Source organism: Engraulis encrasicolus, chromosome 1 (assembly GCF_034702125.1).
Source record: "Engraulis encrasicolus isolate BLACKSEA-1 chromosome 1, IST_EnEncr_1.0, whole genome shotgun sequence".
Taxonomy (NCBI): domain Eukaryota; kingdom Metazoa; phylum Chordata; class Actinopteri; order Clupeiformes; family Engraulidae; genus Engraulis; species Engraulis encrasicolus.
Window position 1 is genome coordinate 21166238 of NC_085857.1, and position 59007 is coordinate 21225244.

Sequence of the window (59007 nt, forward strand, 5' to 3'; positions counted from 1 at the left end):
TAAGTTTTAGACTTTTTTGTAAGCATATTGAATGAAGATTACGCATAAAAATGCGCTAAAGTATAAAAATAAATTCAGATTGTTTATAATGCTATATAAGTAGATAATAAATAGATCCATAGATTTGACTGATTGATTGATTGAATGGATGTGCTCTCTCATCCCTCGCCAGGCGGTGGTGATCAGCCTTCCCAGGCCAGTGAGAGCCCTGTGCTGGTCCCCAACGCTGGAGACCGAGTGCTGGTGCAGTGGCATCTGACCATGCATGAGGAGGATGAGAAGGAGAAGGAGAAGGAGGGCATTCTCTTGGAGGAGGAGAGGAGGCAGCTGCTGCCCTGGGTCCAACAAGGAGGACTGGCCATTATCAATACAGCAGCAGCCCAGATGAAATATATTTGGGCACTATTGTTCAGTAATATTTTCGTGCAAATGATGCAGAAACTACATTCATTCATCAATATTTAATAACATTATTGATTTAGTATACTAGTCAAATATTATATTTTTATATTTAAAAATAGCAACACATAGCATTGATAGTAAGTATTTTAATTATAATACATTTTATTCAGAATCTACCATTTTGTTGCTTGCTCTTTTTCATGTATTATGGACTGGACTGTAAATGGACTGCATTTATAAAGCGCTTTTCCACTCCTTCGAGCACTCAAAGCGCTTTACAATGTATGCATCACATTCACCCATTCACACCCACATTCACACACCGGTGGCCGTGACTGCCACGCAGGGTACCACCCTGCCACCAGGAGCAACTTGGTATGGAAACTGTTAACCCAATACAACTTCAGTGAGGAGTATTCACATTTAACAATTTACAAATCCTAAACTAACAGCAATTTAGTGTATGACCCCTTTAATCCACACTTCATGAGTTCATGAGACTGAACAAAAGAACTGACATGTTAGCTTCCTCCTGAGCTCCATCATACTTATGACGCTGTCCTGGAAGGTCACATATTGCTTTGCACTCATGAATCACAAGTTAAGCTATTGTACTTCCAGCACCTAACATAGTCTTCTTATTTACTGTGCCATACATCTGACCTATTGAGAAGTTACCAATCCTATTGAGAATAAGCTGAAAATTCGCAAGAGCTGCAAAATGAATGTCCATGTTCAATATACCAGGGATTCTTAAGATTTAGCCTGGGGCCCCTCAAATATTAACCATACAAATATGTACACCATTTGCCCACTAGTGCGAAACTGAAAAGTTTCTGCAGTGCCTGAGGTTGTGAACGTGGCCTATACACTATGGAACATTGCTTTCAAAAACGAGGCATAAACAACTGTAAATGCACGTCCATGAAATGACTTACTGTCACAGTTATCATCCGGTGCCACTGGCAGGGGTGCCGACAGACATTTTGGGCCCCATAAAATATTTGAATGTTGGGCCCCCTTGAGGGCCCCTGTCAGTGCTTGGGCCCTTAGAATATGTAACACCTCCCACCCCTAGCGGCACCCATGGCCACTGGCATTATTCACTGCATGTTGTACTTTTTGTGTGCATGTGCCAATTTAACAATTTACAAATCCTAAACTAACAGCAATTTAGTGTATGACCCCTTTAATCCACACTTCATGAGTTCATGAGACTGAACAAAAGAACTGACATGTTAGCTTCCTCCTGAGCTCCATCATACTTATGACGCTGTCCTGGAAGGTCACATATTGCTTTGCACTCATGAATCACAAGTTAAGCTATTGTACTTCCAACTTCTAAGATGGTCTTCTTATTTACTGTGCCATACATCTGACCTATTGAGAAGTTACCAATCCTATTGAGAATAAGCTGAAAATTCGCAAGAGCTGCAAAATGAATGTCCATGTTCAATATACCAGGGATTCTTAACATTTTTGACGCAGATTTTTAATGCAGAGTGGCCTGGGGCCCCTCAAATATTAACCCTACAAATATATACACCATTTGCCCACTAGTGCGAAACTGAAAAGTTTCTGCAGTGCCCGAGGTTGTGAACGTGGCCTATACACTATGGAACATTGCTTTCAAAAACGAGGCATAAACAACTGTAAATGCACGTCCATGAAATGACTTACTGTCACAGTTATCATCCGGTGCCACTGGCAGGGGTGCCGACAGCAATTTTGGGCCCCATAAATTATTTGAATTTTGGGCCCCCTTGAGGGCCCCTGTCAGTGCTTGGGCCCTTAGAATATGTAACACCTCCCACCCCTAGCGGCACCCATGGCCACAAGCATTTTTCACTGCATGTTGTACTTTTTGTGTGCATGTGTCAATGAAAAATCTTAGTGATCCTTGTAATGATAGTATGAAAACCGTTATAAAAAAAAAAATAGGCCTACATGGTGTAGAATGTAAATGAAACCGATTTGATTCAAATGTACATACAAACCTGTCTTTGAAACGCACAAACCTAAAATCATATTCAGAATGCAAGCATGCAAGCATGCAAGCAAGATCCTCTCTGTTATTCTCACCTTCATGGATTCCTCTTTCTTTCGAAAGGAATCTCATGTTCCTGCATGCTCCTTTTGAGCACTCTTGAGAAAAGCCAAGGGGTGAGGCGCACAGGGATTGAAAGCAAACTAGCACCAGAATACAAAAATCCCACAGCGAGCTAGGATGGTAATGTTGGTGGCTGTGTGTGTGTGTGTGTGTGTGTGTGTGTGTGTGTGTGTGTGTGTGTGTGTGTGTGTGTGTGTGTGTGTGTGTGTGTGTGTGTGTGTGTGTGTGTGTGTGTGTGTGTGTGTGTGTGTGTGTGTGTGTGTGTGTGTGTGTGTGTGTGTGTGTGTGTGTGTGTGTGTGTGTGTGTGTGTACATTGTTACCTCAGGTGCACCCTTTGTGCCAGTATAGGATGTGGCCATGGTTGGTTTGAGCCAGCAGCAGTAGCAGCAGCAGCAGCAGTAGCAGCAGTAGCAGTAGCAGTAGCAGTAGCAGCAGCAGCAGCAGTAGCAGCAGCAGTAGCAGCAGCAGCAGCAGCAGTAGCAGTAGCAGCAGCAGTAGTAGCAGCAGCAGTAGCAGTAGCAGCAGCAGTAGCAGCAGCAGCAGCAGCAGTAGCAGCAGCAGTAGCAGCAGCAGCAGCAGCAGTAGCAGCAGCAGTAGCAGCAGCAGCAGCAGTAGCAGCAGCAGCAGCAGCAGTAGCAGCAGCAGTAGCAGCAGCAGTAGCAGCAGCAGCAGCAGCAGTAGCAGTAGCAGCAGCAGCAGCAGTAGCAGCAGCAGTAGCAGTAGCAGCAGCAGCAGCAGCAGCAGCAGCAGCAGCAGCAGCAGTAGCAGCAGCAGCAGCAGCAGCAGTAGCAGCAGCAGCAGCAGCAGCAGCAGCAGTAGCAGCAGCAGCAGCAGTAGCAGCAGCAGTAGCAGTAGCAGCAGCAGCAGTAGCAGCAGCAGTAGCAGTAGCAGCAGCAGTAGCAGCAGCAGCAGCAGCAGTAGCAGCAGCAGTAGCAGCAGCAGCAGCAGCAGTAGCAGTAGCAGCAGTAGCAGCAGCAGCAGTAGCAGTAGCAGCAGCAGTAGCAGCAGTAGCAGCAGCAGTAGCAGCAGCAGTAGCAGTAGCAGCAGTAGCAGCAGTAGCAGCAGCAGCAGCAGTAGCAGCAGTAGCAGCAGCAGCAGCAGCAGCAGCAGCAGCAGCATCAGTAGGCAGCAGGTATTGCAGGCAGGCAGGCAGGCAGTCAGCCCGGTTCAGGAGGCGTGTGGACAAATCCTAACGCATACAGTGTATGCTGCGAGGCTATATGCATTGCTACACCTTGCTCGGCCACCATCTTGCGTCGTTGATGTGTAGCATAACGCGGCCTCTCATTTTTAAAAAAAATACTTGACGTGTGTTAGATGCATAATCAGCAGGGCTGGACTGGGACAGCAAATTGGCTCTCGGAAAAACCTTGAGGTTTTCTTGAAAGTCCATCAGAGAATCTTGGAACTTAACGGTAAAGGTTCTGTCAACTCATATTTCCCATCATGCGCTTAACTTGTGTCCAACCAGTACTACACCTTGTCCGTACGTATGTGCATGTGTGAGATATCAGCCCTCGTGGCCCAGTATGTGTGTGTGAGACTTGCATTAGATCATAGCAGAGCCAAGCATATGATCCCTCTACCTTACACAAACACGCACTGTAAAACATTCTTTCAGTGATTAGTCATGATAACTAATAAATAGTCAATTAATTCTGTTATAAAAATGGTTTAACTTGAAATCACAAGTTTACCAGCTGCCTCAGAATTCCAAGTTAATTTCAATCTTCTTATAAGTTGTGTGTGAAGCTTTGAATTGATCATTTGTGAAGCGTTGTGTTCAAACAACACAAAGCTTCAATTCAAAGCTTCACACAACTTACAATACGTATTTAAATTAACTTGGAATTCTGAGGCGGTTGTTTTTTGTTTTGTTTTTTTTTACAGTGTATTAGGCCTCTGCTCTCTCCATCTGTCAGTTTTCATGGTTCTCCCCCTTGAATCTTTGTTAAAACACACACACACACACACACACACACACACACACACACACACACACACACACACACACACACACACACACACACACACACACACACACACACACACACACACACACACACACCAATTAGAACTAGAACCTCCGTTTCCCATCTCCAGATTGCTACAAACTATCTCCCCATTTACCTCTCTTCCTGTATGCCTTCTTTTTTTCTGTCCATATCCTTGCTTTGCTTTGCTCGCTTTTCCTCATTCTCTCTCTCTCTCTCACTCTGGATTGAGCATTTTGTTCCCATGCAATTGGTTGCCATGCCCTTCGTTATTATTCCCAATCTCGCCATCTCTCTCTCCTTCGTCAACCCCTGTTCCCCCTCTCCATCCCTCCTCTCTGTCTAATCGCCCTTTCCCCCTCTCCATCCCTTCTCTGTCTAATCCCCCTTTCCCTCGCTCCATCCCCCTCTCTCCTATCCATCTCTTCTTCCTCTCTCTTTCATTCTCTGCGTCCCCCTATCCCCAACTCCATCCCTTCATCCCTCCTCTTTTCTTAGTCTAATCACCCTTTCCCTCCCTCCACCTCTCTTTCTCTTTCGTCACCCCCCTTTACCCCCATCATCCCCATGCAGTCGTCTCTCTCTCTCTCTTCCATCTCTCCTCAACCTTTTTGTCCTCCCTCAATCCCTCTCTATCTCTCTCTCTTTCTCTCTCTCCATAATCCCCCTTTTCCACCATCCATCTCGTCATCCCTCTCATCTCTCCATGATCCCTCCATCTCTTGCTGTGCTGCCTGGGCTGTGCTGAGCTGTGTGGCTGTGTGTAGGGGTGTTTCCCTCCATCCTTCCTCTCTCCATCTCTCTCTTTCGTCCTCCCTCCCATCTCTCCATGATCCCTCCATCTCTTGCTGTGCCTGCCGCCTGTGCAGTGTGGCTGTGCCGCTGCTGTGTATAGAGGGGTGGGCAGTGGGAAGCAGAGGAGAGAGGGAGGGAGAGAGGGAGGGAGGGAGGAATCAATATGTTTTCAATTTGCAGCAGCGGCCTGCTCCCCCGCATCCTAATTAGCTGGCCACCACCCGACTCACGGACACACGGACGGACACATGGACACACTCTCTCCCTCACTCACTCACTCACAAACTCGCTCGCTCGGCCACAAGATCAACTATAGGTGGCCCTATAACTTTGGGGAGAGAGAGAGAGAGAGAGAGAGAGAGAGAGAGAGAGAGAGAGAGAGAGAGAGAGAGAGAGAGAGAGAAAGAATAGTCAGCAGGACAGAAAGAGGACATTGAAGAGATAACAAAAAGATGGAAAAAGACAGACAAAGAGGTATACAGGACAAGGAGAAAAGAGATTTCTGGACTTCTGTTGGAAAGGAGTGAGAGAGGACAGAAAGAGGAGGGCAGAAAAGAGACAACCAAAAAGGACATGTCAGAGGAGGAGAAAAAAGAGAAAAGAGAGGACAGATAAAAACAAGAGAAGGGGAAACTTTTTTTGAGAGAGAGAGAGAGAGAGAGAGAGAGAGAGAGAGAGAGCGAGAGAGTGAGAAAGGTCGATAGGAAGAGGAGATTGAAAGGGATGTCAAAAGAGGAGTGTAAGATGGACAGAAAAAAAGGGAGAGATTGTGTGTCCGTGCGTGTGTGTGTGTGTGTGTGTGTGTGTGTGTGTGTGTGTGTGTGTGTGTGTGTGTGTGTGTGAGAGAGAGAGAGAGAGAGAGAGAGAGAGATGGACAGAAAGAAGAGGGTAGAAATGAGGGACTAAGTAAACAGATAACAAAAAATGCATTTCTGGGAAAGAGAGGTGGACAGATATAAACAGGATGAAAAAGAAAACAAGATGTCGATGAGAGAGAGAGAGAGAGCGAGGGAGACCAGGGAGGGATAGAGAGAGGATAGATAGACGGACTGAAGGGAGCAGTGCTTGAAGTTGAAAAAAAAGAGGTGGAGGAATCCTAATCGTCCGAAAATACCATCCGAAAAGAAATGCAGGAACCCAGATTTTCTGCCAGTACAAATCACATTTTTGTAGGCCTATTTATTTGTAGGCCTATATTGAAAAACTTATTTTGAACTTATAAAATGTGGCGCACAAGATAAGCTCTGCCGGAGCACTGATGGTGAAAATTAGGAGGAAGGGGAATGTTTTTGAACATTCTATAAAAAGAATGTGTTCCATAACAATGCAAGATTCTAAAATTACAAATTGTATTGAATGACGCCCAGAATTCTATAGAACTTTCACTGCCCGAACATTCCCGTCACACCGGTGTGACGGTACACTCAAACTCAAGAGTTTAATAGTTCAGTCGAGTTTACATTGAGTAAACATTAGAGTGTGTTTTCTTGCACTATTTGAAGACCTCTAAAACTGTTTTTTTTGTACAGTTGTGTTTACACTCAATTGAAATAAGACTTGTTTGTATTACATTCACTTTACTGTCATATTGGTTTTTTGTTAGGCTTTTCAGAATACAACCACTTTTGCGTAGATGTTTACAGTTAGTTGAAATACTTCTCAGTCGGCCTGAACGCGCAATGAGAGGCCTTAGACTCCAGGGGGTTAAAGAACATCTTCGCTTATCTACTCCACAAGGATGATCAGACTAAGGGGGGGATCATCCAAGTAAGTCAAAGTCCAACTCCCATTGTCATTGTGACACAGCACTCCACAGCACACAAGTGAACACTGCACAAAACGAAATTGCATTTATGCCTCACTCGTGCAAGGGAGCAGCCCTCAATGGCGCCCTAATGGAGGGCGTCATGGAGGAGGATGGGGGAGAGCACTGGTTAATTACTACCCCCTCCACCAACCTGGCGGGTCGGGAGTCAAACCGGCAACCTTTGGGCTACAAGTCTGACGCCCTAACCTCTTACCCATGACTGCCCTAAGTGATGCTCCAGCCAAGGAAGAACCAGCAAGGCCATGACCTCATCATCCAGGTTGAGGAGAGGGCAAACAGAAGGGGATCAGAGAGCAAAGGGAACAGGCGCCATATTTCATAAATCTGGGGATCCGGGTTCGAATCCCAACTGATGTCATGTCCCGATGTCACCTCTCTTCACTAATTTCTCCTCTCTTTCTGTTTTTTTTCTTCTCTCTCTCTCTCCTATCCAACAAAGACAAAAGCCAAACAGATAGGCCTATCTGGAAAAGGAGAGCCAGGGAGAGAACAGAGGGCAAAGGGGAAGACAGAGACAGATCAGAGAGCTGGTACGTGGAGTACGTCAAGCCAGTCAGTCACTTGAGTCAGGGTATAGGCAGAGAGAGTAGAGAGAGAGAGGTTCCATTGGCCCATTGTTTCCGGGTTCTATTATTGCAAGAGGGAGGGGGGGGAAATTCCCCTTTAGGCAGACCCAGAGCTGTAGAGAAAAGAGTTGGAGCATTCTTTGATCTTTGCCGACGAGTGGTCACGTGGTTTGCGTAGTCTACGCCCACCGCAGAAGGGTCCTATACACCGGGAGCTGTCAATACATTTCATTGAGCGAGAGCGTCCTTTTACGGTAATTATATCAGATTATGCCCCCCCCAAAAAAACGAGTTAGGTTTGTTTTTTGTAGGCCATTTTATGGCCTTCATTGTCATGTAAAAATATTGAAGTGTCAATACCGTAATACTGAAATATCATTGTAGTTACATTTTTGGAGGGAAACGTCATTTTAGCTAGGAAGCTCCATTACTTACCATTGAGATGCTAATTGTCCGTAGCCCTTGATAATGTCTATTTGTTTTGGATTCAGCAGATTTACAGTAGGATATTTTAATGGATAAAATACTTCCAATACATACAAAATAAATACACACACACATATATAAACACAGCATGTCCCAGTTGTAGGCCTACAGTAATATATAACATTACTGTTAATTTCGGCCTTTATGATGCTGGTCATCATCAGACCTGTCAAACCACTCAATGCAGGATGCAAATGAACATGAACATGATGCAATGAACATGAAGTAAATAACCCACAGCTGTACAACCTGTGCTTGAATGGTTCAATCTTTTATTTGAAAGAAAAATTACTCCAAATAATAATAATTATATTGGTATAGAAACATAAACAGCCCAAACAAAATAACTATGAATAAAACGGCATGTCTGTGTACATGACAAGACGTGTGTGTGTGTGTGTGTGTGTGTGTGTGTTTGTGTGTGTGTGTGTGTGTGTGTGTTTGTGTGTGTTCGTGAAATCAATAATGCATGAAGAATTGGAATTCACTGGAACTGGAACATGCTGGAACTTCCAATGCATTGAAAGCATCAACCTATGACCAGAGTGGAGCAGACAGGAGAAGAAAAAAGAGAGAGATTTATTTAAATACATGGCATGGGTGTTGGTGCTGAAAGGGATTGATTTGAATATTTCAGAAAAGACTGATCTGCTGGGATATTCACACATAACCATCTCTGGGGTTAACAAAGAATGGTAAGGGGAAAAAAAAGAGTGAGCAGCGATTCTGTGGGCAAAAATGTCTTGTTGATGGCAGAGGTCAGAGGAGAATAGCCAGACTGGTTGGAGCTGATACAAAGGCAACATTAAGTCAAATAACCACTCAGTACAACAAATGTATGCATAAGAGAATCCCTGATTACACAGCACATCAAATCTTGAGGCAAATGGGTTACAGCAGCAGAAAACCACATTTGCTGCCACTCCTGTCAGCTAAGAACAGGAAAATGAGGCAAAAATTTGGACTGGCTCACCATAAACGACACTAAAAGATTGGAAAAATGTTGCCTGGTCTGATGAGTCTTGATATCTACATCTACACTCAGGTGGAATTGACAGAATTTGTCGACAACAACATGAAAAGATGGATCAACCCTGTCTTACATCAACGTTTCATGCAGGAGATATAATGGCATAGGGATATTTTCTTAGCACAATTTGGGCCAATTAGAACCAATTTATATTTGTTGGAATGCCACAGCACTTTACCATACACTGATCATCAGGAGCTGACAGCTTCAGCACACCATCTGCTTTAAAATAGCTATAGAACCTAGATCCGAACAGAAAAATGACAACATGAACATCAGCATTTCAATGCCTCGCAGTTCATTGTGAATCTAGCTATCGTAAAGATACACGAGTAATGTAAGCTTAATGTCAGCTTAACAAATGAGCAGGTAACATCACCATTGTATACTACCCAAAAACAACAAATGACATCCTCGGAGACTGTACTTGTGATAGCCTGTGTCGATACACGACACAGTAGACACTCAATGGCACAAAAATCCCAAATTCTACTTAAGTAATACCTGAAGCCATGAACATCAGCATTTGAATGCCTCGTAGTCCATTATTGGATCTAGTTAGTTAGCATAAAAGATCTCCGTGCATCAACTAACTTTGTTGACATTAGCTTTCAGCTAGCTTAGAAACATTAGCTAAATGACCGATATAAGCAAATAGCTCTGAAATCAAACATAACGACTGTATGGACATTGACAGAAGACAACAGGACGGTATCTTGTAAAATATGTGACATGTCATCGTTTAAAATATAGATTGAAAGGTAGCATTGATGTTAAGCACACACGTCAAATCCAAAGTTGAACCAGAAGCGCCGTGTTGAAAACGCTACCACACAATTAATGGTTTTTCACATTACCATTGTGATTTTATATTACCCAAACTGGCAAATGTACATCCTCAGAGACTGTACTTGTGATAGCTTACGCTGACACAGACAGACAACTTTGATTAATCTCCCTGTTATATCAACTTACCTGGGAAGTGGTCGACACGCCAATGACACTCAATGGCGTCCCCGTTGCTGCACAGGACCCTTTGAGCAAAATGACGTGACTGCGAAACCCCGGATGTAGAGCAGCCATGCTCGTCCGCGGCCGTCAACGGCTTCGAGACAACTCTTTTCTCTACAGCTCTGGGCAGACCTAGGCAGACCTAAGGAATGTTCTATTCAAGGCCAGGAGTATTATGACACGTCCCTTTAGGCAGACCGGAACCTGGTCATGTTAGGTGCCCATAGCAACCTATTACATTGGCATATCTCTATACTTAAAGAATCTCTGGTATAGGAGGTTTGGCCCCCATGCGCAACCACCAGCAGCAGCAGCAGCTTCACAACACAGTCAGGAACGAAAAGCAATGAGAGAGAGAGCCAGCTCGATGTGCGGATTTGCTGACTGCTCAGTTTCCATGGTAACAGCCTGTGTGCTCTCCCCTCCTCCTTCTCCCACTTCCCCCGATATGCCATAACCCCCCACCCCACAAACCATCAACCACACACAGTCACGCCACCTCACTAACACCCCACAGGCTCAGTCTCACTGCACCCATCCCATGCGCCGTGTTGGTCTGCCCAGTGGCCAGCAAACACATGCCTCAGCTTGTGGTGTTACTACTTTGTGTGCTGCTTGTTGGTCACATCAACTGTCCTGTTTGTGTGTGTACAGCGCAGGGAAGCAGACAGGAGGGGACAAAGGGGTCAGTTGTCCCGGGCCCAGGAAGATAAGGGGCCCAGAATTGGGTCCCCATTACATTATATGTACAGTATTAGGTAGTGGGGCCCTTTCAGATGACTTTGTCCTGGGCCCAGCCAAAGCTGTCAGTGGCCTGTGTACAGGTACACTACATACTTAAAAAAAAAACCTGTCAATGCACGAATGATAGACACAAACCTACAACTGTTATGTAAACAGCAGAAAGAAAAAGTCCAGGCGCATAACTGACTTGCTGAATAACAAATGAAACTCCAAATCACGACAATGAACACCAACAAGAATCGTCCCTGCTCATCAGGGTGTGATTCAGCACTGTGATGCTTTGACCACCACTGAGTTTTTTTGCTGTGCTTGCACATTGCTTCATGGACGTAGGAACAGAGAGGAAAAAAAACCTGCCACTTTCCTTTTCACCGTTAACTTCACTGACCAATTAATCACACTGATCTTGCAGTGTTGGTTGGATCAAATTTGTGGCAGATTTCTTTTCTTTTTTTTGGAAAAGAAACAGCCGTCTCAACTGTGTCTACATCATTACAATGGAATAAGTGGTGTGACCGCTATATGTAATATCATGTGCTAGCATTGTACTCAAGTACCTTCAATTTACTTCTAGTTTTACTTTTGATACCTCTGGTTTATAACTGTGCATGGGCAAAGAAGACACTTTGATGCAACCCACACAGACAGACACACGCACACACACACCTCTACCTGGAGTGCCAAAGGTTGACTTCACCTTCAGCAGTCAGCACAAGACTGTGCATGTGTGCATGTCTTGATGCCCGTGTTTTCAGGTGCTTACCTTTCGATGTGATGTGAACGCAAGCATATGAGTGTGTTAGAGTGCATCTGTGGATGCAGCACTGCACACCCATATCATGAGAAAGCCGTAAAACATGTGTTCAAGGAGTGATGTTGGCCCAGTTCTTACCAGTGCCGTTGACAGCTTTGGTCGGCCCCAGGACAAAGGCACTCAATAGGCTACATACAGCGTAATAACCAAGTTATGCCCCCCCCCCCCCCTCCCTCCCTGGGCCCGGGACAACTTACCCATTTCCCCTTCCCTGTCGACATCACTGGTTCTTGCAGATGTGAAATGACAAGTGTCTACATTTCTCTCAGGACTGTCTCTCCAAATTGCTGTAATCTTATGCAGCATTGTCTGCAGTATTTTAATATCAAAACCACTGCATTTATTAATACTGCAGAGTTTTTCCATGTCAGTACATGTGTCTCACTGCAGGACAGCCTGTTTTCTTCTCTATATTGGTTCAAACTAATTAAAATGTAGTATTTTTTTGTTTTTTCATATCGAAATCACAGCATTTAATACTGCAGTATTTTGTGATAGCTGTTGTAAACTGCAGTTGTTTGACTGCAGTAGTCTACAAACACATCACGAGGGCTGTACTGAATAAATGCTTAAAGTTAAGACAACATAGGCCTACACTTCAAGATGGTCACCGAAAAAAGGGCAATTTACTCATTTTAAAGAAGTTTGTTTTTAGTAGCAGCACTTTTTTTTTCATGGTCAGTCATGGGTGAGCGGTTAGGGCGTCAGACTTGCATCCCAGGAGTTGCCGGTTCGACTCCTGACCCGCCAGGTTGGTGGGGGGAGTAATCAACCAGTGCTCTCCCCCATCCTCCTCCATGACTGAGGTACCCTGAGCATGGTACCGTCCCACCGCACTGCTCCCCATGGGGCGCCACTGAGGGCTGCCCCTTTGCACGGGTGAGGCATAAATGCAATTTCGTTCTGTGCTGTGGAGTGTTGTGTCACAATGACAATGGGAGTTGGAGTTTCCCAATGGGCTTTCACTTTCACTTCACTTTTTTCTCCACACAAGAAACTAAGAAACAGGACATTTCATTGTTTAAAAACAAGTGCACCCGTTCATTATCCTACAAATAAAGTTCTAACTTTTATTTACAGACAACTGGCAGGAGTTATTAGAGGATTCCCCCCACCCACCCCCTTATACGTGACTCATAGTCGTGACAGACTATAGCCTACGTCACACAACCTACAGGAGATTCAGAAAAAGACACAACACTTTTGAGTGAATCACTCCTCAAAACAATGCAGGCCTACATTCTCTTCACATTTTGACACCTGCCTGTCGTTCATGAACCCAAGCACTTGTATTTTTCTGGAGTGGGGAAGATTCAACAGGCAAAAAGAGTAACTTCATGTGAAACCAGGTTGCAGCCTACACCAGTTACCAAAGCCAAACCAATCATCATTCTTATGTGAAACCACACCATTTTTTTCCCCCATATTGTTTTTCTTCGGGTGATAAAATTGGATTAGGTTATATCCCCCACTCCCACTTCATTAACTAAGCCAACACTACATCACATCATGACCATATCACTAATCTCTTCCATTTTTTTATCATTTCAGTGTTTGCTACCCTTGATATCTCAGTTTTCTTTTGTCCCTCCTTATTTTACAATGTGTACAATATCTTACTTTTACTTTTACAATTTGTGCAATACTCGTTCTTATTTCTTTTTAAAGGACCATCAAACCTGTCAAGGGACAAAATATGGAAATTAGCCTTATGGCTATGTAGGCCATTTTGCATTTGTCTTGAATGTTATTAATATAGCCTGTGCTGTCCCATTGTTAAATAAATAAACTTTCAGGCCTCATTTTTAGTAGATCAGTCTTTGCTACCTTTGGCTTCTCAGTTTTCTCTTGTCCCCTCCACAGGCCCTCTGTCTGAGGTTGTTGCCCTCACCCCACCTCTACCCAGGGACATGGAACGATGGATGGCATGCAGGGCCGGATTAAGATTAGCCAGGCCGTGCCCTCCTAGTGACGCAACACCTTCAGGCCAAGAGCAATGCAAACAACTTTTCTGAGCTCCCGAAAAATCAGGAACTCCTCCCACTTTGTCTAGAAGCAAACAACCATTAGCAATCCAAGGGAGGCGGGTCAACCATGCCGCTTGGGAAATGTGAATTGTCATGCTCTTGGTCAGACCAAGTCTCGAAGAGATTTGAAAGTCGATGATAATCAGGCTAGATTATGATGGCCTGGGGCCCCTAGGGTACAGTTTGGTGTGGGGCCCCGAAGACGGCAAATTTTCATAGACCGTGTCATAGTTGCGACCTAGTTATTCAGAATATCTACCAATTATACATTTCTCAATATCCAATCTTTTCACAATTCTGCCATTTTTCACTTTTGGGCCAATCAGGGTCACCCTGGCAGGTCTGGGACCCTAGGCTGCAGCCATATTTAATCCAGCCCTGACGGAATGGAACAAACAGGTCCGTTGTTCTGGGCCCAGGGGCAGGTGGGGCCCACAATGTGGTCCTCCTTACAATGTATTGGGGTTGGGGGTCCTTTTCAGATAAGTTTGTCCGGGGCCCTACCTCTACCCCACTTGTAAGCAACATAGAGTGTGGCGCGACTCGAGCGCCATCCTTGGTTGCGCATCGTGCCGTGTGCTATTCTGTATGCTAGGAGCGCTGCCGTCTGCCTCCTCCAGTTTATTGAACTATTTTTAAACCAGCTCCGCTCCTAACCTTGACTGGCTGCCTGGATAAGATGGAGAGATGGAGATGACAAGGGAGGAGGGCTGGGCAGAGAGAGAGAGAGAGAGAGAGAGAGAGAGAGAGAGAGAGAGAGAGAGAGAGAGAGAGAGAGAGAGAGAGAGAGAGAGAGGGCCAAGGATTGAATGGATGAGACGGGGGCTGGGTGACGGATGGATGGCAGCAACAGTGTGTGTGTGTGTGTGTGTGTTTGTGTGTGTGTGTGGTAGGAGGGTGATGGGTGAACGGCTAAGTGAGTCGCTGGCTTTGGATGAAGAGAGACCCTGAGGGAATTGTGTGTGTGTGAGTGAGCGTTGTGTTTTGAAAAGGGGGCGGCGAGGAGCCGGTGATGTGATGTATGGTATCAGGGGGGTGTAGGCCATAAGATGAAGTCATGGCTGAGAGAGTGAGTGAGTGGAAACAGCTCGTCACGACACACTACACACGCGCGCACGCCACACCACTACAAGCAGGTGCAAACACAAGGTTGCTGCCTGGCTGCCAGACTCACTCAGTTCGTGCTTAGATTTCAAGGAGCGTCCTCCCAACAACTCCTCGCCGGGTCGGCCATTTATTCTCAAGGCCAGTACGAGCGTCTCGCTGGCTTGCCCATGCTCCGTGACTCTGAGACAGGGTCCACAAAGCTGCTCCCTGATCCTATTCAACGGTAAATTCACTCTCTGCTGCTGTTCGCCCAAGCCTCTCTAGAGCCCTCTCGTGGCCAAAAGTGGCATGGCAGCTTCAACACTCCACCTGCAGGCCCCTTGATAAATTCACAGGCTAAACCAGTCAATAGGTTTAATTACTACACACAGGGCTATACATTAACTTTTTTCATCACTAGCCAATTTGGTTAATATAGATGTTACATTTTACCAGTCAAACATACTCTCTCTCTACAAGTCAAGGTGGCTACCAGCCAAACTGAGTTTTCACCAGCCTTTGGCCGGTTGGCTTGTTAATGTGGAGTCCTGCATGCTACGCAGTGTTATACGCATAGTGCATCATGCCGGAAGCAAAACAATGTCACTAGAGTGAACTGTAGTGAGATAGTAGTTTTGGGAAATTCATCATGTCAAGGACCCTGACATTGACAATGAAGTTAATGCCACTTAGAGCCAATCCGGGAAGTATGCACAGCGCTTCACTTTTTCTGCATTTTATTACGCTACAGCCTTATTCAAAATTGTATTCAATACATCTTTGTCCTCAAAATGTAACATAAAACCACATTTTGACCATGTGAAAAAAAGAGTTCTTGAGAGTTTTTGAAAATGTATTAAAATTAAAAAACAAAGAAATCATATTCACAGCCTTTGCTTAATACTTTGTAGAACCACCTTTGGCAGCAACTGCATTCATTTTTTTCATTTCGAGAAAAGAAAAAGGGATTAAAAGGTAGGTCATCGGTGTGTGTTTCAACCTTTCTTCACATTGAAATTTTACATTTTGAGTCTGCACCTGGCTAAAATAGATGGGTGTGAGTTTTGAATGAAATTCTATGGAGAGTGTCCTGATCTGCTTCTGTAGTCACAGTGCATGTTGACATGCATGCTTCTTTAGGTGTAATTCAGATTTCCAATGTTGACGGCAAACGATGTCAGACATCTTCAAACGATGTCAGTCCCACTACCATGCTTGACTAACCAGGTGATGCACTTTTTTTTGGTAAAATTCACTTGTTTACAAAAACTCTCAAGAACTCTTTTTCACATGGTCATAATGGGGTACTTCTGTTACATTTTGAGGACAGAGATGAATTTAATACAATTTGGAATGAGGCTGTAACGTAATAAAATGCGGAAAAAGTGAAGCGCTGTGAATACTTTCCGGATTGACTGTACATGCCCCCTTGGCAAATAATATTTCCACTTTTAAAGAATGGCATTTACATCAGTCACATGGACCCCAAAGACATCATTAGAATGTCACTTTATTGTTTTGTTTAATATATAATGTCAGAGTGAGCAAGTCCTGCAAGTGTAATAAACTTTAAAAACACTGTCCCCGCTTCTTCTGCTTCTATTATGGAAATGGCGTGAGTCAGCAGGGTATTCATGGAAATCGCTTTTTTTTTAAATCGCTTAAGGGATCAATACAATTAATTTATGCAGAGGACTATGCAGCACGGTGTCCTCACTGAAAAAGTACAGAGATAAGGCCAACAAAAAAAAATCAGGTGTCAATCCTGGGTTCAGAAAGCCACAGAAACTACCAATTTGACTAAAGCCTCCTCAGCCGAGTTAGAGAACAGTACGGTAATGAGTATTCAAGACAGGTATATAAGCTACTGAGTAAAAGGATTTAAGTCGGTCCAAAGGACATGGCAAGGTTTTTGTACCTTCTGAACACAATGACAAATCCACCCATGCTAAATAATATTAATAATAAAAAAAGGTCAAAAACGTTTGACACAGCAATATGACTTACAGGTAGCTCACCCATTAAGGCAAATCATTTGCGTTGTAAGGAAAACATAGCAGAGTTTTCACTTTCCTAACCCGGGATTGACACCTTTGGGAATTAATAACAATAATAATAAAAAAATAAAGACAAGTCAAAACTTTGGGCTTAGCAACATGACTCCATCTTTAATGGGACTGGACACTTGATTTGCCTCCTCCCCCAACCCCCAACCCTCTGCTCCTGCCACTCAGGTGAGATGTGGGTGCGGCCATAGCCACGAACATGTACATGTACATAGCCGTTGCCAAGTCCGTTTGGTCTCGCGATCGCTGCTTTTCTTCCCTCGCTCTTCAGGCCTCCTCGTCTAGGAAGGTGGAAAGAAAAGAGGGACAGATAGAGAGAGAGAAAGGGGTGAAAAGGTGTGGGTGAAATGGAGCGTCACAATAATGCACCGTTATCAGAGCCGCCTAATAAGAGAGTTACGTCACTCCCATAGACCTCAATGGTCCAGTCTATCCACAGCAATGGCGGCTCTTTTGGAGCCTCACGGAGCGTTTCACATGTAAACCGCCATTGATCATAGTTCCTACAGAAGTAGTTACTTGAACTTGTATGTAATTCTTTGTATGTAATGGTTCTGTGCTATTTTCTGTGCTATTTTCTAAATTTCTGTTCGCCGGAGACTATTTTAATCCCATCACCAACCGACTTCCTGGTCCCCGGTTGTCATAACTCTCTCATGAGACGGCTCTGCACCGTACCATCCATGTGCTTCAGGGCTTAACATTAACCTTTTCACCCACCAGCCACTGCGGCTAGTGATTTTTCCGAGTCACTAGCCACTCAGGTATTGCACTAGCCACAGACTTGATTTTTTCTCCCCTTAATCATGATGGCGTATACCTAACCTCAGAAGATGAGGTGCTAATGCAAGATGAGTGTAAAGCTTTCTACAAGGAAGTATATCAAGCAAATACATACTAAGTTACAGAGCCTTTTCTTGAACTTAAGTGTAAATACATGATACACAAGGGGAAAACAACAGAATACTATGATACCTATGTCATACAAAGGAATAAGCTGCCAGCCAAATTGGCTAGTGACACTGAAAGTATTACTAGCCACAGCCAAGTTTTACCAGCATTTGGCCGGTTGGCAGGTGCCAGTGTAAAGCCCTGATGTGCTTGCATGGCCATGGGGACCCAGGTTTGAGTTCGGCTTGGGTCATTTCTCAACGCTACCCAGTCTCCCTCTCCCCCTCTCTTCACTGTACTATTATCCTCAATAAAGGAAAAAAAAAGCCCATAAAAGATATATATATCTATAAAAAGAAATGGGGTGAATAGGGAGAGGTTTGACACTACATTATTTAAAAGGCAGTGTCCTGACACATTGATCAATGTCTTCACTACTACACCACTTCAAAATGTCTGCGATTTTAAAATGGTCTTTCGGTTGAGTAGCATTAAATGTTACGGAAATGGTACATTGACAGCATGGCGATATAAAAGTGACAGTTTTGCATTACCACACTTCATATAGCATTTCTATAATGTTCAAATTAAAGTCAAACACTGACATCTCAAATGCCAAAGACAGTGACATTATAAAAGAGTTCGAGAGCGCCAGACACTCACATTGGGTTATATTACACCAAAATAAGTTGTTAGCAATATGGAGGGATTTAAAAAAAAAGATATATATATATATATACACACATATAAAGTCCCCACGTTTTTCATTTTGGAATATGACGTGGGTTCTGTTCTCGTGTTCACTGTTCTCAGGTGCAAAAGGAGGTCCCATCAAAAAAGAAATTGGGAGCCACTAAAGAACACTACGCCTTCACACTAATATCACAAGTTATTGAGGCGAGTGTTGTTAATAAATGCAGGCTGCACCCTTTTACCCCGAGGCTTTCAGTCACACCTCTTGATTACAGGGGATGAGGTGAGAGGGAATAAGGCTGGTTGTGTGTTGAGTCAACTTCTCAGTAGGGATGCAAGGTACCATTTTTTTTTTAAACAAATAAAATACATTAATTTCTGTTATTGCTGATACAGAGTACCGATACCGATACCTGTGCATACAATGAAAATAAATGCAGTGTTGTTTTTTCCACCTATTTGTTTAATTGTCCATTTCCATGCAGATTTAAATGGTACTACATATATGAGGTGGTGCTTTTTTCTCATGCTGCTTTCAAGTCAACAGAATACGACGATGAGATGTTGCGTTGTTTCGTTTAATAGCAGTATCGCTGCCTAGTATCGGCAAGTGTTTGATGAGTAGGTGCATATTGACCAAGTATGAGTGCATCGCTACTTCTCAGCTCATCTTACCTTCGTCTTCCTCGTCCTCTTCGTCCTCCTCCTCATCCTCGTCCTCGTCCGAGCTGAAGGTGCCGTCTGGCAGGCTGTAGATGCGGATCACTTGCTGTAAACACACACACACAAATACACACACACACACACACACACACCACCTCATTAATGACTGAGACAACACAGCTGTACAGTTTCCTGATAAGCAAGACAAACTCAGAACAAGGAGCGAGAAAACAAGAGGTCAGCTCTTGTTTTGCTTTTAAAATGTAAGGACTTTCGCACCCATCATCTCTAGCACATCTCTAACGGATATGACCGTCATGTAAATACAGCAATCACAGATCACTTGTCTGCAAACCAAATCTACCTTTGGGTATAAAGTATAATTTGGGTAATAAAGTTATCTTATCTAATCTAATCTGATAAAGGAGCCATGTTGTACAACAGCTGTATGTAATATTATTATATCATTTTATGTCCTATTGAAAAATCAGCTTCACCCATGGTGGGTATCAAGGATTGCATGATATTATAGAGTAGCCATTTACCCTGTGGTATTGGGGGTGTTTTTCAAGTTGGGGTCCTGGAGGATACGGTATTAGCAAAATACTTGGTGAAAAGTGCACTTAACACACTTGTTGGGTGTTTGTCTGCTCGTGGTGCATGTGTGTTACAGTCCACCAGAGGGAGGAGGTGCGCTCTCAGTGCTTTTCTAGTTCTCTTTCTCGGATTTTAGGCCGACCAGAACGGAGCCGGTGCCAGCACCCGTTACGTTCGGCACGAAAGTGCTTATCTGCTAACCGCCCGTGTTCATACCGGGCTCTGAACTTTTTCCACACGTGTTACCCGGATGAACCTGCTGACAGCCACGCTGTCGTCACGGTTCGCAGAGAAAAACCTAGTATTTTGCGGTTCGCATTGCGAACCAACTTTCCGGTACGCGAACGCTAAAATCTGTGGCGTGAACACGGCGGCCGGTTCGTGATTAGGTGCGGGAACGAGCACCGGCACGGCTCTCAGTCGGCCTGAATGCGCCCCTTGTGGTAGTGGGTTGTAGTTCTAGGCTCACCTCAAAGATAAGGTACTGCACTTCTCTCAGAACAGTCTTCAAACCTTACTAGCTTCAACGTTCCTAACTTAATAATCCTAGTGGAGAGGAGTGCAGTGAACTTCCGGGCTCACCTTGTTGGGGTCCTTGAGGATGAGGTACTTGCCCTCGTCCAGCTTGCGGCAGATGTCGATGACGCAGCGCAGGATGCCCCAGGCGTTCTCCATGCTCAGGTTGATCTGGCTGGCAAACTCGTTGGGCTTGAACTGCTGCGTGCCCAGGATCACGTGGCGCGCCGAGTCCTTCACGTGGTAACGAGACACGTAGCTGCGGGGACAGAAGAAAACGTGTCAATTTGTCAATTCGTTTCCGTAAAGTCGTCAATTTATTTTTCTCTGGGACCAGTGAAGTAACTCAACTTCACATCTCGTCCACAGATTTGCAAGTAATCAACAAAGATTTTCAACATGGGGAGTATTCCTGGCAGTCGTAAACCAAGTTAAGTTAACCTTGACGTGTGGTAAATCATCTAATAGAACAGCCCGGAGGCCTCATTTTCTTAACTGAATGAGACCCGTGGACTGCCTCTTAGCAGGTTTACCACTTCCTGTACGTTAACTTAGCTAGGTTTACCATGTAGCCACGTTCTTGGAATACCTCCCCTGGTGACCAAGATAAACCTGTCACCCATGTAGCAAAATGAGATAAACTCCAATCTACTAAATGGGCGCGACTCTTCACATTTTCCCTATTGAGCCGCTTTCATTCTGAACAGCCGTCTCCAGTCTGCTAAAGGGTGTGGCAGCTCATAGACATGATGCAGCTTTGAACCTTTCGTCATATTGCTTCCGGAAAGAACTCCTGCACCCCCCCCCCTCCTCCTCATCAAAAGGCTCTGTTATCAAGTCAAGTAGGTTTTTATATCGTCATTTATTAAGGGCTTGCATGTTCATTAGATCCCGATGGCATTTATAAGCTAGCGTTTATAATTCCGGTCAATCACAATGGCCATCCAAGGACACATTTTAATTTATTTTATACCTTCCGCTGCCTCTGACAAATGAAATAAGATGGGACAATTGACCTGCCGTTCAATATAAAATCTTGAGTGACTAGCAGCCATGCCCATTCATCAGCAGCAGGTGGCAGTTTCCAACGTCCATCCTTGGTGTACATCTAGTGTGTGTGTGTGTGTGTGTGTGTGTGTGTGTGTGTGTGTGTGTGTGTGCATACATCTCTCTGAGTGTGCATCATCATCTTACCTGCTGTGCATCTACCATGAGTGTGTGTGCTTGTGTGTGTGTGTGTGTGTGTGTGTGTGTGTGTGTGTGTGTGTGTGTGTGTGTGTGTGTGTGTGTGTGTGTGTACACTGTACGTGTCTGTGTGTCCGTCTCTCTGCGTGCGTATCATCATCATCTTACCCCAGCTTGAGGTACTCGGAGCCGGCCAGCATGGCGCAGCAGGTCCAGCGGGCCAGCTTGTAGCTGTTGTTCTTCAGCTCAGTGGCCAGCACGGCACCCCTCTGGGAATCCAGCTTCTGACGCCAGTCCACTCCATTACAATACTGGACACACAGAGAGAGAGAGAGAGAGAGAGAGAGAGAGAGAGAGAGAGAGAGAGAGAGAGAGAGAGAGAGAGAGAGAGAGAGAGAGAGAGAAAGAGAGAGAGAGAGAGAGAGAGAGAGAGAGAGAGAGAGAGAGAGAGAGAGAGAGAGAGAGACACACACACAAATACATTAGCTAGTTAGCCAGAATTATAATGCATTACTCGACAAGAGTCCAGTTTCTGACGCCAGCCTACTCCATTGCAATAATGGAGACACAGGGGCAACAGATAAGTCATCAACCACAGTTGAAATACAGGACAAACGTGCGCACGCACAATTAGCAAGCATTATAACGCTGAACTAGAGTGCAGTATCTGACACCAGACCACTCTATTGCAACACTGGACACATTCAGACAAACCCAGACAACTGACCCGCCATTGACCATTAACTAATTATAAAACTGAGTAAGACTCCAGCTCCATCTACTTCATTACAATACTGGAAACACAGGGGCGACACACACACACACACACACACACACACACACACACACACACACACACACACACACACACACACACACACACACACACACACACACACACACACACACACACACACACACACACACACACACACACACACACATTATTAACCACAATTACAACATTGGACAGGGGAGCAGATGTGCCATCGTATGGCACTAGCCTGGAGAGGTCCACTTCACACAGAATGAGCCACTGGCTGAAGCCGAGTAAATCCCTTGAAATGTGTTAATGCGTCATTACGACACTCTGCAATTTAGTGCTGCTTTCTGATTGGTTGCTAGGAGGAACAAATAAAATAGTTCATGTTTCTCTGCTTACTGTTGCTAAATTCTTTATCCTCGTCGAATGCAACTCCCTCACACAAATAATCAGCAGTACATTAAAGTAGCAAAGTTTTGAATACGGCATCTAAAAAAACAGAATTTATGCACTGTGTAATGCAATAAGACTACCGTTGCTGCAACATGATCTCCAAAAATTCTGTGCTCCTGGACACGGATGTTAAGGACACAAAATCCGTGTCCAGGAGCACGGATTTTGCCAAAATTCTGTGCTCCTGGACACAGAATTATTTTCCGTGATGGACACACAGAAGTGCTCTCTCTATACTCTCACAGCTCTATGTTTCCACAGTCTTGTGTTTTCTCAGGATTTTTCTAATTTCAAATATTTTTTCACACAAAAAAACATTTCTTACTGACAGGTTAGGGATTGTTTTGGTCTGGGCACAGCTAGTTTTCTTTCATTCATTATATGAATTTGATAGCCTAGCAATCAACTGGAAAAGGTATTTCTCAAAAATATGTCTTTAATGACAGGTTAAGGTTAGGGAATGTTTTGGTCAGGGCACAACTTAAATTGCTATAGCATTATTTTATTTAGGATTAGCATTTGGTATGTATTTTTCTCTAATGATGGAGTTAACACAGTGCTGTGGTAATAGCCTATAGAAAGCACTTCTATGTGCCCATCACGGAAAACAATTCTGTGTCCAGGAGCACGGAAAACAATTCCGTGTCCAGGAGCACGGAATTTTGGCAAAATCTGTGCTCCTGGACACAGATTTCGTGTCCTTAACATCCGTGTCCAGGAGCACAGAATTTTCGGAGATCAGGCTGGTTGCTGGGCTCTGTGCTCTTTGAGTATCATCTCTTTTACACACACACACACACACACACACACACACACACACACACACACACACACACACACACACACACACACACACACACACACACACACACACACACACACACACGCACGCACGCACGCACACACACACACACACACCATCCTTGCGTCTTACCCTGGAGTCCCACTCGTTGAGGGTCTTGACGTTGATGAAGGACACCTCTCCGCTGGCCCCTGTCATGACTCCGTCGTGCTCACACCTCACGATCAGGTCGATGTCCTCCCCCAGCTTCCACCGCCGGTACCTGTGAGGGGTGTAAATCACAGCCTCCATGACGATACAATTTGATATCGATTTCTTAAGACAGCGATTCGATGATTTCCGATACTTAAGAATGCCCCACGATACGATAAGATTTTTTACTTTCCCACTTTTATTATGTTATTGAGCTGGGGCATTGGGCAGGGGGGCGATTTGGTTATTTTCGATACTTAAGAATGCACCACGACACGATACGATTAGATCGTCGGCCGTAGGATTGATACATCGATACATATTGATTATTTGTAAAAGGGAAGTCACTTGCGCTCTAACCTTCTTGGTGCTTCCAGTCCAGGACGATAGACAATGGAAAGTAAACTGGTCCCAGACGAGGTCAGGGATGACTGGAGCACTCGGATACTTTTTAGTTATTTTATTGTGGTGCAAACAAAGACTGCCCTGTCGACACAGTGCACGTCTTCTAAGACCAGGGTACTTTACATATTGATTAATATTTACACGGCTAGTACCTGTAGGCTACAGAGGCCACCTCGTTCTTGTCCATGTCCTCCTCCACGAAGGGGTTGGAGTTGGGGAACTTGTGCTTCTCGCCGCCCATCTTGAGGCACTGCTGGCTGAAGTTGTGGTTGATGTAGGTGGCCTCCATGGCCAGGTTGCGCGGCGAGTTGAAGGAGTTGCCCTCGTCCTGGGGAGGCTCGTTGGCCGTCTCGCTCACAGTCAGCAGGTCTGAAACGAGAGACGGAGGAGGAGAGGGAGGGGAAGGAAAGGATGGGAGGAGGAGAGAACATCAGTCAGACATTCTGTTATGTTGAGGTTATACGCAAACAAACTAAATGGTTGTCTTAAAGGGGTATGCCACTATTTTGGGGCTTAATACAGTTAAAATCGTTGGCTGGGGTTTATAAAGGTGGTAAAGTGTCTTATTTTTTATGTTAAGCGTTGTCTTGCTTTAAGACAAGTAAAAAAGAGGGAGCATGCGACATATTCCCTCTTTTAACTTGTCTTAAAGCAAGACAACGCTTAACATGAAAATTAAGACACTTTATCACCTTTTTAAACCCCGGTCAATGATTTTAACTGTATTAAGCCCCAAAATAGTGGCATGCCCCTTTAATTTCTAATCCCAGTATTTACTCTAGGGTTGATTTTGAATGGCAACTTAATTTTTTAAATTCACCAACACACACCATTAAGCAAATAAATATAGCCTGGTGAACGCCATGACATCAGCAAGGTGTATCAGAAAACTAATAGCAACATGCTATACGTTTTGGAAAAAGACAACGCCAAAGTTTTTGCCACTCACCAAAGTCGGAGTTGTCCCTCTTGTCGAAGAAGAGCTTGTTGCCCACCCGCTGCACAATGATGTCCCAGGAGTTCACGGAGCGCGTGCAGCACATCAGGGTGGCCAGGATGGCATCGGTGGCAAACACATTGCCCTGGGTCTTGGCCAACTATAGCAAGAATGCACAGGGGTAAGATAATTGACAGAGTACGGCACAAAGCATTTCCGATTTTCAAAGAAAGAGGCTGCATCTTACATTTTTTGTCTTGCCTTGTCTGTTTTTTAATTGACATACAAAACACTATACAGTGCCCTCCATAATTATTGGCACCCCTGGTTGAGATGTGTTAAAAGCCTTAAAATAAATTCAGTGTTTATTGCAGAAGAATACTGTCACACTGAAAATTGTAGGAAAATGTAGCCTTCAACTCAAATGAATTGTAAGAAAATAAAAAAATCCCTGACTGAAAAATAATTATTTTTCATTAAATCACCTGTTCCACAATTATTGGCACCCTTAACAATTCCCAGGAAATACATATAATTGAAGCATTTCTGTCATTTCTACAGTAGTTTACAAAGTTTACCAGAGTATGTAGGAACATTTAATTAGTAATTCATCACTTCCTGTTTCCCTGGGGTATAAATATGACGTGACACCGAGGCCATTTCTCTTATCCACTCTTAAACATGGGAAAGACAAAGGAACACAGCATACAAGTGAGGCAGATGTGCGTCGACCTTCACAGGTCTGGCAGAGGCTACAAGAAGATTGCCACTCAACTGCAGCTGCCCATATCCACTGTGAGAGGAATAATTAAGAAGTTCAAAACAACTGGAACAGTGGTAAACAAGCCTGGACGAGGACCCAAGTTTATTTTGCCACCACGCACAGTGAGGAGGATGGTAAGAGAAATCAAAAGATCTCCAAAGCTCACTGTTACAGAATTACAACAAATGGTAGCATCCTGGGGTCACAAAGTCTCCAAATCAACCATCAGGCGCTGTCTACACGCCAACAAGCTGTTTGGGAGGCATGCACGGAGAAAACCTTTCCTCACTCACAATCATAAACGCAAGCGTCTGGAGTTCGCCAAGCGGTATTGGGGCTTCAACTGGGACCGTGTGCTTTGGTCAGATGAGACCAAGATTGAGCTTTTTGGCAACAAACACTCTAAGTGGGTCTGGCGTGCCACAAAGATGCGCATGCTGAAAAGCACCTCATACCCACTGTGAAGTATGGGGGTGGGTCAGTGATGCTGTGGGGCTGTTTCGCTTCCAAAGGCCCTGGGAACCTTGTTAGGGTGCATGGCATCATGAATGCTTTGAAATACCAGGACATTTTAAATCAAAATCTGTTGCCCTCTGCCGGAAAGCTGAAGCTGGGTCGTCACTGGGTCTTTCAGCAAGACAATGACCCTAAACATATGGCCAAATCTACACAGAAATGGTTCACCAGACACAAAATCAAGCTCCTCCCATGGCCATCTCAGTCCCCTGACCTCAACCCCATTGAGAACCTGTGGGGTGAGCTGAAGAGGAGAGTACAGAGGAGAGGACCCAGGTCTCTGGATGATTTAGAGAGATTCTGCAAAGAGGAATGGCTGAAGATCCCTCTTTCTGTCTTTTCCCATCTTGTGAAACATTATAGGAGAAGATTAGGTGCTGTTTTGTTGGCAAAAGGGGGTTGTACAAAATATTAACACCAGGGGTGCTAATAATTGTGACACACATTATTTGATGTCAAATAATTATTTATTTATGTGGGATTTTTCCCCACTGAATAAATGCACTTGTATTGAAGGTTGGATTTTTCTCTTTTTTTCCATTTAGGTCCCATATTATTTAGAAAAAAAATAAAATAATTGGAAGCTAAAAAACACATCTCAACCAGGGGTGCCAATAATTATGGAGGGCACTGTATGTAAGGTGCAGCCTCTTTTTTCAAAAACTGAGTTGAGCATTTGAGGCAGCATCCTCACTATCGAAATATTTTTTTAGATTGAAGACCGCTCCAAGCTGAAAAAAATTGGACAAATAATTTCTGTACCATTGAATGAACGAAGAAAAAAAAAAACATAGGATTATGCGTGTGGACACATTCTTGAGAAAAACTAAAAAAATCAAACTGCGTCCAACTTCACTTTAACCGGCAGTGATTAGTGACATTACGGGCCCTTCTCAAAACCTAGTGCAGTGCACTTCCAAGTGTATCAGCCTAATAAGTCACGCCCAGTGATTGGATATTGCGTCGAGTTCACCAAAGAGTATCCAATCACTGGGCGTGACTAATTAGGCTAATACACTTGGAAGTGCACTGCACTTCGTTTTGAGAAATGCCCTACATTCCACACATACATACCTTGCGGATGACTGGGTCGTCTGTGGTGGTGACAGTGTGGAAGATCCTCTTGATGCTCTTGAGCTGCTTCTCATTGCGGGTGGTGATGCGGTCGAAGGCCTTGTCGTAGTACTCCAGAGCACCACAGCACTCACTGGAGGAGGATGGAGGTGAGGAGAATGGTGAGGAGAATGGGGCAGAGGAGAGAAGAGAGGAAGATGAGGACAGAGGAGAGGGGAATAGAAGAAGATGAGAGAGGAGAGGAAGAGGAGGGCAGAGGAGAGGGGAATAGAAGAAGATGAGAGAGGAGAGGAAGAGGAGGGCAGAGGAGAGGGGAATAGAAGAAGATGAGAGTGGAGAGGAAGAGGAGGGCAGAGGAGAGGAGTGCAAGATGAGGATGGAGAAGAGAGGGGAGGAGTTGGTCAAAAAGAGTAAGAAGATGGAGAGAAGGAGAGGACGGAGGATAAGGAGGGTGTCAAGGAGAGAAAGAGGAGAGGAAAGGCGGATGGAGAGGAGAGGACAGAATATAGGAAGGAGAGGTGAGGAGAGGATGAAGAGGATGAGGACGGTGGAGGAGAGGAGAAGAAAAGGATGGAGGGGAGAGGAAAGAGGATGGAAATGGTGACGAGGAGAAGATGAGAATGGAGATGAGAAAAGAGGAAGGGGAGGATGGAGAAAAAAAGAAGATGGGAGAAGGAAAGGAGCAGAGGTTTATGAATAAGGAGGATGGCGAGGAGAAGAGGAAAGAAGATGAGAAGAGGAAAGAGGGGGGGGAAATGGAGGAGAAGAGCAACAGGAAATCCAGATTAACCAGGGGAAAAAAAATGATGGAAACTCCATCAGAGCTGCAATCTGTTCACTGTCTGGACAGCTGCTCTCAAAGAGTTTCATTTGGACAGGAGCCCTCCTGAGCTAATCTCCCTCCTCCTTTGGCAACACAGCCAGCCAGCGCTTTGCCACCATGTTTATTGTAATACAATAATTTCAAATGACGAGGATATTGGCCACTTCGAGAAAAAAACAAGGGATCAGACTTCTTGCAAAAGCCAATTTACACACCGGCTGCATCACAACCTGTTGTCTCATTTTTTTTTCCACCAAAGAAAGGTCCATTTGCCTTGACGGTGTAAAGGACTCAGACTATTAGTTCAGCACTGTTGTCTTCAAGTGACTGTGCTTTTGCATGCACATCAGCTTGCGCAGTGGACCAGTCATCACAGTTCTTCTAATTGATGAGAAAGGGACGCAAACTTTTTTTTTGGTGCAGACTAGGGTTTAATATTTTTCCCGAAAATGGCATGAATCAAATCCCGGGATAGGACGACCCATTTCCCGGGAAATCCAGAGTATTTTTTTTTTTTTCTCCTCCCATTTTTTGATCTAGTCATGTAGGGGCTATAATTCAACTGTTCCTTCCAAACTGGCATTTGTATCAAGTTGTTACTGTTTGTATTACTGGGAGAAAAGAATTAAGATAAAGCTCTACTATCCACCAACACAATAATAATGAAGTGTAAGATGATAGCCTGTGCGCAGCATGCAGCGCTTATCAATGACGGGCGGATTGTTGGTGACGGTGACACCAAGTCGCCTGCCCGTCTCCCAATTCCGCCCGCCTACTTATAGCCTATATAGGCCTACTAGTTAATTATGTATCCACTGTTTAAGTCAGGAATGGATATCGACATGATACGGAGTTTGTATGCTTAATATTTGAAACAGTGATGACATTTAAAACCGAGTCAAACGGCCATAAACAGCATTGCAATGAAGGGTGTCGTAACGGCAGATGGAACTTTAATTTCACGACGACATTCTGGCTATAAACTCGCCCTGGCCGCTTCCCTGTTTCACTTTAGGACCAAAAGTAGCCTATTCAGCCGTTTCCACAGTTCCTGCATCGGTAAAGCCAGGACTACACGTGTGAACCAAATCAACACAACAGCATGAAGGAATAATAAACAGTAACGGAAATACAGACGTGACCTGAAATCAAGCGGGCGGAATTGGGAGCCTTTCGCCAGAGGGACTCACTAGTTTGACGCTGTGTCGCCCGAGAGGGCTGTTCTTGCGCCTAAACTAGTGAGTCCCTTCGCCAGAGAATTGTGCTGAAGCTAGATTTTGGACATGCTGGACGTTATCGCCAAATTACGATAGAAAGGACTACCAATGTTAACTAATATTGATCATTACCTCATCTACACAGTTGCCGCTATCCAAAAATATACGAGAGCATAATTAAATAGTATTTGAAAGAGTGGTTTTATCACGTTTTCAGTGAAGTGATCAGTGAAGTGGGCGGAATTTGGCGACCTTACTATTATAATTCGCTCACGCAAAGTGCATTTCGCACTGTCATTGTCCAATTTCAGAAAATGCCTCCAGGCAAAACTGGCAGCAGAACCAGACATTGCTGAAAAGGTCCTGTAGCTACTGCTGCTGCTTAAGTGAGCCTGAAGTGTTACCAAAGATTCCCTATTCTAAACCGTCTCTGGTGTTACCGCTGCTAGATTGCACTGTTGCTTACTGTTGCTAGGACAACAAATAGACACGCACTTAATTTTTTTCCCGGTTTCCCGTCATGGCTTTCCCGGGAAACGGGAAATTGTTTTGATCAGATTTCCCGGGAATCCCGGGTCCCGGGATTAAACCCTAGTGCAGACACGTTTCGGCGTGTGCCTTCCTCAGTGTGCAACAAAACGCGTCTGCGCACAAAAAAACCCCCAGTTCTGATGCAAGGTGCGCCCCTTTCTGTTTGAATTTAACCGTTTTATTTGGGCCAGCACCCTCAAAATTAATAAAAAAAACCTGAGAGAAGCCTGCTACCTGCCACAATTGATAATAGATGTGCAGCAATTGATTCTGTAGTAACTTTGACATGAGGGTGGACATTGTGCAAGGACGAGGACACTGTCCTGATTTAAGTTTCCATGAATCACATTGCATTGCCATCAATTATGCCAAGGCAGGGCTCCAGAGTGCGACCAATTTGGTCGCATATGCGCCCATTTTTTTCAATGGTGCGCCTAAAAAATATTTTTAGGCGCACCGGTGCGACCAGCCATCAGTAGAACAAAATCAATTACCAAACAACCGTTTTAATGGACATAAAATTAATAGTCACTCTACAGTAGTGGCCCATCATCACACAGTAAAGCGTGTCGATGCGGTCATTCCTTCAACTCCGCTGAACTACCGGTAGCTTTCTCCCCCTTTCTCGTTCACAGGCAGCCCGACGTTTCAGAATAGAATGTTCGACTTCACTCAACTATCCAAGTTCACATGTGCCAGCGAGTTTTGTGTTCTCAACCAGGCGAGTTTTGCAACGGACGAGAGAGTTACGGTAAAAACAGCAAAATGACTTGAGGATATTTTAAACACGAGAGAGTCACAATCACGGGGAAAAACTAAATGGCTTGAGCGGATATTAAACATTGCCACACAAAAACGCAGAAGGCTGCGGATAATTGCCCGTTTTAGCCGCGTGCAGAGCTGGCCAAACAACAGGTGACGCGCTAGTCTGTCGGGACTTCTGTGAGAGTTTTTTGATAGCGACTAGGGCAGGCTACATAGGCCTACTGCCTATCAGCTATCAATCGGCAAGGCATCGTTCATGCACCTCGAGACAGCACGAGGGACGGGGAGAGAGAGAGAGAGAGAGAGAGAGAGAGGGGGAGAGAGTGAGCGAGCGAGCGCACTAGTGCTGTCGTGTCTGTTCGTAGCGCTTGCTAAGATACCACAATCATTATGCAGAGGGCGAGCGCTCAAAAGCGGGGAAATAGACAAAACCCAATTCACCTCAGATTCCACTGTAAACATAGGCTAGGCTATTTGTGTCTAATGATTTTAAAAATCATGACATTTTTTAGCAGGGTTTGTTAAAAAAAATCTATCCATCCATCCATCTATCTATCTTCATATTGTAACTCTGCGCTTGTGCTGTGTGCTGGTATGTTGATCTTACTAGTCAAACACATATTGACTAAAAGGCAACTAATTTGGTCTTTTCTACCAGCCAAACTGCTTGTAACCAAGATGTGTTAGTTAGGTAGCCTACTGTCATGTCTTTTATAAGGAGCACATTTGGAAGACTAGCCTATAGCACATGAAAGGCTCCAGGTCTTTTAAAAGATGATGATGATGATGATGATGATGATGATGATGATGATGATGATTATTCTATTATTATTGCTATTGTTATTATTTTTATTTTTTATTTTTTTAAAGCTGAGGTGCGTGTGTGTATGGGGTGGTGAAAACATTTGGGTGCACCTAAATTTTGTGCTGGTGCGCCTAAAACATTTTTTTAGGCGCACCAGTGCAACCAGTGCAAAAAGTTAGTCTGGAGCCCTGCAAGGTATATTGATAGGGATGCACCGATACCGATACTGGTATTGGTATCGGCACCCGATACTGCCCATTATCCTCGTACTCGTCAAGCACTTGCCGATACCAGGAACGATACCGCTATTACACAAAACAATGCAAAATCTTGTCACGTTCTGTGGACTTGAAAGCAGCATGGAAAAAAGTGCCACCTCATACATTTACTAACAATTAAATCTACATGGCAATGGAAAATAAAAATATCACAGGCTCAAAAAAACCAAGGTCATGCATTTATTTTCATTGTATGTTGGTGGTAAAAGGTATCGGCACTTGGTATCGGCACTTGGTATCGGCAAGTACACACATTAATGTACTCGTACTTGTAGCGGTTTTCAAAAAAGTGGCATCGGTGCATCCCTATATATTGAGTAAACGGCTGGCAGAATTCAGTTACCCTACATGGGTACACAGGCTCTCAGGTAATGGGGCCTAAAAAAAATAATGTTTTGGTTCCGGTTGCCGACCGACCCTATCATTTTTTGTGCGACCCAAAATATTTTTTTTTGAGTTTTTGGAATCCTCAAAAAAATATCGATGTTTTTTGGAGGGTTGTTCATATAGACAAGACACAACACGTTTCTTCATTCCCATAACTCGCCATCTCTCACTTTCTACCTGCCTGCAAGTTACTGAATTTGCATCGCATGACTATCCACATAGGAGCAACATAAGCGCGCGCCACAAGTGCCGCCCGGCTTGATATTAGAAAACCCCAAATGTCACTGCAGAGTTGCGCAGCGCACCTATCGGTCACGTTGTTGGCTAATTATTATGCTACAACATGCTAATTGGTAGTCGTTGTAGCTCGTAAGTTTTTAAATAACTTGCCTCACAGCGTTCTTGCAGACTGCGATGTAGTTTGGGAACCTGGCGAAAATGCCAGTCAATCGCCTTACCTCAACACCCGACACGGACACAGCCTGACCACCTGCCTCGAAATGCATCACACAGAAAACATTATGAGTATCCACTATTTTTGAATGTATTGATATTGTCTCGTCGTATTAGAAAAGGGCTTCCATTCAGTCACGCTGCATGTTGGACGAGATGCATAACTTGTTACAGCAATTCTAAAGTAGCACTGTATCAATACCTTGTAATTGTAAAATAAGTTAATACGAGAGAAGGGAAATGTTTTGCCCAAGTTTCACTTCATTCTTGTATTTACCACAAGGCCTTGTTAACCAAGAAGTCCATTGGCCCGAGCCCGTTATTTTCTGGCCCTCTCTCTGCTTGTCCCTCCACCATCGCGCAGCAGCAGGGCATCTGTCACGGTCTCACTCTCCGCACCTCCTCCAAATAATGAAATGGAAATTAACGATGATGTCGCCACAAATACGACTGTTCGATGAAGACCTAGGACTACTACAGTTGCCTACAATAATGATTTAATGGCAATGACGATGTTGCCCCTCGATCACATTCATATCGCCTCAGGGGTCTACATCCTCGCGTAAAACAAAAAGTGTGTAAATAGAATGTTTCCAAGCCAGAACCTTCATCCCAAGGAAAATATGGTGTACAACCGATGATGGAAAGGAATTAAAAAAAAAGATAACGGGACATAGCCAACAGCAGCTAAAATAGCAGTGTCAGGCAACTGGCAGCTGGACAGGTATTGCCAGAAACGGTAGGCTGTATGATCATATCCTCATTTCGGTGACGGTCAGTATCTTGGCTCATTAATTCTTATTAGCCTATATTTCATTGTAGCTTTAGCAGGCCACACTCCACTATCGTCCTTGGCATTGTTCAACAAAGTTTATGACGAAATCTGGCGCATATGGGGTGTTGGGTGGGTCGGACATTTAAAAAAAAAGGAAAAAAAAAAAAAATCCGACCGACCCATGACCAAACCTGACAACCAACCGGAACCAAACTCTTATTTTTCTTAGGCCTGGGACACCACGGCAACACTAGTCAATAAAAATGATTTGTATGAAGCAAATATCCTGAAACAAACGACGCAGAACACAAACTCAAAGTCTCACATACACCCAGACACAGTGCTTGAAGTGGGGGGGACTCAGAGATACCCAGTTCCCCTTCTTCATAATTTTCATCAGCGTTCCGGCAGAACTTTTCTTGTGCGCCGCATTTTGTAAGTTCAAAACAAGTTTTTCAAAATGTGTACAGGCAATAGGCCTACAAAAATGTGTTTTGTACTGTCGGAAAATCAGGGTTCCTGCACATCTTTTTGGATGGTATTTTCGGACGATTAGGGTTCCGGCACCTCTTTTTTCCCCACTTAAAGCACTGCCCTGACATCACATGATGATGGTTTCAGAACGCATGCACACAAGCACACAAACACAGGCTTTATAGCTTACGACTCACATGTCAGTAGGGTCAGCCACCTCCATGTATCTCATCTTCATGAGGCGGGGGAAGTCCATCTCCTCCTTCACCTCCCAGTCGCTGCGGACCTCCACCGAGCTGTCCCTTGGCTTCAGCTGCGCCTACCGCCAAACAGGCAGAGGAAGTCACACGCGAAAGGAAAGGGGGACGGCACATACTGCAACGGGCTGTGGACTAAGGACTAAAAAAAGCTAGTTTGACAAATTAGAAAGCTAGTTTAGCTTTAGGTTTTTTGAAATGTAGTTGATATTCGAATGCTATTTTCTCTACCGAGTAGTCTCACACGGGCAAAGGAAGTCGCACAGGCAGGGACACAGAGGCAGATGACACAGGCTCATTCTTGTGCATCATTTTCCAATATATTTCATGTCTGTATGCAACGCAGCTGTGTGCAATATGTTTGATCGGTTTCACATCTGCATGCATGCAGTTCAATGCGATTTGTTATGTCATGCTATGCGTAAGGGCAGCTAAACGGCCCGGCTAAATTTCATTTGAGGACAAAACTCTTATCTGCTGTGTACAAAAAAGTGGCACGTTGATACAACCTGGGTTCTCAAGTAAGCCTGTCACGATAAACGATAAGTCAATAAATCGGACGATAACTTTTTACAAGAACGATCACTTTTCTGGCCCCGATAAGTAACGATAAGTTATTTGCGTGGTGTTTTGTTTTCCCTCTCTCCCTTTCTCTACCGTAGCCGTAAGACTACTGATGGCGCGTTATAGGCCAACGCAGCGCAATGGCGCTTAAATGTTGGTGTAATTTTAAGTTTCAGTGCAGTTCTGGTTGGAAAAAAGTGCATTGATCTGGCTACTTGCGTCTTTGAAATAGAACGCTGGTGTTCCCGCGCGTCGCTTATAAGCCTTGACAAAGAGTCAGCGCTAGAGACTAGGAGCGCAATATTCTTCCAGTCTCAGTCAGCGCATCTGCAACGTTCCTCAGAGAGGGGAATGAACAGCTCCAACACGGAGGCAAATGTTCATTTTGAAACATGCGCAGCTACCCAATATCCACGACGAAGACGTGTTTGTGCAAACATGAAATAGTGGTGCCGTCGCGACAAACTTGCTCTGAGGCTGTTATTTTAAACCTCTCAGAGTTTCCACTATTATTTCAATGCGCCTCCTACCCAGACGTTCGTTGTCTGTTCTTTTTGTGATTTTCGCTATATTTAGGGGCCAAGCAGCGAAGCTGGCGAAGGCCCCTATAGAGTTAGTAGGTTTTCTTCATTATTATTATTCTCTAGTCACCATTCCTCTCCCTCTGCAAGTCTATGGCAGCCCATAGAACCGTACGTAGGAAAATGCTGTAAATCGGCACACACATTCGGGCCCGACTCAGCATTACCCACAGCAATTTATAGGTCCCCAGCCCCAACGCTCTAGCGCCACCAACAGGTCAAAGTTGCAGGTACATTTCTGCTTGTAACTTTTGAACCGCTGGGCCGATTTTCATAAACTTGGTATCCCTGGAATCCTTGGGCCAAGACGAATCCAACCCACCCTATGACGTCATTTTCCGCCAGGATAGTTTTCCCGCCATTTTGTATTTTGTAAAATTCAATAAAAATGCTATTTTTTCGGCAATTTTTGACCAATTCACCCGAAATTCGGTATATAGTATCTCTGTACTGAGCTACACATGGGGTCTTCAGGAATATTGGATATCTTTTATCGTTTAGCCGTGAGAGCCAATCAAAATTGTCGTAAACGTGGCAAAACAGGAAGTGAGGTCATATCTCAGCAACCGTTTGTTGAATTAGGCTGGGATTTTGTACACACATAGTAGTCCATCCCATGACCTACCACAAAAAAAATCGAATCCCCAGCTCAAACTCTGTAGCGCCACCAGCAGGTCATAATTTTAGCTACATTTTTGCCTGTATCTTTTGAACCGTACTCCCAATTTTCAAAATATTGGTACACAGGTCATCCTCACATCATGTTCACCCAGGTATGGATTTTCGTACGATTGAAAAAACTATCAGCTCACAGCAGCCATTCAAAATTGTGGAAAGAATGGAGGGATTTTTTCTCATCTCTCTGTCTCCTCTGCTCCCCGTGCGCACGTTCACTGACACCATTCTCGGCAGGGGGTCAAGCCCCACTGCCCCAGCCCCTGCACCCCACCCCCCACCCCCTCCTCACACACACACAGACAGACAGAGGGAGAGGGAGAGGGAGGGGGGAGGGGGAGAGGGAGAGGGAGAGGGAGAGGGACAGAGAGGGAAGAAGGGAGGGAGGGAGGGAGAGGGAGGGGGGAGAGGAAAGAATTTTGAACACCTCTTGTCGTTTGCCGGTGACAGCCAATCAAAATTGTCATAAAGGTGGCAAAACAGGAAGTGAGGTCATAGCTCAGCAACCGTTAGTCAATTTCTGTTAGGATTTTTTGCACACATTCTAGTCCATCCCATGACCTCCCACAAAAAAATCCAGACCCCAAGCTCTCTAGCGCCACCAACAGGTAACAGGAAGTGAGCTCATATCTCGGCAGCTCTTCAACGGATTCAAACTAAACTTGGTTTACGTGATCACACTCTCGTCCAAGGAATGCACACCAACATTGGCGAGATTTGGACCAAAGGGGGCGCTGCAGTTCCTTCTGTTGCCGTGGCGGCTCTGGCAAGTTTACTGCTTGGCCCCGCATTGCTGCTTGCAGCTATATTTCTTCTTTATTTAGACCTAACAATATGAGTAGGCAGTCCGCAAGCAAATCATGAAGATAAGATTTGTGGATTTAAATCTGTCACACCAGGAGAATGTGAACGGTTGAGCGCGCTACAGGGGAAACATAGGAATGGCGACTCATAACTCATAAGAATCAATGTATGGGCGTTCATAAAGGACTTTAAAGTGCGCAGAATTGCAACTTGTTCCAGTCAAGGGTATCGGAGAGAGAGAGAGAGAGAGAGAGCTGCCTGCACCTGGAACTTGTGCGTTCATGCTCTTTTGCTTTTTGCTGATGTTGAAATGCCTTTAACAGGGCTGATTTGGGTTTTGACTGACAAGTAACAACGTGCATTTGTTTGAAATAAGCTGTCTAAGTAATAATTTGTGAATTAACAATACCCCACCAGTAGGTTATTTTACATCACACCATGGATAGGCCTATAAGCCATTCAGTGTGCTTGAGAAAGATAAATAACAGAAAATGTTAAAGAAAGACTATATAACTTACCCTAATAATAAATACAAAAAAGCCTATTTAGAGCCTATTGTGCTCTATGAGGATGTATTTAAAAACATATATATATCCCCCGCCGTGATGCTTTAAAAATGTGAAGAGGTGTAGTCACATTTTTATTGCATTTTTACGTCATTATATTGTTTGACACATTTCTTCTTGGAGCAGGCGTCAATCTTAATTATTTAAACCTCTGAGTCTGCTGGCCCAAATGTTAAATTCAATGTTTCAAGAAGGAGGCCGCACCTTGCATAGCAGTGTTTTTTATTGCACATTATATTGTTTGAAAATGGCGAGAGAGACAATATTATCGATTATCGCAATAATTTCTTGTTATCGTTATCGTCTGGCAAAAATTGTTATCGTGACAGGCCTATTCTCAAGGAGTTTACGGTTAAATGGAGCATCATACATCTGTATCAGGAATATTTCTCAAAAACCATAGTTGCTAAATACATTAACTAACCATGCAACGCAACGCTGTCAGTTACAATGCGATTTCCAATGGCCAAACAGCCACGCTGATAACGGGCTAGCGCTGATGTTGACTCCAGACCATAATCTAATTCACGGACGGCAAAATGTACACGTACAGTGCCAGGGGAAAGGCTGGCCAATAACATTCTGATATGCGAAGCACGGGTGCCAGGCAAATCTAATTTTGCTGAGTGGAAAAGGCGCTTCAAGGTGTACATTCAGACTATTTGAGTTCAACAAGAGTTTAAAGTTCAAAAGGCTGCAGACAGGCAGGGGTAGAGAGAGGGAAAGAGGGAGAGAGAGAGAGAGAGAGAGAGAGAGAGAGAGAGAGAGAGAGAGAGAGAGGAAAAGAGAGAGAGAGAGACAGACAGAGCAAGACAGTGAGAGAGAGAGAGACAGAAAGCAAGTGAGAGAGCCAAGGGTGCATTCCTCACCTGTGACTTCTGGTCCCACTTCTGGCGATTGCCAAACTGCTTCTGGAACTTCTTCTGGAGACGCATGCGGTCTCTGTAAGATAGGACACACAAGTCAGACAAAATACTTAAAAGGTACACAATACGCCTTTTCAGCAATACGCCTCACTCTTGTGCCTCACACAGACTAAAAGTTGGGATTTGCTTTGGAAAACTTGCATAGGGTGGTGATGGTCCAAAAGTGAATTCAGAAGTGTCATAATTATTCTCCATCCATTTACGCTTATGAACCACTTTAATCAGCTTTGGAAACGATTCATGCACCATTTGTTGTCTAGAATCGGTCAGTATATAACCAAAGAATCCTATAGGAGAGAAAGATATCGCAAACTCTGCCCATCCAATGCAAAGGAGTGTGCTCAAATTCGGTCTCCTAAGGGGCCGTTGTCCACTCCTCCTCCTTCTCTTTTTGTGCTGTTTGCACAAGAAGTGTGCTACTAGGCCTGTCACGATAACAATTTTTGCCAGACGATAACGATAACAAGAAATTATCGCGATAATCGATAATATTGTCTCTCTCGCCATTTTCAAACAATATAATGTGCAATAAAAAACACTGCTATGCAAGGTGAGGCCTCCTTGAAACATTGAATGTAACATTTGGGCCAGCAGACTCAGAGGTTTAAATAATTAAGATTGACGCCTGCTCCAAGAAGAAATGTGTCAAACAATATAATGACGTAAAAATGCAATAAAAATGTGACTACACCCCTTCATATTTTTAAAGCATCACGGCGGGGGATATATGTTTTTAAATACATCCTCATGGAGCACAATAGGCTCTAAATAGGCTTTTTTGTATTTATTATGAAGGTAAGTTATATAGTCTTTCTTTAACATTTTCTGTTATTTATCTTTCTCAAGCACACTGAATGGCTTATAGGCCTATCCATGGTGTGATGTAAAATAACCTACTGGTGGGGTATTGTTAATTCACAAATTATTACTTAGACAGCTTATTTCAAACAAATGCACGTTGTTACTAGCTAATTGTCAGTCAAAACCCAAATCAGCCCTGTTAAAGGCATTTCAACATCAGCAAAAAGCAAAAGAGCATGAACAGATGCACAAGTTTCAGCTCTCTCTCTCTCTCTCTCTCTCTCTCTCTCTCTCTCTCTCTCTCTCCGATACCCTCGACCGGAACAAGTTGCAATTCTGCGCACTTTAAAGTCCTTTATGAACGCCCATACATTGATTCTTATGAGTTATGAGTCGCCATGCCTCTGTTTCCCCTGTAGCGCGCTCAACCGTTCACATTCTCCTGGTGTGAAAGATTTAAATCCACAAATCTTATCTTCATGATTTGCTTGCGGACTGCCTACTCATATTGTTAGGTCTAAATAAACAAGAAATATAGCGAAAATCACAAAAAGAACAGACAACGAACGTCGGGATAGGAGGCGCATTGAAATAATATGTGGAAACTCGGCGAGGTTTAAAATAACAGCCTCAGAGCAAGTTTGTCGCGACGGCACCACTATTTCATGTTTGCACAAACACGTCTTCGTCGTGGATATTGGGTTGCTGCGCATGTTTCAAAATGAACATTTGCCTCCGTGTTGGAGCTGTTCATTCCCCTCTCTGAGGAACGTTGCAGATGCGCTGATTGAGACTGGAAGAATATTGCGCTCCTAGTCTAGCGCTGATTCTTTGTCGAGGCTTATAAGCGACGCGCGGGAACACCAGCGTTCTATTTCAAAGACGCAAGTAGCCAGATCAATGCACTTTTTTCCAATCAGAACTGCACTGGAACTTAAAATTACACCAACATTTAAGCGTCATTGCGCTGCGTTGGCCTATAACGCGTCATCAGTAGTCTTATGGCTACGGTAGAGAAAGGGAGAGAGGGAAAACAAAACATCACGCAAATAACTTATCGTTACTTATCGGGGCCAGAAAAGTGATCGTTCTTGTAAAAAGTTATCGTCCGATTTATTGACTTATCGTATATCGTGACAGGCTTATGTGCTACTGCAATCTACAGCACCAAGGGAACTCCATTTATTCTCAACCTCAAGACTCCGAAGGTCTCCTAACTGAAGGTCTCCTAAAGGGGCGTTCACCCGACATCACATGGATACCGGAAAGGAACGAGCCTGAAGTATCTTTCTCTCCTACACGATTCTTTGATATAACTCTCCCCATGCCCCACCTGGAGAATATCGTTAGAGGAAATTCTTTCGTCACTCACCTCTCCTTTTGCTTGGCACTCTTGGGAAGAGTCTGCATGTTGAACTGAGCAATGTTCCTGCGGTCCTTGTCCCTGCGCAGATTCCTCTGTTGGACGCAAAGTCACAAACAAAAAAAGCATTACTACCACAGTGGGACCACTGATATCCCACAGTCCAGAGAGGGAACACGTACACATTTTGACCAATTGATAGCAGTGCGAAATGCAAACCAATATTTATAGCATGGCCCACCTCCATCATAATACACACAGAAAAACATTTCATAAAACCATTTTCCATTCACCCACAGCATTTCCTGACTGCTAGTTCCAGTTCCTACAAGGCTGCCCTTATCGCTTTGAATTATTTAGCACTAGCTGCTGCTACCTAAATAATAATGTTTCCACCCTTGGTACTCTGGATATAAGGTGCATAGTGGAACTAGTGCAAGTCAGTGGTGTCCTGGAGTAAAAAAAAAAATGGTACCGAGTGGTCCAAGTTGTAGTGTTGACGTCCTTACCTGTGCAAACCTGAGGCGGTTCCTCTGGTAGGCTGTCTTCTGGGTCTTGGCCGTGTCCACCAGCTGGAAGCTGGCCTCGTCCTCCTCGTGGAAGTAGGCATACTGGCTGCCCCCTCCGAACTGGGACGAGTACTTATCTAGACACACGGACACAGCAGGTTATTTATGCATCTATGGACACTTCAAACACATGAAAAATCACCCATGGCGTGTTTCAGGTGGTAGAGGAGCATGTTCGGCAACCAGAAGGTTGCAGGTTCAAGCCCAACCCTGCCTGACCCCATCGATATGTCCTTGAGCAAGATACTTTACCCCAAATTGCTCTTGGTGGCAGGGTGGTACCCTGCGTGGCAGCTACTGCCACTGGTGTGTGAATGAGGGAGAGAATGGGTGAATGTGAGGTACAATTAGTGCTCAAAGTAGTGGAAAGGCTCTGTGCAAATGAAGGCCATTTAGCATTTAACCTACGGAGGGACATCTTAACTAGAGGTGCACAGAAAATTCCGACGCATAAAATATTCGTCTGAAAACGCAAAAAAAGACACTCGGTTTTCGGCCGAAAGCCAATTGAGCGGCCGAATCGGAGGCTGAATAGGAAATGACTTGAAAATGGGCATTAATTAAACTAATTCAGTAAATCAGTTCTACTCTAACATTTGAAGACATCAAATAGGCCTACACATTTATTTTCTTTCCAAAACATGTCAAAACATTTGGATGTGCATTTCTGCCAAAACTAGCCTATTCGAAATTCGATGGCCACTATTGGAATGTTATTCGAAAATCGGAAAAAAAAGACGTGCGTTTGCTAACTGAGGGACTTCCACTGTCATCCCTTGAAACGTGTAGCCTAAATTCCACCGACGTATCATAAAGAGTTCAATACTTATTTACAGTGGCCTTCCATCTACAGCACCAGGGGGGAGCAATAGCTAGAAAATGCTGTCGAGTGTACACCTCTGAACGTCCAGCAGCACGTTCACTGGAAGAGGAGTCTGTGCGTCCGTGACGAGAAATATTTATCATTCCCTTCCCCTCCTTCCATTCTCGTGGCACGGCAAAGTAAACCCCACTGAACAGTTGTTCGCTAGTTGGGCTGCATTAGAACTAGTTAGCAATTGACATTGTTGACAGACAGTATCCCGATTCGCACGGCTACAGGGGGTGGCTTTTACAAAGTTTGTTTTACAAATCCGAAGCAACGCCATATGAAACGACCCCCAAATAGTTGCAGATTATAGTGTAGTAAGCCAGATAAAATCGCCTCAGCTAAGAGTGCTCAGCTAGTTTACTTCGCTTGTTAGCTTATCATTATTAGCGTTAGAGATATTGAAATAACCTGCCATTGTTGACACTGACTGACAGCTACAAGTAGCTTACCTTGCAGAAGTTTACGCTGGCCAAATCAGACGCAAATTGATGTGACATTATTCCCGAACAGTTACAGATGACAGTCCATGTTTACAAAACCATCACCAATTGCAGATTTACAGTGTCAACGATTTATTTATGAATGCCCAATGCCCATTCCCGAAATGCACGAGATGCGTCTCTTCTCCCTGGCTGTGTGTGTGTCGTGTCGGCGGGGGGCGGGACGCTTTCAGACACACTCGCCTTACGAGTTGGAAATGAAAGATGAGCATGGTATCTAGACCTACCAGAGAAATTAGAATACAGGGGAGCTACTAGGTTAATTTAATGTAGGCCTAACCCTGCAGTACTTTATTTGTCACTTAACACTGCAAGGGAGGCCAACTTAGATTTTTTTTTTTACTGGCTGGATTTTTTTTATTCGACAGGACTATTCTAAATTCGAAAGGAAAACGAATATTCGAACATTCGAATATTCGTGCACATAATGTAAACCATAGATTTCAGCAATATTCAAAAATAGTGAAAAACCTAACTTTTGATCACTTTTGACTGAACTGTAATATTCGGTTTCGGTTTCGGTATTCGGCCAAGTGATTAATTATTTTTCGGTTTCGGTTTCGGCCACAAATTTTCATTTCGGTGCACCTCTAATCTTAACCATACATCACTACTGGTACCGGTACATTCTTTGCCACGCTTAATGACCAGAAAAAAGGCCAGCGTCTCTCACATTGGGGCATGAATAACAATCTTATTTTGGAGAGGCAAGTGCATACATTCAAATCAAGGCTTCAGTAAAGTATGTGAGAAAGGATACTCACTCGTGTATCTCTTGTCCTGGTAGGTAGCACCAGTCCAGTCAGCAACCTAATGTGAACAAGTTGAGTAGAATAGAGTAACACTTGTTAATCCCTGCGGAAATGAAAAGGTACACTGTACAGGAAATTGTCAAAAAAGGTACTGCAACTATGCTGCTCATTGAAATTTGGCTGCCTATTGCCAAATTTGACCTTTACATGAAAGTTTACTAAGTAATAAACAAATATTTTCTACTATGTTCCAAGAACAGTCATTTTTGCAGGTAAAATGGCTATTTCTGGAAATTCAAAATGGCGGACCATGGAGAAGATCCCTCTTTTCATGTATGAAAAGTGCAATTTTTCCAGTCATAATGAATACTTAGAATTTGATGGTGGTGGTAAGTATTCATGAAAAGGGTAACATTAGTGAATGGGCAGCATGAATTCTGGAAATAAACAACTAAAAATCTCACACAGTGTCCCTTTAAGGCGTCTTGTAGCATACATAAATAATACTCAAGACAATGCACACATTGTTGCACAATACTGTATATTACACACGCCGCACACCGCAGCCATGGGCAGATCTCACACCCCAACACACAAAGTACATTCAAAACATTTTCTACATAACCGTATTTAACAAAAAAAAAGAAGGAGTGGTGACTGCAGACAAGACATCCTTGTGAATGTTACCTTGCCCAGGCGGTCTCCTTTGCTGAAGGGCTGGTAGGGCATATCTTTGAACTTCTCTGGAACTGCACAGGGACCCCATCCCGAGGGGTTGTCCTGGATCACGGGGGCTAAGAACTTGGCCATGGCCTGCAAGAAGGATACACAGCAAGAAAAAACAGTAAAACAACTCGCTAAGTCCACTTCAGCAAAGCGTGTCATGCCCAGTTCAGGTCACTAGGACAGCGAGGGAAGACAGTGGTCACTGACAGTTAGATGTTACATAGTAGACCATCTGAAACACTGTTAAGAACTCAGATATAGCTTAACACTGCTGTCGTCAAGCGGTATGCATTTGTAGCGTACGTCAGATTGCGCAGTGGGCTTGTCATCATAGAACTAGTGTTTCATGATCATGTATTTTGTGGAGTCATTTCAGTTCAGATGGAGCGGATGCTGTACCATCTGCTGGGAGTAGAACTGGCGTTCAGTTTTTGACAGCTGGCACTTCGCAGACAGTGATGCCTCCCAGAACGGATAAACTAGCCAGAGTGTGATACCTACTAGAATGACAGTACTGATTACTGATTTTTGACAGTCATTGCCGTAGTTAGTTACATTTCAATACCGACATCGTAGCGCAAGTAAGGTGACGGGGCACCGTTTCATACTTCATTGACCAGTTAGCAAGTCTCTCAGCATATAATTCAATGACCCAATGATGCTCATACACCACAGAGGCCGCCAGCCGAAGGTGATTGCTGCATTCACTAAACGTCAATAACACAATAATTACAAGCAATAATACTGGAAATTACACCCAACAGGGACGGGCTTGCTAAGAGATGAATAGAAAGCTAATGCTACTGGTAGCTGAAGCTAGTCTTGAGCCCCCTCTCAATTACACACTCCCATTGCTTCCATCTGTAAAATAATCTCATGAAACCAAAGTGATGCATGTTGACTTCAACCGCAAAAGTGATTAAATATGGACATTAAACGAACCCGTGAAGGATGGAAGGTGATTAAAAAGTACGTCTGCCCTCCAACTTGCTCCACAAATCCCGGTTTCGCCGGCGGAAGAAGGACAGGATGATAGCCGTAAACTGGGTTTGAGACTTCCGGTTTGTTATTGGAGCTGCTTTACGACAATAACTTTTATGCGATTTTCTTGTATTGTTTCAGATTAGATTGGGGTTCTTAATAAACGATAGAACAATTAAATCAATTATTGATTAGCTATCTAGCTATAGTAAATATACCTCTTCATGTAGTGAATATGTCTTCTTTGTTTACACGCTCACCAGTGCGACAACACTTTACGACAATCCGTCCACTGCTGTCCAGCCTAGCTTGTGTTGGACTGCTGAACAGGTGAGCTATATACTATAACCAACATTCAGTAGTGGAATTCTGTGTTATGCATATTGCTCTTTAATCGAGGAGAAACACTGGCTTGCACAATCAGACCATAAGTGGCAATATTTGGTATTTTTTGTCGCTAAATAGGTACACACCCAACCAGATTCCAAAATTGCCCTGCCCAGTAGGGGCATGAGCAATTCAACTAGCAAAAGTTAGCTGGTTTCTGTCACATTGGTCTTGTTTAGCAAATGGCTTGAGTAAAAGGTTATCGCCTGTCTTTATGGTTTGCATCCTCTCTCTATCACAGTGTACGTTGCTGTCACAGGCAATGCTCTTTGGGCTTGTCGAGGGTCTGCAGGGTGGAACTTTGAAAGCCGTCGTTGTGGTAAGTTGTGTCTGATTATTATAACACTTCGCACACTTCACCTGACACATGCCATAGAGCGCCTGTATATAATTTGCTCAGATGGACGGGCCTGGCGATAGAGGCGCAATCAAATAATTGAGCATTAGATAAATGAAGTGAAGTGGTTGGCAGCCCGCCAGAGAGGGAAGGGACCCCCATATGGCAACAAGCTATCCATGGCCGCTGACAACTGAAGCCAGGCCTTGGGCAAAGTCACCTGAAAGGGTCCCAAACCTAATGAGGACCCCATTATCATCGACGGTCAAATCTCTTCGCTGAACGTGTTGCGTCACTAGGAGGGCAGTCCCTTTTCGACTAGCCCTGTTAGAACGGGGCTGCGCACTGCTGGGGCGTGGTTTCGTTTTCTTTTTGCATTTACTCCACCCATACACACCCATCATCAGCTCAAACAGGGCTCAAACAGGGGCGATTATAGAATCGCGAAAGACGTGGTTCGAGGCGTGCGGAGCTGAGTTCCACTAGGCTACATGTTGCCTGTGTTAGGATTTACCGGCGTGCAAACACCTATCCCCACCCACGCACTTTAAAAATCAACATCGCTTTTCTGTCGGCAGTTACAGTAGACAGAGAAAATTTGCTGAAGCAATTATCATGTTCTTTAAAGTAGCCTAACTCCAGTCCTTGGCCAAGGAGTTACAGTGCCCTCCATAATTATTGGCACCCCTGGTTGAGATGTGTTAAAAGCCTTAAAATAAATTCAGTTTTTATTGCAGAAGAATACTGTCACTCTGAAAATTTTAGGAAAATGTAACCTTCAACTCAAATGAATTGTAGGAAAAAAAAAAAAATCCCTGACTAAAAAATAATTGTTTTTCATTAAATCACCTGTTCCAAATTATTGGCACCCTTAACAATTCCCTGGAAATAAATATAATTGAAGCATTTCTGTCATTTCTACAGTAGTTTACAAAGTTTTCCAGAGTATGTAGGAACATTTAATTAGTAATTCATCACTTCCTGCTTCCCTGGGGTATAAATATGATGTGACACCGAGGCCATTTCTCTTATCCATTCTTAAACATGGGAAAGACAAAGGAACACAGCATACAAGTGAGGCAGATGTGCGTCGACCTTCACAGGTCAGGCAGAGGCTACAAGAAGATTGCCACTCAACTGCAGCTGCCCATATCTACTGTGAGAGGAATAATTAAGAAGTTCAAAACAACTGGAACAGTGGTAAACAAGCCTGGACGAGGACCCAAGTTTATTTTGCCACCACGCACAGTGAGGAGGATGGTAAGAGAAATCAAAAGATCTCCAAAGCTCACTGTTACAGAATTACAACAAATGGTAGCATCCTGGGGTCACAAAGTCTCCAAATCAACCATCAGGCGCTGTCTACACGCCAACAAGCTGTTTGGGAGGCATGCACGGAGAAAACCTTTCCTCACCCACAATCATAAACGCAAACGTCTGGAGTTCGCCAAGCGGTATTGGGGCTTCAACTGGGACCGTGTGCTTTGGTCAGATGAGACCAAGATTGAGCTTTTTGGCAACAAACACTCTAAGTGGGTCTGGCGTGCCACGAAAGATGCGCATGCTGAAAAGCACCTCATACCCACTGTGAAGTATGGGGGTGGGTCAGTGATGCTGTGGGGCTGTTTCGCTTCCAAAGGCCCTGGGAAGCTTGTTAGGGTGCATGGCATCATGAATGCTTTGAAATACCAGGACATTTTAAATCAAAATCTGTTGCCCTCTGCCCGAAAGCTGAAGATGGGTCGTCACTGGGTCTTTCAGAAAGACAATGACCCTAAACATATGGCCAAATCTACACAGAAATGGTTCACCAGACACAAAATCAAGCTCCTCCCATGGCCATCTCAGTCCCCAGACCTCAACCCCATTGAGAACATGTGGGGTGAGCTGAAGAGGAGAGTACAGAGGAGAGGACCCAGGTCTCTGGATGATTTAGAGAGATTCTGCAAAGAGGAATGGCTGAAGATCCCTCTTTCTGTCTTTTCCCATCTTGTGAAACATTATAGGAGAAGATTAGGTGCTGTTTAGTTGGCAAAAGGGGGTTGTACAAAATATTAACAACAGGGGTGCTAATAATTGTGACACACATTATTTGATGTCAAATAATTATTTCTTTATGTGGGATTTTTTCCCCACTGAATAAATGCACTTGTATTGAAGGTTGGATTTTTCTCTTTTTTCCATTAAGGTCCCATATTATTTAGAGAAAAATAATAGTAATTGGAAGCTAAAAAACACATCTCAACCAGGGGTGCCAATAATAATGGAGGGCACTGTATATAGCCTATTAGGCTATTATTTTAAAATCACGCTATTTCCAAAGCTCCACGCCTCCTCCTTGTGAGAAGTCGTTTTTTTTACCACCATGCAAAATAGGGCACACTAAAGTAGCCCTTTTCATTGCACATATCTTCATATACGAACCTGCAGAGGGATGGCAAATTTGCTGTTATCAAATTAAATGTAAAAATGAACATTTCGAATGAAAAAGACAACTGTGGTTTATTCGAGGGAACAAAGAACACAGCCATGACAAAAAATATTTCCTCTCTATCCGGCTGGAGAACAACGCCATTGTTTACTTGAAGTGGCGACCGCTTAAAGTTAAATAACTTTGGATTTAAAGAACATAAACACGTGCCGTAAAAACCTGTAAAAAGCTAAGAATCTCGGCTTTTGAACAAGCCCTAACACATGTCTGTAGGTCTAGGTTAAGGAGATCGCTGTCTGTTGGAAAACAAAATGACGAGGTAAAAAAAAGTGGTTGGAAAGCGCTATTTTTTCACTTGAAACAGCGACCGCTTAAAGTTATATAACTTTGGATTGAAAGAACATAAACACGTGCCGTAAAAACCTGTAAAAAGCTAAGAATCTCAGCTTTTGAACAAGCCCTAACACATGTCTGTAGGTCTAGGTTAAGGAGATCGCTGTCTGTTGGAAAACAAAATGACGAGGTAAAAAAAATGGTTGGAAAGCGCTATTTTTTCACTTGAAACAGCGGCCGCTTAAAGTTATATAACTTTGGATTGAAAGAACATAAAAACGTTCCGTAAAAACCTGTGAAAAGCTAAGATTCGCAGCTTTCGAACAAGCCCAAACACATGTCTATGGGTCTAAGAGAAGGAGATCGCTGGTTATATTTAGTCCTACATAGGTCATATTGTTTAGATTAGGGCTTAGATTCACCATGGCGTGAAAACACGGTGTTGTCGCGGCTAGTTGCAGCAGCTGATCATACGGCCCAGTTCTAGTCCTGTTGTATGGAAATGCGTGCGAGACAGCACCATCGACCCCCCGTCAAGTTTCATGAATATTTATAAAGCCCGCACCGGAACGCGGAACCCAATGGAAAAGAGACTTATGTAAGGGTTAACGTTCGGCGAGAAGGTCGCTACCGTGGAATAGCAGCACGACAGAGAGAATCTTTAGACCCCGACGCGGAGCGGAGGGGTCTTGTTCTCTCTGAAGTGCTGCTATTCCACAAAGCGACCGACTCGCCGAAAGTTAACCCGCTTATTATATGGATATTCTTAAATGATTCACACATGGCGGGGACATTTCTTTAGGCCTATTTAATGTGAAGTCTACTATAGTTTTTAATGTCAAAAGATTGTTACTGCGCAAAACAAAACAGTGCCGTTGTGGAACACCGCTAGGCAACAGCTAGGTAGCCAGGACAACAGGTGTTGTCTATCACAGCAGCTGATTAGAATCTTGTTGAAAAGTCGCTTTAGCAGTGAAAAGTCTTGTTGCCATTGACAGCGGTCTGTTATAGACCAACCCGTCCGTTATCGAAAAATAACAGACGTGCGAACGTTGGGGAGCCCCGTTGAAATGAATGGAGCATTCGACCGATGACGTCACAACCATATAATAATACCTTTTAATGCCCAAGTCTGAAACAGATCTGCAATTTTTGTTGAGTGTCACAGAGTGTGTCAAACATGCATACCGATGTTGTACTTGTAACCCTGATGGCTCTTGCATAGGCTACAGTGTTGCATGCCTTCTTCACACAACTAATGTCGCATGAACAGCAAAACATCTGACATATTCTATAATAATGAGAATAGCTTGTGTTTTATGCCTCTATTTTAATGGGGTCTTTTTTATATCTGTTTATTTTTCCCCTCAGACAGTTTATCTTGTGATTATTTTTGTTCTCTATCAGACAGTGTTGCTGAGTGGGTTTATGCTTCCTCTGTTGAGGACAGTGGGATTGAGGGCGTTCTCCATGGCATCGGAAACCTACTCGTCGGGCACGCACTCCGCAGCCTTCGTCACGTGTCCCAATGACACTGTGGCCAAAGAGCTGGCTCGGTAAGCATGATAATGGGTTATCTGCTCAATCAATCAAGATTCATGTATATAGAGGTTTCTTGCATGCAAATATTGGGTCTGTGTGTGCACAGCTGAGGGTACCTCTGCAGCTTCTGATCAAAAGATGTGCTCACATGATTGGCTGCTTAGCATGTTGCTCCTCCTCACAGCACAAAATCCATCTTAAGCAAATTTATACCAACCACAGTTGACTCAAAGTGCTTTAGGCTACAGATAAAACTACCACAAATCCAAAAAAAACCTCCTAAATTTACATAAAAGAGTCAAGATGACTGTGTTGGATAGAATGCACATTTTGGTACATGTCAGGAGCATTTACAACCCTGAGAAGTCTTGTTTAGATAATCATAAAACTTTCAATCAACAATCTCCCTCTTGTGTGCTGGGTTAAGAGTAGTTGCCATACATCTTCATCTAGCTTTTTTTAAATACATATTTTTTTTATATGGCTCATGGGTCATAATTGTACGTCTTGATTACTTACCTGTTTTGTTATCTTTTTACAGTGGCATTGTGCAGAAGAAGTTAGCTGCCTGTGTCAACATAGTGCCACAGATCACATCAGTGTAAGTTACTCCCACTTTCATTGAAATGTGCTATTTTACATTATTTATTGTAAATATGAATTATTACCAAGACATAACAATAGGACATAAGGGTGGGGCAAAGGCACTGTGGTGGCAAAGGTAATTGGCATGCAACCAGGAGGAAGAGCAAGGTACACACACTGTCCTCACATTATGCCATTTTCATGGCTGCCCTACCCTGATAAACCAGACTAAATGTGAGATTAAATGTGTAATTTAGTCTGGCCCCAATGAATGACGCATCGAGAGATTGTTGATGGATATCCAGAGATTCAAAACAAATCAAAACAAGTATCCTGCGTTGTGATTGGTCTGCCAGATTCAGGGCATTGGGGCATTGTCCGAGGCAATGACCCACTTGTAGGCAAACAATAATTTTGGCCGCTTGCGGGTGGGGCTATTTTACTAGGCTATGGCTGCCCCTTACTAATTTCATTCGTTGTGTTATTTTTTGTATGACAAGAGTGGAAAAAGAGATCCTCAGTCAGCTGTGAACCATCACTCAGAAAAGAGCCGAGCAGAGCACCTTTGGTGCAGCCTGAAAAGTAGTCAACCTCAATCAACAATACTTTTTGTGTATGTGATGTACAGTACATCAAGTACATCAGTAAATGACATCAATCAACACTCAACATCAATCAACAATCATGGTATAAGAACTAATATTGTATGCCCTTGATCTATGGATTGAGCTTTGAAGCCAGATGTGTCTGTTGAAGATGAGAAAAGCGTTAGGCCTACTGCCTGTTTTTCCTGGCACCAGAATCAAGTCTTTGATGTCGAGTTTGAACTGTTTTACATTAAAAAAAAAAAAAATCAAACAGCACTTAGACAATGGACTTTCATTTCCAGATGATTGATTCTAATTACTATGGAGCATCTGTTGAAAGATAACACGATCACCTCTTCTATCCATACAGATACGAGTGGCAGGGGAAGATTGAAGAGGACAGTGAAGTTCTGCTGGTAAGATTATTTTAGTCAAGGGGTCTTGCATAGTTAATGAAAGCAATGTTTGTGAAATGACACGAATGAAAGCGTGAAAGTCAAAAAGCCCATCTAGGAAACTCCCAACTTCCATTGTCATTGTGGCACAGCACTCCACAGCACACAACGAAATTGCATTTATGCCTCACCCATGCAAGGGGGCAGCCCCAAATGGCGCCCCAAGAGAGCAGTGCAGCGAGACGGTACCATGCTCAGGGTACCTCAGTCATGGAGGAGGATGGGGGAAAGCACTGGTTAATTACTCCCCCCACCAACCTGGCGGGTCGGGAGTCGAACCGGCAACCTCTGGGCTACAAGTCTGACGCCCTAACCACTTACCCATGACTGCTATAATGCAAGCAACGTGTGTGAAACGACACGAATGACACGTTCCTTATCTTTTTTCCGTTGTTCATTATCTAGCTATATACTGTATGTGTTTACTGCACTGCTAACTTAGTCAGTAAATACTTAAACCCTGAACTCCCCCCATTGACATTGCATGTAACACGTGTTAGGTGTTAAATATTCAGAGAACGTGTTTCGTTTTGCACCGGCGCATAATGTTAGCTGGTGTTTGTGCGCGTGCGTGCGTGCGTGTGTTGGCCCTATGACTCCAAGGTTCCTAAGAAATGCATTTTACTGAAGTTTTCTCTAATTCTAATGTAACACCAGAATATAAACAACACACAAATGTAATGTAATCAGTTCAAAAATTATGGCTGCAGAGGCAGTCAAAGGATTGTCATGTAATTTTTCTTGTTCAATTATTAAGTGCCAGACCAATTGAAGTAGAAGCCATTCAAAGTTGTGAGCGCCCTTCCATGGGCAGTCAAGCTGTGACATTTTAATAATTGGATAAAGCAGCAATTGCCCTCAAGTGGCACTCAAGTGACCATATTGCTGTATCGCCCACAGATGATCAAGACAAGGACGTCCAAAGTGTCAGAGCTGGCAGACTATGTCAGGTAAGAGACCTGCTTGAAGTTGAAGAGTTGGAAGAGTTCAGATGCAAACCCTAGAAAAGACAAAAGAAAAAAACATTTTTAAATAATATTTTTCCTCAAGTAATTTCAGTGAAAAAGCCACTTGTTTATTGCTATCAAGTACTGACAAGTCAAGTCCAAACAAAACAAGATAGACTGCGTTTTTTTTCTAAATCAGTAATCTGAATTCAAAGAAAGGCAGTCAATTTTTTTGTAAACTCATCACAGGTACACTAAAGGCCCATTCAGGCTGGCAGAGAACCGTGGTGGCGCCTGTTCCTGCAACTGTGTTCATGCCGCAAGTCTGAGCGTTCGGGAACCGGAAAGTTCCTTTTTGTGATAGAAACCAAAAAAAAAAGTTTTTAATTTTTTTTCTGTGAACCTTGATGACAACGTGGACTTCAGCATGTTCACATTCAGCAAAGTTCAGAGCCCGGTATGAATACGGGTGGTCTGCACTTTCATTCCGAATAGTAATTGGTGCTGGAATGGACACCATCACTGTTCTGGGTGGCCTGAAAACGGTCTTAGAGAATTTTGCATTTTTCAACTCTTCAGTTGGCCTTGTGTTTAAGGCATGCCTCTGTATTAAGTATGCTCTTCCTGTAGGGAAAACCCTCCCCTCTTCCATTCATCTGGGTCTCTCTGTGTTGCGTGCAGGTCGAACCATCCTTATGAAGTAGCTGAGGTCATCAGTCTGCCTATTGACCAGGGAAACCCTCCCTACCTGAAGTGGATTGGTGACATCGTGCCAGAATAAGAAGCCTTTTTTGACTTGGACACTTAAATACACACATAAAAAAGAAACATCAACCGACAATGTTTGACACCCCTCATGAAAGTACATGGAAGCACTCATTTGTTTGATCTTTTTTTTACAACCTTCAAGGTTGGATGCAATTCCTGAAGAGACATAGCAGTGACCCTTGTGTAGGCCTATATATTTTTTTCTTTGTTGGGAAAAAACACTGATGTGAAATTAAATACTGATGAATCAATACTGCTATGGTGTTGTAACAGCCCCTTGTTCTGATTAAAACTGCAGGTGTAATTCCCCTGTGCAATTCTGCATTATTGCCAATAAACCATCATGAACCCCCTGCATAGATTTGTGATTGGTCAATAACCCAATAGTGCCACTATACATCAAATGTGATGTGTAGGTTGAGCCACAAGGGAGAGACATTTTACAGATTTTTTTTTCAGGATTGTTTCCTTCATCAGTCATTACCTCTGTCAAGGAGGTTATGTTTTTGGTTGCGTTGGTTTGTCTGTCTGTCTGTTTGTTTGTCTGTTTGTCAGCAGGAACTGAAGAAATTATGCACGGATTTGGAGTTGTTGGAAATGACAAAAGGAACAAGTGATTAAATTTTGTTGGTGATCCGAATCACCATCCGGATCGAGAAATGTTTTAAAGATTCTTCACCATTGCATGATAGGGCGAATTTTGACATTCCAGTTTCTAACTCCACAAAAAGAAAGCAGAACGACTTAGTGTAAATAACTTAGTCAAATGTTCTATGAAACAGCGTCCTTGGCGGAGGTCTGCACTCTCTGAGTGCATTTCAAGTTTTTTATTGTATATCACTGATTCTTGAAAGTTTGGCAAAAACATGTCCCTGCAGTAAAATATTAATTCTGTTGAAAATCAACTAAATTTTCAAAAACAAAATGAACCCAGGTAATGGCCAAGGGGTCTGTCACACTAATACACAGTTGTTTGAAATATTTAAGTGTAATTTTATTACTTTTCATGGCTATAAACCTGTCCACACCCTGTAAAAACGCCTGTCCCAAGGACTGGCATCATCATTTCAATTGACTTAAAATACAAAAATCACAACATTCAACAGAATTGAACAATATCACCATGATGTGGAAGACCATATTAAAGTGGTTCTACAGATGTGCACATAGTGGATGTAAAACAATATTTACTATTATTTACTGATTGCTCAAAATGTGTCCAGCATATTGGTCACCACCGTCAGATTTTTTCTAAAAGACAATAAAATCAGGTATGCACAAGGTAATTTTCATTACTGAGGACCCCTTTTCAAACCTTTAGCTCTACTGCCTACTTCACCATCACTGAAGCTCCTGTAAGTTTATTATTTTGTCCTCAATTTGTTAATTTGTTTGGACACTGGTACTGTCCCAACCATAAACTGTCAACACCGTCGGGGGTTTTAATAGTATTGTATTACATTAATGTTAATAATATATACTTTTTCAGAAAAGGTATGAAGCACCCAAGAAACAGAGCGAAAAATGAAAATGGCTAATGTGAACAAACAATGCATAATATTTAAAAGTGTGTTTTTTTGTCTCACACCGTCAGATGTCACCACCGTCAGATTTTGTTCTGCTCATCATGTTGTTCCATATTTTACTAAATTGTGCTGGTTAATGAAACATTACTAGGCATGTTAGCAATAATTGTGATCCAAAATGATACTCTGGCCACCACTGAGGTGCATTTGGAGTTTTTTTGTCAGAAAACCTGACGGTGGTGACATCTGATGGAGTTCACCAAAAAACACATGTTTTACGTGTTTTTGACATGTTTTAAGAATATGCATACAATAAGTATCTACAGTTATGTTGAATTGTTAAAGTAATTCACTTTAATACAGTAAACATGTGTTTTTACTTCTAATTCTGTCTGCCGCTGTTGACAAAACAAGAAAGAGCCCATTTTATGAAAAATGTTAAACATGGGGAGCTTGGCCAATGCATTCACTGCACAGCCAAGACCTACATCTATGATAATACACCTCTATGTTTTGGATTTGAACAACTTAAAAAGCTGTTTTTACCACATTTTCAACAACCAGTGGCTTACTTCCTAGATAATCTAACTAATGAAGTAAAAACACATGCTCATACTGTGCACACACACAAAAATAAAGTGTTTATGCAAGATGCCATTGACTTGAGAGGGCTATTTATTTTGCTAAATGCAGGTAATTAGGCCACTTTCACCACTCTCAGATTACTGTCACCACCGTCAGTTCTTAAGTCACCACCGTAAGAAGGAGTTTTGGACATTTTAAAGGAATGTGCTTACAACATTTTCCTTAGGAGTTGTTGAAATATCAAAGTAATAGCCAATTTAAGCCTACACGAATATTTGTGAAATTACAAAAAAATTGTTTGTTGTATTTAGGCGTTAAGTAAGCATCGTATGACGGTACATATTTTAAAATTAGAAACACATGAAACAGTATTAGAATAGAACAAAAGTGAATTATTCAACATTTAAAGGCATATGTGTGAACCAAAAAATACACATAATCACTTAAAAACTCCAGATACATATGCAACCAAATCAATACAATTTTAATAACTTTTAATTGTGTCTGACGGTGTTGACAAAAAACAAGGTATGATCGGAGAAAAGCCTGATTTCTGAAAAAAATACATAATGGGGAGATTGGCCTTGTGCATTTCTGAAAAGCCAAGACCTTAGTCTACGAGGATATACCATATAATTTTGTAATTCACTTTGTTTTCTTCTGTCAACATTACAACCTGTTTTAGCCACTTTCTCAAGAATCAGTGATATGTTTTCTAGCAATATTAGCGGACAAACTATTCATGGAGAATCTAGCAATATTAATGGAAAAAAAAATCAGTCGTAATTTTTGTTCACCACACTAATTTGTCCTTCTTGCACTTGGATCTCCCATTAATTGCACAGGATTTGAACAGACATTTTCCATTAGGCGATGTTCTGGCAGAACAAGAGGAATTCAGTGCCGGAGCCTTGTGTAGACGAATGCACCTTTCAAATGTATGTAGTGAAAATAGTGAAATTAGCTGTCATGGCCTCATGCAGAGAAGAACGTGAAATGGATTAATAATAATAAGATTATTCGAGTGAAGCCTTTTTTGGGAGTCAGGAAAAGCTCCCCAGAAAATAAAGCAATTGATTGTAATGAATGGGGTGGGGACATTCAGGGAAGCCGACAGGGGGTGACAAAGGGGTCACTTGTCCTGGGCCCAAGGAGAGAGAGGGCTCAGAATTGGATCATCATTACATTGTATGTAAATATGGGTTTGGGGCCCTTTCATATATCTTTGTCCCGGGCCCAGCCAAAGCTGTCAACGGCCCCGGGGGGCATTGGTGGGTCAGTGTGCATTTGAACCTTCCACCTGTCCCCATTTCTTTATTGCCTCTGTTGCATCTTTTTTTTCTTCTTCTATTTCCTATTCTTTTTTCCCCCTACAGCTTTTTTTCCGGGCCATGTCAGCAGCACTGTGTTGTGCAGTCGTGTGCTGTAGTTATGCTCTATTAGCCTCAGAAATTTACATCTGTGGGTATGTCAGCAAAATAGACTTCCAAGGATTCCTAGGACCAATGATTCATTCCTATATCGCACTAGCAACTAACCCCCACCCTTTTCTTTTTCCTTTTCTTTTTCTCTTTTCTCTCCATTTGGGGTCTTCTTTGTCCAATTTATGAACTCTTACTCAAAGTAACGTCCCTGTGCACAACCACTGTCCAGGTGCTGGTGATGTGCAGTAAAAGGAATCCAAGTAAATGAAGGATGAATCACCGCACACAGAGTGAACCTGATGAAGCAACAGCGAAACGCGTTGTTCACCAAGTGAACTACCAGCAAAGATACCAGTGTGCGGTGGTTCATCCTTCATTTACTTGGATTATGTACTCTTACCTTTGAAGTAGTGGAGTCGTTTTTGGTGATGGTGCTAGGGGCGCTGACATCGCTTGCTGGGTCCAGGACAAAATCAACTGAAGGGGCCCCCGTCTCAATACATGCAATGTAACTGGGACTACATCATTTTGGGCCTCCTCTCTCCCTGGGCCTGGGACAACAGACCCATTGATCAGTGGGGCTCAGGAGTCATCATTGATTAGGTTTTTTTTCCCCAATGGAAATATTGGCTGCATTCTTAAATTGGTGTTGTTCACATGGCAAGTACCTAATTTATTTGCTCTTGTGACCATGTGGTATTCTGCCTTTAGCCTCTGCTTTCCGTGGTTCTTGATATGTTTCCCCCCCCATCAATCGATAGCTTTTGATTCATAACCTAGTGTCTTTGTGGTCGGTCCACCTAAAGAATTGTGTGCCCAGATCTGAAGATATTGATTTAGATATAGTGTTGTTAGATTCTGGTGCTTCAAAGGCCTATAATATTGGAAAAGTAATAATCACTAGAAAAAAATAAATGTCACCATGTTGAAGAAGTTTATTTTTTGGATGGCCACTTCACATCAACCAAATGACAAATGGCTTGCCAGCTGCAGGATACCTGCCAAAGCATGATAGTAACAAACACCAATTATGACGCAGGTTTCCCACCCACCAGAAAGCAACTAAAAGAATAAATAAATAAATAAAAATATACGTCCATTTTCCCCAGAAGCAACCACCACACTCTAGCGAGAAAGCCAATCTTCTTCTGTTTCAAAAGGTGTGATAAAACACAATCCCCATCCACCAGCCTATATAAAAATAAAATGACAATGACAAATTTAAAATGAAAAAAAAAAATTGCCGTTTTCCTCTCCTTTTGCTTGCGACATCTTGATATGAGGCAAGATGTCATTGATGATAGAAGTTTCATTCAATATCTCACAGAAACACAATTCAGTGGTCATTGTCCCATTTGTAACCAAGATGTTGAATGGGGAAAGTAAAAGTTGTTGTGCCTAGGCTGACAACTGAGGTCCACAGAGGCGGCACAATGTGAAGCACAAGGCTACACGCTAAAGGAGAGGGTGAGAGGATATGAGTTGGAACCACTGTGTAGACAGAAAGGCAATCGTTTAACGGATCAGGGGTGGATTGTGTAACATTTTAGCTAACCATTATCAATATTTTGTTTCAGCTGTTCAGAAACTGAGATTCCACACAGACACATCCTTTTTCCTAAAGCAACCATTTTAAAGGGTAGAGAGAATGATAACACAAAATCCCAGGCTATCTCCTCCAAAAGAAAATCAAAGTCAGTGTTTAAATGAATTAGAGAACCTCTATGTAACATTTTCTGGCATTCATATTATCCAAATGTAAAAAAGTTCCTGCACTCTGTCCATTCCACCCGCAAGCTTTAATATAACCGTTCGGTCTTCCAACCTTATTCAACCTGAAGGTTGGATGATTGAAATGTTGTATTAAAGCTTGCTGGTGGAATGGACCGTGTGGAGGATCTTTTGTACTCTTGAATGACAATATCATTGGGGGTAATATCCTTTTAGCTGTTAGGCATTCATTGTGAAAATTGATGCAAAGGGTGTTTCTGAGAATGATGACATGGAATGCTTTCACCAGTATGTGAAAAGATACCTTGCCATTTTCCCCATATTCAAGCATTGCAACCTGTAGACAGAAAGCCAATCTTCTAACAAATTAGAGGTGTGTAACAATTTTAGGTATTTATTATTAAAATGAGTATTCAGAATGCGGTTCAGAATTAGAATGTGCACCCAGCCATTTTCCTAAAGCAAAGCAAACCTTGTATTGCTTCAGAGAGAGACAGAGCCATCACATGTTGTTC

General features: G+C 43.3%; 3 protein-coding genes across 4 annotated transcripts in view; 2 read left to right on the plus strand and 1 right to left on the minus strand.

Annotated features, from left to right (window-relative positions):
• Positions 1-497, plus strand: part of LOC134454164 (uncharacterized) — a 1735-nt gene extending 1238 nt beyond the window's left edge. Inside the window, exon 3 of the mRNA XM_063205022.1 lies at positions 173-497. Coding sequence (XP_063061092.1) covers positions 173-465 — 293 coding nt within the window. The 3' untranslated portion in view covers positions 466-497. The remainder of the gene's footprint in view (positions 1-172) is intronic.
• A 15889-nt stretch (positions 498-16386) lies between these two features.
• eif3d (eukaryotic translation initiation factor 3, subunit D) lies at positions 16387-44927 on the minus strand. Of its 2 annotated transcripts, none has more exons than XM_063198832.1 (15): positions 44816-44927; positions 43835-43960; positions 43160-43205; positions 40965-41101; positions 40465-40550; positions 38235-38307; positions 34116-34231; positions 27411-27543; positions 25070-25217; positions 24273-24489; positions 23656-23785; positions 21674-21816; positions 20387-20579; positions 19220-19313; positions 16387-17241 (listed from the first exon to the last, which is right to left on the minus strand). In XM_063198832.1, exons 2-15 carry the CDS (start codon positions 43955-43957, stop codon positions 17228-17230), a joined length of 1653 nt encoding a protein of 550 aa, XP_063054902.1. In that variant the 5' UTR covers positions 43958-43960; positions 44816-44927; the 3' UTR covers positions 16387-17227. The 2 variants fall into 2 exon arrangements, with proteins under 2 accessions (XP_063054902.1, XP_063054895.1); XM_063198825.1 differs by having other exon boundaries at positions 34116-34237.
• A 174-nt stretch (positions 44928-45101) lies between these two features.
• LOC134449072 (protein CutA homolog) lies at positions 45102-53583 on the plus strand. Its single transcript, XM_063198844.1, has 7 exons — positions 45102-45184; positions 45483-45560; positions 49750-49898; positions 50426-50485; positions 51427-51472; positions 52412-52461; positions 53140-53583. The coding sequence occupies exons 2-7, from the start codon at positions 45504-45506 to the stop codon at positions 53237-53239; spliced, it is 462 nt and encodes a 153-aa protein (XP_063054914.1). The 5' UTR covers positions 45102-45184; positions 45483-45503; the 3' UTR covers positions 53240-53583.
• The last annotated feature ends 5424 nt before the right edge of the window (positions 53584-59007 follow it).

Excerpts from the sequence above, each read along its gene's own strand:
- eif3d (XM_063198825.1), bottom strand. The coding sequence starts at position 43,957 with ATGGCCAAGTTCTTAGCCCCCGTGATCCAGGACAACCCCTCGGGATGG. Across the intron at positions 41,102-43,159 it reads CCAGGACAAGAGATACACGA|ATAAGTACTCGTCCCAGTTC; the intron begins GTGAGTATCCTT and ends CCGTGTGTCTAG. Across the intron at positions 38,308-40,464 it reads AGTGCCAAGCAAAAGGAGAG|AGACCGCATGCGTCTCCAGA; the intron begins GTGAGTGACGAA and ends CCTATCTTACAG.
- LOC134449072 (XM_063198844.1), top strand. The coding sequence starts at position 45,504 with ATGCTCTTTGGGCTTGTCGAGGGTCTGCAGGGTGGAACTTTGAAAGCC. Across the intron at positions 45,561-49,749 it reads CTTTGAAAGCCGTCGTTGTG|ACAGTGTTGCTGAGTGGGTT; the intron begins GTAAGTTGTGTC and ends GTTCTCTATCAG. Across the intron at positions 51,473-52,411 it reads AGGACAGTGAAGTTCTGCTG|ATGATCAAGACAAGGACGTC; the intron begins GTAAGATTATTT and ends TATCGCCCACAG.